At 35.0% G+C, this 72089-nt stretch overlaps 1 protein-coding gene and 1 long non-coding RNA gene across 2 annotated transcripts; one reads left to right on the forward strand and one right to left on the reverse strand.

The window, feature by feature from the left end:
• Positions 1 to 11603: 11603 nt before the first annotated feature.
• On the reverse strand, positions 11604 to 14501 carry LOC123661669 (esterase FE4-like). Its single transcript, XM_045596619.1, has 3 exons — positions 14328 to 14501; positions 12039 to 13318; positions 11604 to 11778 (listed from the first exon to the last, which is right to left on the reverse strand). The coding sequence occupies exons 1-3, from the start codon at positions 14499 to 14501 to the stop codon at positions 11604 to 11606; spliced, it is 1629 nt and encodes a 542-aa protein (XP_045452575.1).
• On the forward strand, positions 14234 to 27891 carry LOC123661670. Its single transcript, XR_006744376.1, has 3 exons — positions 14234 to 14246; positions 24621 to 24626; positions 27800 to 27891. It is a non-coding gene; the product is annotated as an uncharacterized LOC123661670 (long non-coding RNA).
• The last annotated feature ends 44198 nt before the right edge of the window (positions 27892 to 72089 follow it).

Consider the following 72089-nt stretch of genomic DNA (forward strand, 5'->3'; position numbering starts at 1 on the left):
TCTAGAAACTAATTTACCAAAATTATCTAAAACGCGTATCTTTTGGTCGTTTGTTAATTTACAATGTTGTTCTACAGAAATCTATAACCCATGTAATTGTTCTTTAATAATCAACATATTTCATTTACTTATATTTTATAGAGACTAAAATACTTAATTGTGGTGTATTTAATTTTACCCCAGTAGTTTCACATAAGTTTTTATTCGACAAAAATCAGTTTAAAGTCATTCATTGCTTAAGCACATACGATCTTGTTGTACGAAATTGTACCCAAAAAATGTTGCTGTATCGGAATAAACGATTTTGTTTGTCGAATAAGTTTTAACATGCGAGCATGTTCTACTCAAAAGTATCCAATTTAACCTCTTTTTAAGAAAAAATATATAACTAGAATGTAAATCAATAGTTTTTAAATATAATACCACACAAATTAAATACATTTTTATTTTCATTTTGACAGAATCTGCCGGTCAACGTAACACCAACACGTCTCCTTTACCGCCAGCGGCTTAGAATATCGACGTCGATATGGCAGAAATTTGGCATGATGTTTTTGATTAAAAGGTTCACACAAATGTATTAGGCTATCAACACGAAGTTAACACCGATATTTTTCAGGCCAACTGCGAGCATCTTGATTCACCACCACCCAATAGTCAAACCCCACATCCTGACGAAGTGCTTACACCATTAAATATAGAAGTAACCTCTAGTTTCAATAACTCACCAACTGTTTACATTGAAGAATTTGAGAATTTGAAGATCCTAGAATTTCTGCGCCATATATATACACATATGGTTTTAGCTACTCCAATGCCTTCCCCCGTGAATATACACATAAAATGTAATGACCCTTTTTGTCCCGATCATACTAGTTGGGTTGATTCAATTCGATTGCTAAACATTAGTGCATCTAACTTAATACCAGAAATGACGCGAAAGCAAAGATCAAAGAAACGCTTGGTACATAAGCAAGACTGATCTGACGTGAAAAGAAAAAGTTTGCTTGGAAAGAGCTAAATATCAAAGCGAGGTAAATTTGTTGGTGAAAAAATAATGAGAAAGCCCTGTAGTTGTAGGAATAAGTGTGTGGATAAAATAACAAAAGAACAAAGACTTGAATGCTTCAATAAACAACCACGCGTCAATATCGCGAAATTGTAAATAAAAACTATAGAACTAGGAGCCAAAGAATTTCGTTTCTGGTCAGATAGTTTTGCTGGCCAAAATTGGAATAGATTTGTCTTTTTTCATATTTGTATGCAGCCAAAAAGTACAAGGCATCAATCACACATCGACTTCTTGAAAAGGGATATACACAGAACAAGGGAGACAATGTGCATGCCCTTATAGAGCGGTCCTCTTCTTCAAAAACTATTTACACACTAGATGAATGGCGTTTACTTGTAAGATGATGTACAAAAACAAAAGGAAAACCGTATGTAGTAAAAAATATGACACAAGAAAATTTTCATAATTTTAAGGTTCACGTAAATGACAAATTGTGAAACAAGAATTTTAGACAACAGAAAATATTGTGGACTAAGATTAAGGAAGTTTTCGTTGATAAATCGGAACCGAATAAACTGTATTATATGTGTGATTTAAACCAAAGAATATAGACACCCCCTCTCTTCCCGTGAGTGTCGTAAGAGGCGACTAAGGGATAACAAGGTTCCAGTACGACCTTGGAACTTAAGAAGCCGACCGATGGCGGGATAACCATCTAACCGCTGGCTTTGAAACACATAGGCCGAAGACGGGCAGCAGCGTCATAGGTGCGACAAAGCCAGCCCTGCGGTCACCAACCCGCCTGCCCAGCGTGGTGACGATGGGCAACACACATGAGTTCACGTATTTTTGGCGCGAACTTGTGGAGGCCTATGTCTATATATAACTGATGGAATGATGAAACCAAGAAACTTATGAATGCTTAATTGTTCGCAGCGATACAAGAAACTCGGGTAATATTTTACCTGTATTAGAGTATGCTTATTCGTCACCTCAACAAAAACTAAATATAAAGATTTACTGAGCATGTGTGATTCTGGTGTCATAAATACATGCAATGCAGTATTTTTTAAATCTTTACCATATTATAATTCTGATTGCAATGATGAAAGAAACGATATATATGACGATGAATCTTAACCATACTTAATATTGATTTATGTAATAATGATAGAAAGCTTGAGACTGATTTAATTTTAATTTGCTGTGATTAAAAAAACTAATATAAAATATAAAAACGAAGTAGAAAGTTTAGGACATAACTAGTAATCGTAATTGAAACTGTGATTTTAAATAAGTAATCTCCTGAATGGATCAAGAAATAAGAGTAATTGTTTATTTTTTGTTAAAGTTTATTTTCTTTTATATTTTATGATGATGATCTAGTAATAATGAGAGAATTTATAACACCTATTTGACGTTTGTTTTGTAACAAAGATCCCACTGTGCTACTTTTATATTATTAAAGCTTTGATTATTAAAAATAAATGTGTTTTCTTTAATATAAATGTACACATACTATTATATTGTCGACTAAATTATCTGAGAAAAACATCATATGTTCACATGGGTTACTATTTTTTTATTCAATTTCCTGAAACAAAATCGTATATGTAGATAAGTGCTGGGTAGTTCCGAAGAACAAATACCTATAGTATTATAAGAATTAATTTTAGCCTAAAATAAAAGTTAAAGTCTTTATAAACACGTAGAAATAAATAAACAAAGTTCCTGATTAGCTTTTACAATGATTTTCCAAACATCATCTTTATTTAAGTAAGTAGTAAATGACTGTATTTCAGCAGAACTTCTAAGCTTCGTACTGTAATTTGGTAATTTTGCAGATACGATTTTGTTCTTCGGGCCCGTCGATATACAGTTATCAGGACAGTCTAGCAGGGAGGCCATTTCTACACAGTGGAGCAGTCGTAAGTAATAGGAAATAGTTAATGAGTACTTAATTATTAGAAGTTAATAAATAAAATTTAATAATAATATTAATTAATTAATAACATAAAATAAATAAAATAATTAATGTTTAAAGTAAAAATATAAATAAATAATACATTGGAAAAAATAAACGGAAATAAATATCATAATAATTATGTTAAGTAACATATTTATAATATCAATTCGCTTTATATTTTTTTTGTTAAACAATTTTTTCAAGAATATACATTCGTGTTTTTTAAAAGGACCGGACCGAACCGGCTGATCAGAATGAGATGAGATTTCCTGATCTGGACCCGATAGGGAAATCTCATCTCATCCTGATCAGGTCCAGACCAATCATCTGCGTTACATACCTTATCTAGTCCTGATCCAGGCATGCCTGGTCCGGTCCTTCTAAGGAAGACGAAAAAATTTCCACTCGGGCATATCCGCCAACCCGCATCGGACCAGCCTGGTGGATTAGGCTCTGATCCTTCTCCTGCATGGCGAAAAAGGCCTATGCCCGGCAGTGGGATATTACAGGCTGAAGCGAAGCATTAATTTGCTTACCGTGGGAACAGATGACCTTGTATAATTATATCAAAAAAAAAGTTTAATAAACCTTAGGCACAGAGGCCGTGGTGCTGTGTGGCTACGGCACCAAAGAATATAGCCACCCCCCTCTCTTCCCGTGGGTGTCGTAAGAGGCGACTAAGGGATAACAAGGTTCCACTACCACCTTGGAACTTAAGAAGCCGACCGATGGCGGGATAACCATCTAACCGCTGGCTTTGAAATACACAGGCCGAAGACGGGCAGCAGCGTCTTAGGTGCGACAAAGCCAGCCCTGCGGTCACCAACCCGCCTGCCCAGCGTGGTGACTATGGGCAACACACATGAGTTCACGCATTTTTGACGCGAACTTGTGGAGGCCTATGTCCAGCAGTGGACTGCAATAGGCTGAAATGATGATGATGATGACAGAGGACGTGTCTGTATCTTAAACGTACCTGTAGTATGGAAATTAAAAAAGGAGGTATAAACGACGAGGAGGTGACTGAGGTAAGGAGCAGCAGGAAATATTCTGTTCAAATTGTGGAGCAGCCCGACTGGGGAAGTACCTTACAGAAGATCACAGCCAATACTGCTTACAAGCAGTGTTGTATTCATGTGGTGAGTATGGTGATCAGAGCACCCCCGGGTGGATTGGGGGTAGGGTCGGCAACGCGCTTACGATGCTTGTAGTATTGTAGGCGTTTATAGGCTACGGTAATCGCTTACCAACGAGTGAGCCGTACGCTTATTTGCCGACCTTGTTCTATATAATAATTGTGTTTGCTCACAAACGAAAAAAAACCGACTTCAATTTCATCGACGAGTAATACAACAACGTAGATCGACGAAAAAAATAGTCAAAATCGGTACACCCAGTAAAAAGTTATTGCGGATTTTCGAAAGTTTCCCTCGATTTATCTGGGATCCCATCATCAGATCCTGGTTTCTTTATCATGGTACCAAACTAAGGATATCCCCTTTCCAACAAAAAAAGAATTGTCAAAATCGGTACATCCAGTAGAAAGTTATGCGGTATAATACAACGTAGGTCGACGAAAAAAGCGTCAAGTAAAAACGCATTATTAGATATAACTCGAAAAGTAGTTGTTAGATCTCAAATAAATTTAAATGGGACCAATTGACACACACCACCTTTCGATTAAAAAAAAATTGTCGAAATCGGTCCACCCGGTCAAAAGTTCTGAGGTAACATACATAAAAAAACAAAAAAAAATACAGTCGAATTTAGAACCTCCTCCTTTTTTGGAAGTCGGTTAAAAAAGGAAGTGAATTAAAAAAAAATAGATCAAGCATCTAACAGTCTCTAAGCAGATAACGTAATACCTACAACATAATAAATAACAGATAATGTAAATACACATCTGATTATATAGAAGATAAAAAACATTTGAATCCGTTTAAAAAAAATTTATATATATTATATAAAAAAAAAAAAAAAACAATAAAAAACAATACATTTAATGGTTTGTATTTATTATAATCATTAACGTCATAGCAACAAAAACATTTGATAAGAGGAAGTAGCCTTCGTGGAGAATAGTGCAAAACAAAACAAAAAACGACCTTATTATAAATACTTTGACAGTGTATAAAATCTTACAAATAAACATAATATAACAATGTACATTAACAGTTTAATTATTTAAAAAAATAAATAAAAGATAACTCCTCGCCTTATTTACTCCACTGCACTGGTACCTATTGACCACTGGTGCATTCGCAGACATGATGTGTAGGTACCATAACTACCTGTAAATGTTTATTGGTTCTTAAGATGAGAATAGGAAATATGTATATTTAAAAAAAAAAAAAAAAATATATATATATATATATATAATACGCTTATTTAAATTATCTGATTAAAAACTTTTAACTAAGTATATTAAAAAACATCGATTTTTTTTTTAATATATTATATTAAAAAAAAATCTAGAGTATTATACTAGAGATTTATACTAGAGTTTTTTTTTTTTTTTTTTTGGAGTTTATGGCCTGGTATCTAGACCTTTAAGCCAAGTCTTGAGTATTTTTATTCGATTTATTATAATTTCCTCACTGTATTTTTGATGAATTTATATAGAGGTACGTAATAAGATCTATTTTTTAGCATATCACTCAGGCGGCGGGAGGGATCTTGCACTGTCACTTGATTTTGCACTATGTCACTAATTTCACTGACAAGAATCAATCTATCTAACGAAAAGCGCTCACATGTAAATATGAAATGTTCGATATCACCAACTGAATTATTACAAAAGGTGCAGTAGCTATTCTCCACTATGCCCAACCGAGCCAGGTGGGCCGGGACAGTGGAGTGACCAAAACGCAGTCTGTTTATAGTCGTAATAAAGTCCCGACTGGCCATTTTCAGATTGTAATACCATGGTGCTACAGGTAGATTTACTTGAACATTTCCATACCATTTACCCTTCTGTTCTTGATCTTGTTTCCAAAATTCGACCCATAAGCTATTGACATGATTGTCAATAGATTGACAACAGTCGGTCAAAGGTACTTTTACTATGGAACTAACGTCCAACATGTTGATTCCATCACGTGCAATTTCATCTACTATCTCATTTCCTGTTATGCCCCTATGTGATGGAATCCACATGAAAGAGACCTGTATACCCTTTTGTGCATAACTAAATAACAATTTTTTAATATTATACAAAATATAGTTTTTTTTAAAGTCGAATCTGAGATTGGTTAAACTTTGGACCATACTTAAACTGTCTGTTAAAATTAAAAAATTGTTAGAACTATTTATACGTGTGATCCTCTTCAGGGCCTCGAGGGCCGCATATACCTCTGCAGTGAAAACACTGCATTTGGGGTCCAGAAGAAAACTTTGACCAAACTTGGATTGGGGATCATAAACAGCACTACGCACAAAGAACTCACTTTTGCTACCATCTGTATACAAAGTATAGTAGTTATTGTCGGAAAGAAAACTTAATAGTTCACAATTATTAAAAATTTTTTTAGTAACAATATTAGTTTCAAATATAATACAGGAATATGGGTATGAGTAGCATGTCCACTTTAATTGTTTAATTACATTTTTAAAATCTTCATTCATTTGCATTACAATGAGAGGCAGAACTGGGAAATAACCTCGTAAGAGCTCACCTCCCGAAATCTGCTGGACCGGGCATTGTACAGGAAAAGGTACTATTTTTTTTAAAACATTATCTTTACCAGATAATAGCTTTAGTAAATATCTCTCTATTAGTAGAAGTCTTCTAAGACACAGTGGCATTATTTTGGTTTCAACTTCCATAGCTCGTATGGGAGTTGAAGACATAGCCCCAGAAATAATTCTCAGAGCTTTGTTTTGAATTATGTCTAGTTTTTTAACACAACTACTATTTGAGTAGGCTAAGCAACTGTAGTCGAAGTGACTTCTAACTATAGATTTATATAGCATACTTAAAACTTTGGGGTCTGCACCCCAAGTCACACCAGCTAAACATCTTATAATATTTAAGCCTTTAAGAGAGTTAGTTATAATGTGATTGATGTGTAAATTAAAACAAAGTTTGTTGTCAATGACAACACCCAGGAATTTATGATTAGGTACAACTGAAATTGGATGATTATTGTAAAGTATGTCTTTAGAGGGAAAATCTTTACTAAAAATCATGGCCTTGCTTTTGTTGGGGTTAATCTGTAGAGCTAACCTGTCATTATAATATATGTACAATTGATCTAAAGCATTATTTATACTATTTACAGCTCTATCTATATTATGGTCTGTACAGTATATTACAAGATCATCTGCAAATTGTAAAATATTTACACCTTCTATATTTACAAAATTAAGAATTTGACTAGTATATACATTGTACAGCAATGGAGATAAAGTAGCCCCCTGCATTGTACCTTTGGAGACACTTCTGGGACCATGGAGAATATTATTATGCCTTATATACAAAGTTCTATCTGTTAAAAAATTAAATAACCAATGACAAAGTGTGCCTGGTATACCTATGTCAGAAAGAACTTGAACCAAAATGCCAGGGTCTACATTATCAAATGCACCTTGAACATCCAGAAAAACACAAACACTAGACTTATTATTATTATTGGCATATTTCAGATCTGACAAGAGAGAGATGAAGCTGTCAGCACAACTTCGCCCTCTCCGGAAGCCATATTGAACATGTGGAATGATGTTGTTTGCCTCTACATAATACTCAAGACGCATTTTTATCATGTTTTCATTAAGCTTTCCAACACAAGATGACAATGATATAGGACGATATGAGTTAGGATCTTCAGGTGGCTTGTCAAGCTTAAGTATAGGGATTACACACTGTGTTTTCCAAGATTCAGGAATTTTGTTTAAGTGCCAAAGAGCGTTAAGATTAGCTAATAGTTTCTTTTGAACGGACTGATTTAGGTTTTTAATCAAAATGTATGGACAATCATCTAAACCAGGGGTTGTGTTTCGTCTGGATTGTAAACTTGTACAAAACTCACTCCAAGTAAAGGGTTCTATGAGGAAACTGGACTTTTGAAGGCTATTATTAATAAGAAAATAACTTTCTAGATTATCAATAACCCTACATCCCTTTTGAGATAATTTTTCTAAGAGAGGGACAACAAATTCATCTTTATATGTTCTATTATTGCATTTTATTCGTTTAAATAACTTGATGTATTTCCAAATAATACTAACAGGTGTAGTTCTGTTAAAAGTATTACAGATATTCGCCCAACCATTGCGTTTATGTTCTGAAATAGTCTTTTTCTTAACAGCAACAAGTCTTTTGTAATTAATGTAATTATCAATGGTTGGGTCCCTTCTGTACAGTTTTAAAGCTTCATAAGTTTTAATAACATTCTGTTCACATGTGTCATTCCACCAAGGTGCTGGAGGTTTGCAACGATAGTTATTTGTTTTGACAAACTTTGGCACAGTATCCCTCTTAAGTGTATCAAGCCTTTCGATAAATTCGTCATAAGACTGTAATGGATTCTCATTATTAACTTCAAAATTAGAAAAAGCAGTTATAGATAGCTCATTGTATTTCGTCCAATCTGTCTTGTTGTATAAGAATTTTTCAATGGGAGGATTAATTTGATATCTATCAACAGACAATAAAAAACGAGTAAGCGTAGGAAAATGATAGCTCCCCATACAATCATCATGCACCCACCATTCGCATAGTGGAGTGATTGCAGCACTACAAAAGCTAACATCAATAGCCGATGGATTTCGGTTAGGATAATTAATAGTAGTGAAGCTACCATTATTAAGGACACATAGATCAAATTCATCAATTAAATCATATAACTGGTGACCCCGACTTTTCGTGGTCATACACCCAAATGCAACATGGTGTGCATTGAAATCACCAGCCACATATATTGGCTTAGGCAAATTTCTAATTATATCACGTAGTTTACTTATTCTGAAGTTACCATTCGAGGGAGGGCAATATACACATAAAATCGTTAATTGGTTACCACTTACATATAATGATAACGCCACAGTCTGAATGTCTTGGTAAAATCTGGTTTGAATAATATTATATTTAAAATACGGTTTGATCAAAATTGCTACTCCACCGTGCTCATTTTGTGCATTATGATAGTGGGAATTATATCCCGAAATTTTAAGATGCTGAGTATCTTTCAGCCAAGTTTCATTAAGTAAACAGATATCAACATTTTGCTCAACTAAAAATTTAGACAATAAGGGTTTTTTACTATATATACTTTGAATATTGTACTGAGCTATACATAACTGCTGAATGTTCTGTACTGCACTGTCCATTAATGTGACAGATTTTTTAAAAGTAAGTCTTTAATGAGCAGTGTAGTCACAGGTTCATTATTTGTTTTATTACCCAATTCCACTAAAGTTTGGACCATTGCCATTAGAATATTATTATTGTTTGCAATTTGAGCCTTAAGTTGAGTTTGGTTCAAGTTGGGTTCAGGCACTGTTTTATTTACATTATTTACAATTTTTACATTTTTATTTGATTTATGTATATTTTGGCTTATTGATGGTAGGGTCTTAACAATGCTGCTCGACTGTGCAGGTAAAGATGGAAAATCAGATGACGTAAGTGTATTAGCCACAGAGGCATAAGTAATTTTACCCTTTTTTTCAAGTATTTTTTTCATTTTTATTGGGCAAGATTTGGAAATGGCCAGGTGAGGGCCACTGCAATTGACACAACACAGGTTCTCTTTTTGATCGCAATCTCTGAAATTATGTTCTCCGGCACATATTGAGCAACGTTGTTTACCGTTACAAATTTTCGCAGGATGGTTGAACTTGAAGCACCGGAAGCATTGCTGCAACGGCGGGACATATTCAAACACCCTGAACGAAAATAGGTCATATTGGATGTTGTCAGGCAGAACATTTGACAAGAAAGTTATACTGACAGTTTCGAGACCTACAGTACTTTGACCGACTTTTTTCGTGAATCTTCGCACTGAAATAATTTCATAGATCGAAGACAGTTTAGTATATAAATCCTTGTTCGAAATGTTGGTAGGCACATATCGGATGATTCCAATTTTTTCTATCTGCGCTGCAGGAATGTGCGCCTTTAAGTTGTGCTTTGTTAAAAAGTCTGTATTTGTGATAAAATTATTTGCAGTGTTGTATTGTTTAAAAACAGCCGCAATTTTATTCGCATTGACTCTATGTAAAGCTACCACACCTTTCACCTCCGAAGTAAAAATATGATTTAAGTAAACTGGGCTTTTATTTCCAAGTTTAACCTGTTGGTCCTTGCTTTCTACAAAAACTTTGAAGTCCGTATTTGTACAATGTTCAGGATAAAGTCTCAGATAACCTGGCTTAAAAAACGGAATAAAGTCATCCTCACCGCCGCCTACTTCAGGTCCACCTTCCTTCGCACCTCTTTTACGAGCAAATTTGGATCTTTTCGGAGTTCCACCTGGGTCCTCCGGTTCATTCATTTTAATAATTTACAAAATGTACAATTATTTACACTGACCAAAATAAGTTTTGGTAATATTCACACAGGATATTTTAACGAAAAAAAACAGTAAAAGTAAATCGACCGCCACGTTTAGAGCTCCCGCCAAAACTCTTATACTAGAGTTTGTACTTAGGAGTATTAAGTTAAGATCTAGTAATAATTTAGTATTATAATTTAGTTTATTTAAAAATGTTAGAATTGTTAGTTTTAGTATAGAATAAGTATAGCAAAGGACTGTCATGTACATAATATGTATAAAAGTCCCTTAATAAGGATATTAAAAAAAAATCATACAATGTGTACAAAATATAGTTATAAAATTGTGTGGCGTTTATTGTCCTTATTTATTTTTGATAAAGGCAGAAATTTTACTGTACCAAAAAGTAAAATGACTATCGAGGTTATTTTTGTCCTTATTTGTAATTTTTTTAGTAATTTATTCCCGCTGTTTCTCGTTTAAAACCATATTTTGAATCAGTCATTATACCTTACGTTATTTAATATAATTAATTCATACATGGATTTGAAAACATCGTAGAATTCAAGTTTTACATCTCAAAATTTAATTGATTTAATTATCTATACAAATAAATAAAATTGGATTGTCTGTTTGTAATATTACACGGTACATATACCGATATAACACTTTTTACAATTTTGTCTGTCTGCCTGTCTGTTTGTTCCGGCTAATCTCTGAAACGGATGGACCGATTTTGATGGGACTTTCACTGGCAGATAGCTGATGTAATAAGGAGTAGCTTAGGCTACTTTTATTTTAGAAATTTATCTATTTTGTTACTCTGCGAATTGAACAATATTTTTTTTTTAATTCCACGTGGACGAATTCGCGGGCACAGGTAGTTTCTATTTATATGATTTGAATATATCTATTTTAAATTTATATTTGACATCTATTTTTTTGTCAAATCTCTACACAGTAATGCCCGATTTCTGCGACAGCAGGATTGCGAACGTGTCGTGTTTAAATTTTACGATTCCATTAGCAAAACGAATCGTTTTTTGAATATAGGAACCAGGCTAAAGACATAACAACTAGAAACTAAAAAAAATATAGTTGCTACCATTCAAATCCATCATACCCTATTTTCTCAGTCCGTTTTCCTTCTGTATTTTTGGTATACGTCTCGTAAGTATTTAAGAGAGTCGGTGAACCAGAGTGGCGTCGTGGAGAACTCTCTGTCGATGACGAAGGAGTGGGGCGATGATTTGTTCGTCGGTTGCCACTTTACTGGCAAAAGATCAGACACATTCGGAGTTGGATCCCTAAAATAAAGAATGTTTTAGTTAATCTCTACAACTATATTGCAATTCCTTTTTAGCTGTGATTAGTTACATCAAAACAAACAAATTGTTTAATAATTTAGAGAATAATTGTCGTATAAAATGTATTTCCTATACCTAACATCAGCCCTTTTTCATCAAGAGAAGAGATAGCATTTGTGTACTAGAAAGGCGGATAATTTCATTTTTTAGTTTTAATGCAATATTAATAAATGGATTGTATAATCAATAAAAATACCCACCCATATTTAGCAAAGTTTGTCCACAAGGTCGTGAACCTATCTATCATATTATTCTCGAAGAACGAAGGAATGAGAGGCTGTCGAAACAAGTAGAATATATCGTCAGCATGCGAAGCTCCTGGTTCATTACTTAATCCATAGCCTAGTGTCAATTTTACTATGTTTCGTCTTCCACTATAGCTAAATACATAGGTATATATGGGATTGTCGTTAGTACTTAAATATAATTCAGTCTCTGCAAGAACCGGAAGTGTGACATATACCTCGCCGTAAAAGCGTGAAAAATTCGCTAAATTATCGTAATTGACCTCACTGCCGTCCAAGTAGAATTCCTTTAATTTATCTCCTATTTCTTTACGTTTCAGTTCTTCAGATATATCTAAATTTCTAGGTAACGACTTTTCAAAAACAATCTTCGGTATAGTTGTACCATTTTCCATATCCGAAAACAGCAAACCTTCCGCATTGTTGACACCAATTATCATTGGAACTTTGTGGTATTTACCACTAGATAGTAAGTCGTACGGTTCTTCGGTCAGAAACGGTTCTATTCCTGGTATTTCGACTTCAACACAGGGTGTATGAATACATTCCGATATAATAACGTTACCCTTTTCTCTCGGCACTCTTGTAACAATTAGGTCCCTGTCAGACGTTTTCATTAAAGCTTTATAAATATCATAGACATTATCCGAAGCATACAGCATAACTTTTGTCAATAAACTGGCCATGTACACCGGGTTGTACTGCCTCGCCCAAGCTGCCAATGATGAGCCACTTTGCATGATGGCTTTATGGAACAGATTTTTGGACATCGGCGAGAGAATGTGATAAGACACAGAAGCTGCACCAGCGCTCTCACCAAACAAAGTGACACTATTGGGATCTCCTCCAAATGCATGGATGTTTTTTTGGACCCATTTCAGGGCAGCTACTTGGTCTTTCATACCGGCATTACCGGGAGCTTCCTTGATTCTCAAACAAGCAAATCCCTGGATATTTAGCCTATAATTCATGACAACTAGGACGACCCCTTTAGATACTAAATAATCAGGGCCATATAGCAAACTTGCGCCATATCCCTCATAGAATCCTCCGCCATGGATGTAAACCATTACTGGATATTTGGAATCTGCAGTAGCATCTACTGGTGTATATACATTCACGATTAAGCATTCTTTTCGACCTATAAATATGCTAGCACCAATTCTTTGAAGACATTGAATATTTTCTTCTACTGCTTCCAATACCCCTCTCCATTGCGGTTCAGGTCCAGGTGCCTAAAAATTAAGTAGTTTGTTTATTGGAACGAAGTTCCTTACGGCAGGCTTGACATTTGGCTAGGCGAGCGAACTGAAAAAAATGTGATACTAAAACCGTAAGAAAAATATATAACGGAAGTGATGTAATATTAGTCATACGACCGTATAATATGACGTTTGTAAAACTAAAATATTACTAGTAAACTTTTTTTTAAAATTATTTATGTAATTTTATATACTGTCGACCAAAATAAATAAAGTCATATGTTTTTTTATTTCACTTAATAGTTTGAATTATTATTATTATTATTATTTTGTTTGATTTATTTTATTTTACGGTATTTGTTATTTTCTAAAATACTAAATTTCCTAAATACTTTTATGTACTTAATTAAAAACCAATCAACAAAATTAAAAAAAAAATTAAGAACTAGAAAATATATATAAAATTCAACATTTTTTTTCAAATTGTGTTGCTTCTAACTTCCTTCCTACCTGGTACATATTTATTAATTATAAATGATTCCATTTATTATTTATTATTTTTTATATATTTATTTTACTTTTTGTTAATTTGTGTAGCTATTTAGTGTCACTTCGAAAGCTTTGTAGTAGTGATAATAGGTACCCATAAACGTTAATGGTTACAAGTTCGATTTCCGGTCTGAGTGAACGTTCAAACAGTTGTTACATGACACACATTAATAGAACGATATATACTACGATTTTCGAGAGTTTTCCTCTGTTTCCTCTAAGGTTCCATCATCAGATCATGGTTTCCTTATCATGGTATCTCACCTAAGGTATCTCCATTCCAATAAAAAAAATAATATACGGTCGAATGAAGTAACCTCCACCTTTTTTGAAGTAGGTTAAAAATATAATCTTTATGAATGATACAAAGTACATTCTACGATGAATAAGGCCGAAACAACCTCTTAATTTCGTATCACATCACTAGCACATTTTATATTTTAATAACCTCATAAAAACTTAAGAGACTGCCAAAATTCACACAAAATCACACCTGGAAACGCTGTACTGGGTGAGTGGCGTACGGGACAGCCAAATACCGTTTATGAGAGCCATCGGGGGCTATCACGCCGCGCAACCAACCCCCTGTAACTCGAACTGGCAATGTTGGTTGCCTGACCAGACGCGCTGCCCAGAGTGACCAAAGCACCAACCAGTACACCTTCATCGTCCTTACACAACACACAAACAGCGTCCAGTCATGTCGGTTAATCCACACACTTAGAAACTAAAACATACACTACCACTGTATTTATTTTTAATTGTATTCGTTAAAATTAATATTAACAATTGTAAATATAAATAATATAACAACTAAAAACAGTTTTTTAAGTGTTAACAATGATTCAATCTAAACAAATCTCACGTCGAGGTTCTCAAGGGTAACATCTACACTAATAACAAAATCGATAGCGGTTTCTGTTGGCGCAGTTTTTTTTTAATTTATTTATTTTATTTAATGAAACAAAAGTACAATTAAGTATAATAATATAAGTCAAATAATTAAATCACTAGCTAACAATCGCTTATCAAAGGTTACAAAATGTTTACTATTACTTGTAATAACATAAAATACGAAATATGATAAGATAAATACACTTATGTTTTACTGTGATCTATTAATAGTAGAATCACTTTTGACAAGAAGGTAGATTAAAAATACACGAAAATATCAAACATAACTGCATAATAGTTATAGGTGATCTTTTCGACCAGTATGATTTACCCGATGCGAGCTACCTCGCCGCCCGCTCCCTCTTACTGTACAGGCACTTGTGGGGATGTCGATACGGCGTTCGAGGCTCGGTCAATTGGTCATGCGCGTGCTCATAGCAACTACAGCTATTGGATGGCGGAAATAATAGGTAGTGATGTAGCAAACGATACGTGCCGTATTTGTTGATATACGGCAAATCTGATATTTTTGTTTTACATATATTTGAAATTAATAGATTCTTATGTTTCTAAATTTTGTTGTAAAATTTGTGAGTATTTTTAAGAACGAAGTTTAGGAGTAACCGAAAATTGATTTTGGAATGTAATTTTATTATATTCGTTTTGTAAGGGGTTTTAAATGAAATTTTTAAACATTTGTTTTGACTGACTTGAAGTTTTTTGTAGTTACTTATATGTATACATGGACAAGCATATGTCAAGCAAGGACTATTTATGGTACCTTATGAAATATCTAAGTTTGATTAGTGGAGATCGAATACTATTTCTATTAAAATCAGGCTTCAGCTCCCAATTGCATGAGTTCCTTTAATACGTAAATCAATATCGCCAATGGTTTGGGAAAAGCACCCGTTCGGTATTCAGGGCTACGATATCAAGGGTACGAGTTGCCAAAATGATCGCCGAACTTCGTGAGAAGATGGCACTTTAAGAAGAAGAAGTAAATCAATACAAATAAATGAAATTGGAGTGTCTGTTTGTAATATTAAAATAACCGCTATTTACCAAATGCATATCGATGTATACACGGTACATGTACCAAAAAACATTTTTTAAAATTTTTGTCTGTCTGTCTGTCTGTTTGTTCCGGCTAGTCTTTGAAACGGCTGGACTTTTTGACTAGCCCGTTGGCGCAGTTTGTAGTGGCCCTGCTTTCTGTGCCGTGGGTTGCGGGTTCGATTCTCGCCTGAGTCTGGGTGTAATACTTGTATTTATATATTTATATGTGTATTATCTCTCTTCTAATATATAAAATTCTCGTGTCATGGTGTTAAACATTGAACTCCTCCGAAACGGCTCGACCGATTTTAATAAAATTTTGTGGGCATATCGGGTAGTTATAAGGGGGGGGGGGGGGAGATTAAGCGGGTTAATAACACATATGGCAAAACAACGTTTGCGGGGTCAGCTAGTTTCTATGTATATTAATAAAAAGAATATACAGTTATAACAGTCGACTGTTACCTGTAACACAAGCATTAAGTTGCTTACCATAGGAACAGACGATCGTGTGTGTATGTTATAAGATAAAAAAAATCTTTTATTGGCGAAGAGCTGATGTTGTAAGGAGTAAGGCTACTTTTCTCTCTACTTTTGCTCTGAGAACTGAACAAAAACTTTTTTGTTAAATTCCACGCGAACGAAGTCGTGGGCACAGCTAGTTTGAAATATGTTTTGACCAATTTAGTTTACTGTACGAACCAACGAACCAAACAATTCCATGGTATATTATGCCCTGCAGTTGTCAGTGTACTTTGAGGGACCTTTCGTTGCCGAGTAAATCGTATTGCTTCGGTTTAAATTCCGAGCAGTGACCACGGTGGGGATAAGGTCAACATCGCGTATGATGCCGATGAGTTGTAGGGCCAAAAGCTACTGTAACCGTTTACAATCAAGCGGGCCAGTGGGATAAAAAAAGTGTACCGTCTACCCATTTCCATAAAGTTTTTATGTAATTTAATATATATGATAATCCAACGTTATTAGTTGAGTAATATTTAGTCTCCAGAGGGATTCTTACTTCCAAAAACTAAAGACTCAAATATAATTCACCCAGCAAGCAAATTTCCGCATAACGACGGCTTAGGACAGTCTTTATTGATTTCGCTGAATGAACCCTTTGAATGAAAGATCTGACAGCTCGAGGATTTAACGAACGGATTGAACAGGGAATGTATTAATATATTTGAATCCGTGTTAGAGATTTGTTGCTGTTTCTTTGAAGGTATAATTAAGGCTTCACTGAGGCTTGTGAATGCCTCTTTTCCCGTTTGTAGATGATTCAAGTTCGGGAGGGATTTGGGATAAAATAAATGTTGGTAGTGTTTTAAAATTTAATTACCGATTTTAAGAATGAGTATAGTTACTAAATTTTTCACAGATTGGGATTATTTTTTGGAAATTTAAGTTACTTTAAAAACATCGATAGATTGGTCCTGGAAAGGTTCAGTCTTACAATCATTTTTAACCGACTTCCAAAAAAGGACGAGATTCTCAATTCGATTTTTTTTATGTATGTTACGCCGCGTTGGCGCAACGGTCACAGCCATGGATTGTACCTGTTGCGCTGGCGGTTGCGGGTTCGATCCCCACACATGACAAACATTTGTATTGGCCATACAGGTGTTTGCCGTGGTCTGGGCGTTTGTGCAGTCCTTGTGGGTCTCCCCACCGTGCCTCGGAGAGCACGTTAAGCCGTCGGTCCCGGTTGTTATCATATACACCTGATAGCGATCGTTACTCATAGTAAGGAATATATCCGCCAACCCGCATTGGAGCAGCGTGGTGGATTAAGCTCTGATCCTTCTCCTACATGGGGAAAGAGGCCTATGCCCAGTAGTGGGATATTAGAGGCTGAAGCGTAGTATGTATGTTACATCAGAACTTTTGACCGTGTGGACCGATTTCGACAATTTTTTTTTAATCGAAAGGTGGTTTATGTCAATTGGTCCCATTTAAATTTATTTGAGATCTAACAACTACTTTTCGAGTTATATCTAATAATGCGTTTTTACTTGACGCTTTTTTCGTCGACCTACGTTGTATTATACCGCATAACTTTCTACTGGATGTACCGATTTTAATAATTCTTTTTTTGTTGGAAAGGAGATATCCCTAGTTTAGTACCATGATAAGGAAACTAGGATCTGATGATGAGATCCCAGAGAAATCGAGGGAAACTCTCGAAAATCCGCATAACTTTTTACTGGGTGTACCGATTTTGAAATTTTTAATTCAATAAAAAGCTGATGTTTATCATGTGGTCACATTTAAATTTTATCGAGATCTGATAACTACTTTTGGAGTACTCTTTGATAACGCGTAGTTACTTGACTATTTTTTCGTCGATCTACGTTGTATTACTAATCGATGTAATTGAAGTCGGTTTTTTTTCATTTTCAAACAAATACAATTATTCATCTCGGTAATGAATGATAAGAAACTCAAATTACACTTATAATGGAAAGTTTTCAATCACTGGTAAAGTATATTTGTTCAGTTTTGATTAATAACGTCGAATGCCAAATTTTTAACATAACACTGTAAATACATATTTGTTTTGGTTACTAAACATCTTTTGGTTACTAAACTAATCACATATTCCTATAGGTAAGAGTCACTAAATCACATGACCTTAGCAAAAAAAAAAAGCTGTTGAAATTGATGAGAAACATAATTGTTTACTTATAGTATTTTCCCATCAATCGAGTTTGAAATCATATATTTTAATTATATTTTATTTAAATTGTTTTATACAGAGCATTGTTTCTATACCTACCTATTTTAGTAGTTTTTGTGGTTGATTGTTATACGTTTCCGTTATGTATTCAATTTCAAGTTTTATTTGTTCAAATGACGTAGACGTAGTGGTCTGGATGTGTATACAAAACGTCAATTGAGGAAATCAACTAGAGAATTAATAAGTGTTAGCTGAGATTAAGCTTGAAACTTTAACAAGCGGTCGAAATCAACGTTTTCATCTACTGCCCTTTCGTGACTCCTCTGATGAAAATATAATCTTTTAAATCTTATGAATTCTTTAATTTCACTCGACTATCCGAAAAACGCCACAAGCCGAGCACTATACCGGAGCTTACCGCTGCTAATGCGTCTATTCACGTAGAATTTTCAATTAAAGCGCTACAATAAAGATTAAAGGGAATACTCTCGGGACGCGTCGAAAAATCCGCGGAGAGTAAATCCACGGGATGTCGCAAATCCGACGGAAAATACGAGTAATCCGCCGCAGAGTTGTATTTAACATAAGCCTCGGCTATCGGTGCAGCAAGCTTCTAATGGCAGTAGTGTTGTCGATTATACCGCTGCCCTAAGTACGGTCTGGAAGTTACATGGAAGGTATACGATGTGGTTTCTAAATATCTTCCGTTTAAAATAGAAAGTTGTCATGTCATGCTCGAGTTGGTTTCGGCAATGCGCAGTATCAAAATTATCTTCCCAAACATTTTTAGAATTCTTTGACGGTTCGCAGGAAAGTGGACATAAGGTGTCTAATAATTAGTTGTACATTTATTATTGATTGGATTAATTAGTTGTACAACTTTCTTCAATGTTTGTATGTATTTTAGATGCCTGATGACGGTCCAACAAAGGATTGAAACGTCGCATAAATTTGCAATTAGTGGTTTGATTGGCACCTTATGTCCACTTTCCTGCGAACCGTCAAAGAATACTTATAACAAATGGACACAACGATAAATAATGAAAATTTTTAGAATTGCTTAAATATATGCTAGGAGTGCAATTTTGCATTACAAGCATTTAAAAGTGACGTCATAATTGTAAAACTTGTAAAAAAAATCAGGGGCGTAAAACTGAAATAAAGTTAGACTGGATAAAAGACCTGGGTGAGTAAAATTATTTTGAGTAAAACAGTATTATCAGAGACATAAAACGAGGTTAGACTAAAACTGCACATAAAATAATTAAAATAAAATAAATGTTATATTATCCCTTATAGATAAGCTAGCAAGTTATCAAAGTTCATAACGGGCGCGAAATCTTGAAAGGCTCAACTTCGAACAAATTACCATAATGGCGGTGTCTTTATACCCTTATGTTAATAGTTTAAGTCCGAGATGGATTGTTAACGGTCAGCCCATTTAACCCTCGGGAGATAAACTAAAAACTCTACGGATATTCGCCGACAATAACCTGACCGACTATGAATTTGCCGAAATGACCGAACATTTTTGCGACCAAGTTATAGATGAGCGCGTTTTAGGTGTTTTTTTTTTATAAATTTAATAATCACAGATGATATTATTTAGGATATCTGCTTCAGATTCACTAAAGCTTCAAATAAATCGTGTAGTTGGACATAATAATATTTAAAAGCAGTATTATTTAGCTGTAAAACAATAATATAATTCACTTCATGTATGCTCAATAGATACGAGTTAAAATGACGAATTATATATCACTTGCCTTTCCTTAAATATATTTTCATTACTTACAGAATATCCGTTCTAAATGCACAAGTTGACAAGCAGCAAGGTTTCAGTACAAGTGAGAAATACAGCACGCAACCAAGCAACATTGTGTTCCTGCGGTAAGATGGCCAGAGTTCCTAGAGTGGTTTAGGGGTAGGGTCGTCTATAGGCTTCAGTTCCCGCTCATCATCAGGGGCGTCGACGCTTGATTGCCGTCACAGTCGCATTACAAAAAGTACTTTAGTCTCTTTCCTCTCAATATTTGCATCCGTAATTATTTATATCTGATACGTGCAAAAATGTCCGTTCGACCCGCATTAGTCAAGTTATCTACCTGCGACTAACTCCACCCAATATACATCACGAAATGATAAGACCAACTTGCCCACGAGATAGGACTCAGAATATGGGTACGTGTTATCTATATTTGAGCGGGTTTGTTAACGATATCACCTGAAACTGTGGATTTAACATACGGTTACCGTTTTGTCTTTGTTTCGGTGACGAGATATTAAATGTAGTATGGCTCATGTATTATAGCTGTCCCTTGTTTGCTAATACTACTATTTTTCTGTGTGCGTTCTCCTAGCGTGAGTATGTGTATATAACATGCATATATCATACATATTTTTGTCTTAGATGGAAGTTAGTGCTGAGAAGTGCGTTTTCTGTTATAGAGCGTATGTTTTCTGACTATTGATGACCATGACCTATTTAGTTTGAGGCGTTTACTTATTTATTTCATTAATATAAAAATAAATTTTCATTTCAGACTGTCAAGATGTGGCAAACAGAAGACATTTGAGAATTGGAAGCTATTAATCTGAGTAATAGAAAGAAAAGAGATTTGAGAAAGAGAAAAATGAGAAAGATAGTTAAATAAATATTTGATAAAAGTTAAATTTTATTAATACATAAGGCGAAAAATAAGTTGTGTCGTAATATCATGAAAATCGATTTAGGTTCTTAGTAGAGAAATTGCTAATGTTTAAAAATTATAGCAATGCGTTGCAGAGTACCGTTTTTTCATTTATAATAGTGGGTATATGTTCGAACATAGATTGAATTTTATGTAAAAGCGTACATATAGTCAGAGGTGAGTAGAAATTCACTAAAAAAGTTTAATTATAGGAATAAAGTCCACATTCAACTCTAGTACATCAGTAGAAGCAAAAGCGCATTGCGATGCTGACAGATAAAAAAGTTTTTATTTCATAATAAAAAAAAATATATGGAAAAAATAAATGTATGGCATTAGCCGCTATGCGGCAGAATATCTGTAACGCCTTCATCAAATTGAATGCCTTACTTTACGTTGTAAAGTTGCGCATTTTTATAATAAGCCTGTTTATATGTAAAAAACGATTTGTTTTATTGTTTTTGATCTGTTGATATTTGGACATAATTGTGTTTGCTCCCAAACGAAAAAAAAAACAACTTCGATTACATCGATAATTAATACAACGTAAGTAGACGAAAAAAATTAACAAATGCACTAGTCGTCACTACGATTTTCGAGGATTTCCCTTGATTTCTCTGGGATTCCATCATCAGATCCTTCCATATTTATTAATTCCTATTATTGATTCCTTATCATAGTACCATATTTGGGGTATACCTTATATATATTGGGGTGTAGTGGTGTGTTCTGTTGCAACTGAACCTCCACAATCTCTTCTTTAGTGGCTCCAAGTAGCTGTAGTCACAGCGGCCACACCCCGGGAAACCACATAGTGGGCTAAACCTAAAGAAGGGGACTAATTTTACGAACAACTGTTAATTAGTTATCGGATGACTCCCGTACTTAAAAAGTCTGTATCAATACGACACTTTTTTTGATATTGATGCAGCAGGGTAATGCGGAAAACCCTAAGGGCGCTCGTCAGAGTCTATATAGTGACGTACGGCCTTTCTGATGCATCCTGATCTTTGCCGATCGTACTGGTTTACCGGTCCATCGGACTACAAAGTTAAGGACGAGTGAAGTGGACTTGCACCTGCGCAACTGCTTGACCACTATAAATAAACTCCCGCGCAGATGACCCAGGCGATTCTGTTTTTTCTGAATTGAAGTCCTGCAGCGATGGGGTAAAGGTGGTGGAGTGTAGGTATCGATGTACTGATGCTCTAGCTGATACCCTGCATGCAGGCGGCCAGGAGAGAGTGGTCGCTCCCGGAGTCGATTTGGACGGGATTCTGGGTTCGGCAGCACGACTGGTGACAAAGCAGCCCTGTTTAGGATCGCTCTGCTTTCCTCTGCATGGAGGAGGGGCCTAGAAAAGGTGGCCCAAAAATAGTCCGTCTTACCATTCCTCTGGGTACCAAACCGCGGGTACCTGGACATCGTCAAATGCGGTCGAAAAAATCGAAAAATAAAGCAATTAGATCTAAAAGTTAAACGACTTTGCATAGCTACTTGGAATGTACGCACATTGCTCGATAGTGAACTTAATCTCTGTCCAGAAAGAAAGACTGCCATCATCGCAAGGGAATTGGCGAGATACAGGGTTGACATTGCGGCGATAAGTGAGACCCACCTGAGTGGTTGTGGGGAATTGTGCGAGGATCTTGGTGGATACACATACTTTTGGATCGGACGTACTAAAGATGAGAGGACTGGCAGTGGTGTGGGGTTCGCTATTCGTAATTCTCTAGCAGGATGTTTGACTGAGCTGCCTGAGGGTATTAATGATCGCCTAATGACATTGCGTATACCAGTTGCACACAATAAATTTGTCCACATTATAAGTGCTTATGCACCCACTCTTCCCTCTTCGGATGAGGTAAAAGACGCATTTTACCATCAACTTCGCGTGACTATCGGAGGCATTCCAAGGCATGATAAGGTGATTCTCTTGGGGGATTTCAATGCTCGTGTCGGTGCTGATCATGATCTGTGGGATGGTGTCCTTGGTAAACATGGAGTTGGAAAATGTAATGACAACGGTTCTCGTCTCTTGACTGTTTGTGCTGAATTTGACCTCGCGATTACTAATACATTCTTCCGACTTCCTGATAAATCCAAGACCTCGTGGATGCATCCTAGGTCTAAGCACTGGCATCTCCTGGACTACGTTATTGTTCGTCGTAGAGACTTAGGAGATGTCCTTGTAACGAGAGCAATGCGTGGGGCACAGGGTTGGACTGACCATCGTCTTATTAGATCGCGTATGCGCCTAGGGATTAAGACTCCACGACGGGCACCACACAGGATACCGTCAAAGCTGGCCTTCGGTAGACTGATTTCCTCTGCGGAGCTGGGTGATAGAATGGACAAAAGTTTTGCTGCCTGTTCTTCAAATTCTGAGTTTGATACGATTGATGATGAGTGGAACTCTTTTGCAAAACATCTTTACGATTGCGCCTTGAATACCATCGGCAAACCACAGAAGAAAAATCAGGACTGGTTTGATGAGTCAGATAATGACATTGCTGTGCTTGTTAATGACTATAGAAAAGAACTTAATGCCACATCACCTGATCCACACAGCAAAAGAGATGCACAACACAGACTAAGATCTAGGGTCCGTGAACTTAAAGATAAGTGGTGGAAGGAAAAAGCAGCTGAATTACAACTTTATGCTGATACCCATCAAATCGGAAAATTCTTCGAAAGCATACAGGCAACATTTGGTCCACGAATCAGAAAGATAGCACCAATATATTTGAAGGATGGGCGAAACCGAGTCACGAATAAAGACTGTGTGTTAAAGCGTTGGGCAGAACATTTTAATTATGTATTGAACCCTGATGCGCTCAGTGTTAGCCTGTGGTATATTATTAACACGCTTGAAGATATACCAACTTGTCAACATTTAGATAATCCACCTACTTTCGAAGAGTTCATGGACTCCGTTAAACGTCTCAAGAACTCAAAGACACCAGGAATGGACCAGCTTGCGGCTGAGGTTTATAAATATAGTGGAGAGTCGATACTAAATGGACTTTATAACCTTGTTCTGAAAGTTTGGAATAGTGAGGAGATTCCGCAAGGCTGGAGGGATGCTATAATTTGTAAGTTGTATAAGGGGAGGGGAGATGTGTCCGATTGCAGCTCATATCGCGGCATCTCTCTTCTCTCCAGCGCCGGCAAAATTCTCGCGCATATGATCAACACCCGTCTTAGCAAATTGGCTGAAGAACATCTCCCTGAGAGTCAATGTGGTTTTCGCCCTAAGAGAGGAACAGTTGATGCTATTTCTGTTTTGAGACAACTTCAAGAAAAAAGCCTTGAACACCAGCGGCCACTTTATATATGTTTTGTCGATTTGGAAAAGGCATTTGATAGGGTTCCGCGCGAAGCCCTTTGGCTAGTTCTCCAAAAATATGGATACCCAGAGAAGATTGTGAACCTTATTCGGCAGTTTCATGATGGCATGAAGGCCCAGGTTCAGCATGAAAACGAACTTTCGGAATGCATCCAAGTCACAAGTGGAGTAAAACAGGGTTGTGTCTTGGCACCCACTCTTTTTGCGATATACTTTGCGGCGGTGATGAGGGACGCAATGAAATTTTGTAGTAATGAAATCCAATTAAATGTTAGGACCGACAAAGGCGTATTTAATATCACTCGATTTAGAGCCAAGTCCAAGGTGAGAAGGATGCCTGTATTGGAAATTCTTTACGCTGATGATGTGTGTCTTATGTCCAGCCGCGTGGAGGATCTTCAAAGGTATATAGATGCTTTACATCAAGCGTGTCAACGGTTTGGGTTGGTTATAAATACATCCAAGACCCAAATCTTAAAACAACCACCTAGAGGTAGCGAGGCTGATCCAACAGTCCTGAAACTGGATGAAAAACGGCTGGGAGAAGTATCGCGATTTAAATATCTAGGAAGCAATATCAGGAATGATAATACCTTGGCTTCAGAAGTTCCGGCGCGGATCTCCGCCGCTGCTGCCTGTTTTGGGCGGCTCTATGGTCGTGTCTGGGGGTCTCATGATCTTAAACTACAGACGAAAATTAGTGTTTACAAAACGCTAATCATTCCTATCCTCCTATATGGTGCAGAAACATGGTGCACGTACAAATCAGATGTGAAAAAGCTTGACACTTTTCACCTAAAATGTCTGAGGTCTATTATGAGGATTAAATGGCAAGACCATGTGCCAAATACCGAGGTCCTACGAGTTTCTGGAATGTGTGGAGTGGAGGCTTTGCTTATCCAGAGACAACTGAGATGGTGTGAGCATGTCCTTCGCATGGATGACCGCCGTCTACCCAAAGCGGTCTTTTACTCTGAGATGGCAGAGGGTAAACGAAGGCATGGCGGTCAACATCTACGGTATAAGGATGTGCTCAAACGAAACTTGAATGCTTGTGATATTGATCCCGAAAGCTGGGAGGAGCTCGCATTAAATAGGTCATCTTGGCGATCTACTATCAATTATAAAATTAAATCATTTGAAGAAAATCGACTTCTAGCGCTTGATTCAAAACGCCATGTTAATAAACAGAGACCTAAACCCTCCTATACTTACACATACAACTTTGCGGGTCAGCTTTACTGCCGCAGTTGCTCTAGGATATTTAAAACTAAATGTGGATTAGCGAGCCATATTAGGGCCCATCAGAGAAATTAGTCATGACTCCCTGGGTCGCCGTCATCGAAATCGATGAGGAGGACTACTACTACCATATTTGAGAAATCTCCTTTCCAACAAAAAAAGAATTATCAAAATCGGTTCATAAACGACGAAATTATCCCCAAACAGACACAAAAAATAATTGTATTTGCTCTGTATTTGATTTCAATTACATCGATAAGTAATACAACGTAGGGAGATGAAAAAATAGTCAAGTAAATACGCGTTATCAATGATTACTCAAAAAGTTGCTGTCAGATCTCAATGAAATTTAAATGTGACTACATGATAAATATCAGCTTTCGATTAAATTAAAAATCATCAACATCGGTACATCCAGTAAAAAGTTATGCGGTATAATATAACGTAGGTCGACGAAAAAATAGTCAAGTAAAAACGCATTATTAGATGTACTCGAAAAGTAGTTCTTAGATCTCAAATAAATTTAAATGGGACCAAATGACACACACCGCCTTTCGATTAAAAGTGTTCTTGTCAAAATCGCTCCACTCAGTCAAAAGTTCTGAAGTAACATAATAAAATAAATATCTCTAATATGTGTATATCACAATACACACACGGTCGTCTGTTCCTAAAGTAAGCAACTTAATGCTTTTGGTATAGGTAACAGCCGACTGAAAAAAATTGTCGAAATCAGTTCAACCAGTCGTAAAGTTTTAAAGTAACATACATAAAAAAATACAATAGAATTGAGACCCTCCTCCTTTTTTGGAAGTCGGTTAAATATATATATGCAGTCGCATTGAGTAACCTCCTCCTGTTTTGAAGTCCGTTAAAAATCGACCTTCCATTTGACAGTTTTTTTCGCCATAAGTACCATTACAGATCAGCGTTTTATTAACATCGTTAGTATGCGGTTTTTGTATTCTTTGACTTATTTAGGTTATACTACCTGATTACTTGATGACACATTAGTTTAGGTGTCTTAATTATCTGTTCCGCTAACCATCATGGGCAAAATACCCTCAAATGTTTCAGGATTAACATCCTTTTAAATCCATTGAGTGTGAGACGTTCATTTCTTCATGTATAAGTTTAATTGAATTAACTTTACACTAAACTAACCCGAGCTATATTTGTATGTCCTTCTAGACCACTCCAGAAAACCCTTAAAACAAATTCGGTAGTACGCAAACGGATAACCGTATGTACAAATTTTGTGGAACAGAACGTTCTATTGCTGTGCGCGGTAAGTCTAAAGCCACGTACAGACCACGCGTACAATACGATACGGGAAATGTGGATCAAAATATTGGAAAGAATATAAAAATTAAAATGTCGTAGCATCGAATAAAATTTTTACTAATGTGTCCAGATTCTGTCGTATGTTCCTAAGCTTGACAACTTTTTATCTAAGTTATAGGTAATATTCGACTGATATAACTCCACATCTTTTTCTAATGAATGCAATTCTAAATAATGTGTTATCTATATCTATAAGTATAATATATAAATAAAAATGAACGTAGCTAAGCTTATAACTCGAGAATGGCTCAACATATTCGGCTAATTTATTTGTTTATATGTTCCTTAAGACCCACGGAAGGTTTTAATACGACTATAAATTTTTAACCAAAAAAAGAAAAAAAAATAATAATAAACAATAGAAAAAACATAATTTTAAAAGAAAAAAAAAATAAAAGAAAATTCTATTAACTTTTGACAAAACGATGTATATCCGGACAGCTAGTCTACTTAGTAAAAATGAATGTTATTAAGCGCAAAAATAGAAAATTGCTCGACCAATTCGGCAAATTTATTTTTTTGTATTTTTTTTATACTTAAATAATTGAAAAAATTAAAAACAAAAAATACTTTATTAAATTTTTACTATTTACTTTTGACAGAACGAAGTCTGTCCGGGTAGCTAGTATATATAGCACTTAAATAAAAAAAGGTATCACCAGAAGCATCGTCAGCTCGTTGCTGACCCTGTTCCTGATCCCCTAAAGGAATTCTGGTCACCTTGCTTCCCACAGGAAAACAACACTGTTTGAAAGCAGTACTATTTAGCTGTGATCTTCTGTAAGTTTGAGGTACTTCGCCAGTCGGGTGCTAGAGATTTTGAGAAGGATATTTTCTCATTGTGGAGGCCTATGTCCAGCAGTGGACTGCAATAGGTTGAAATGATGATGATGATGATGATAATTTTTTCATAGTTTTTGATGTGAAATGTCCTTTTTTGGTTGTGAGATGAAGCATACTTTATCATATTGTATTACAAGCCTCTTCTATCACGCGCAGTCTGTGAGTGTCCTAACAGGGCGAGACTAAATTCATCCTTTAGCGAAGGTCCGCTGGCGTGCAAGTTAATTCAGTGTGGCGTAATTTATAGCGACCCCGGAGAACTGGCCGCAGCGTTGCCATACATTAAGAATTAATTTTTCTATTTACATTTACCTAAGGAATTAAAGGCCGTAATAAATCTCATTGTAACGTTTTTGTTTTAATTCTTTTTCCTGGTTCTTATTAGTTATACTTTGTGCTTTGGCGTGCCGTGGTTTTAGAGATTTATTAAGAGGTCTTGTAGAAAACAGAGGCAATTAACTGGTTAGTGGTTTCATATGTTTGTACTAAGTTATAAAGTTTGTTTGATACGGTATGAGGAATAACTACGACATAAGTCGTAGGCGATAATAACGACGCGACATAAAGTACTATTAAACATTATAGCCTTTGATCTACACACATCGCTTCAGCCTGTAATATCCCACTACTGGGCATAGGCCTCTTTCCCCATGTAGGAGAAGGATCAGAGCTTAATCCACCACGCTGCTCCTATGCGGGTTGGCGGATATATTGCCTACTATGAGTAACGATCGCTATCAGGTGTACTCTTTTGTTTAATGTTCAAACTTATAATTCAAATTCATTGTGGTTGAATTTTAACTACTGGGTCGAATTTGGACCACTAGTTCCAATAAATAAAACAACCGTCCGTTTATCACAAATGTGGGTCGTGGGTCGTCCGTTATAGACTCCAATGTTTTCTAAGAACGCTATCGGTCTAGATTTGGTCTGGATTTCGAAGAGTTATTCACAATACTAACGTTAATGGCTTCGAAGAATGTCTGGCCAGTTTCGGTTAATATTTTAGTATTGGACTGTGATATTTAACTTCAACTGAATTCAAAAAATTAGATTAATTCTTTAGAAGTAATAATTTTTTTAAATTTATATTATTAACCAGCTGTATCCCGCGGCTTTGACCGCGTTATCTACAATATAAAAATGAGTCGCTGAATGTGTTGCTAAGCGCAAAACTCGAGAACGGTTGGACCGATTTCGCTAATTCTTTTTTTAAAATATTCCTTGAAGTACGAGGATGGTTTTTACGGAGAGAAAAATTCAAAAAAAAAAATTTAAATTTCCTGAAAAAGTCTAAAAACAACACTTTTCTATACTCCCATACAAAAGATTTGTGATAATTCTTAAAAGTCAATTTGAACTTTAATACCATTCGATAAAGTTTGTGTTAGGCGATACGAAGTTCGCCGGGTCAGCTAGTATTTCATAAAAAAGGTTATAATGAGTTAACCTTCATAGATAGACAAATACTGTCGGGGACGTTTTTAAAACGTTTAATGACAATGAATTCCGTCAAACATATCATTTGAGTCGCCTTAACCGTATACGAGCGCACGTAACGGAAGCTCTATAAAAGAATATTTTTTCCCTTTTTTGTTACATTTCTTATTAATGCTCAGCTCCTATTAGCCGTAGCTTGATGCTATATAGCCTATAGCCTTCTTCAGTAAACAGCCTACCCAACCCAAACATATTTTTTCAATTTGTACCAGAAGATCCATTATACGTTATATATTAACACGTTTAAACAAACAAACAAACTTCAGCTTTATAATATAAGTATAGATGAAATGTATGTCAGCGCTATATGACAATTAACAAGAACTTAAAGAAACCATGATTTCATTCAATTATTAAGAATTGTACTTAAAGTTAGGTTGTTATAGTTAATTAATTATCAAGTAATCTAAAGAAATCGTAAATTTCTTCTGAATTTGGTCTGGATCTTGTTTGTTTATTCATATTAATCAGGAGTTGAGAATAATAACACGAAGTTTTAAATTTTACGTCAGAAATTAAGTATCAACCACATTTGGTATTAATCTAAGATTCGAACTAGTTATGGTCTTCGCCCATCTGCTTACGCTTCAGCCTGTAATATCCCACTACTGGTCATAGGCCTCTTTCCCCATGTAGAAGAAGGATCAGAGCTTAATCCACCATGTTGCTCCAATGCGGGTTGGCGGATATATTCCCTACTATGAGTAACGACCGTTATCAGGTTTATATGATAACAACCGGGACCTGGAGACCCACAAGGACTGCACAAACACCCAGATCACGGCAAACACCTGTATGGCCAATACAAATGTTTGTAATGTGTGGGGATCGAACCCGCAACCGCCAGCGCAACAAGTACAATCCATGGCTGTAACCGTTGCGCCAACGCGGCCCATCTGCTTACTGAATAAAAAATATTTAATATCTACTTAAGGATGTTAAAGATAACTCGTGAAAGGTTTTCTGGAAAATTCCTGGCCACGCTATAATATATTCACCAACCGCCATTTAAACCAGCAGATTTTCAAATAACATTATGACGTCGGATTCGCAATGAAACAGCGCACATTTTGATGTAAGATTTATTTATTAAACATGTGGGTGAAAGTAACTAGTATCAATATATACTTTAATATACATGTTTACACCTGCCACCCGGTAGTTATGCCAGAAAAATAACAGACAACCCAACGTTTGCATTTTCTATAAGGTTTAGTAGTATTGGTCGGCATTGGAGCAGCGTGGTGGATTAGTAGATTAGTAAGTAGCCTCTGATCCTTCTCCTATATTGGCCTTATATGGGGGCCTATGCCCAGCAGCGGAATATTACAGTTTGAAGCGATACTGTCAGCAGGTATTAAATTTAATCTTTAAACTCGTAGGTGAATTTTTAGTAAAAATATTATTTTAAATTTTGAGGTAATTAGAGGTAATTATAGGTTGTCTGGAAGAAATGGCTAATTAGCCATAAGTCGCCCATTGTACTTCACTATCTGTAACTATCTTTATGCTTTGGTAGTAATATATTTGTGGTGTACAATAAAGTATAAAATAAATAAAAATAAAATAAATAATTTTTCAGTCAAGCCTTTCGCGATTTTATTTCGGAAATACTAAAATAAATATAAAATAATTTCCATCCAATGAGCAGTTTTGTCGAACTAAACGTGCGCATAACCATAAATTAATAATATGAAAATACGTTTTTCTCTATATTTAAATATTGAGAGTAGCTTTCGCGACTACTCTGCTATTGACTACAACATTATAAACCGATTCACACCAATTCATTAAGGCTTCGGTTCCATGTATATTTGAAGATGTTTTTAACATTTTAAGTGTAAAATAATTTTAATATTTATTATTAAATAGTTATTTAATTTTCAGCATTCATTTTTACAAGTCCTGGGGTGAATATTCTTAGGGGGAATTGGGGATAGGGTCAGCAACGCGTTTGCAATGCTTCTGGTGTTGCGGACGTCTATAAGATACGGTAATCGCTTATCATCAGGTGAGTCGTACGCTTGTTTGTCGACCTAGTTACATTGTATATAAAAAAAAAAGTTAACAGAAAATAGTTCCACTAGTCCGAACTCCGGTCATTGAAAATGTATCTTAAAAAATTAAAAGGATACTAATTTACGATAAATTAAAAAGTAAATTTTATCAATGGTAATAACTGGAAAATATGAAAATTAAAAAGTTTAATTTTAAAAGGTTGGTAGGTAATAGGATTTTTTACTAGAAACAATTTCGTGTGTACACAAAAACGAGTTTAAATTAATTAAGAGGCAACATGGACGTCGAACAAAGGTGTTCACATTGCCCTCAAGCCACGCAACGTTGGATACGGCATCTCATGTCTGGACACGTCTGTATAGTATAAGTTTTAAGTTTTCACAGTCATTATAAAATTAATATAACACGGGAATATATCCACCAATCCGCAGTGAAGCAGCGTGGTGGATTACGCTCCAATTCTTTTCCTCAAAGTATGTTTAATGTTCACATCAGTTCATAAGTAGGCCTCTTTATGCCTCTATTTTTGGTAATAGCAATCTGATATTAAATTTTTTTCTTATATATGGACATTATAAATAAATATCGATATGCATTCAGCCTGTATCATTCCACTACTGGGAATAAGCTTCTTTCTCAGCGTAGGAGAAAGATGGGAGCTTAATGAACTACGCTGCTCGACTGCGGGTTGGCGGATATGTTCCTACACTATGAGTAACGATCGCTATCAGGTATTTATTATAATAACCGGGACCGACGGCTTAGCGTGCTCTCTGAGGCACGATGAGGAGACCCACAAGGACAGACATCCAAACCGGAAAGGAATATTTGTACAAATACAAAAATACATCACGAGCGGGATTTGAACCGGCAAACCGTCGGTGTTTTAGACCACTCGCAACACTACACCAGAGTGGTGGTTGACAAATATGGGTATATTAACCCCAAACTCAGGTTTGGAATCTACAAATCTGAGACAGAAAGCGTGATCAGCCAATTTTTCAACATTTAGCTGATGTTGTTGACACAAGAGTCAAATTATCAGAAATCTTAAAATAATAATCATTTATATAGAAGGTGTTATTATTTACATTCGCGTTGTGCAGAATATCGTAGGAAGAGCGGTGTTGTTTATTAATCATTTTCTTAAAGCATTATAATAAACGCTTCACACTCAACTGCCCCCAGTAGACCTATCTCCTGTATCGGGGGTCAGCACAAACGCCCAGACCACGGCAAACATCTGTATGGCTAATACAAATATTTGCTATGTGCGGAGATCGAACCCGCAACCGCCAGTTCAACTAACACAAACCAGTGCTGTGACCGTTCCGCCCAAGCGTTGTCAATTTTTAAGAACGTTAACATATAACATTATAAGAACAAATAAAAATAGTAACAATCAATATACAATATAAAGAGACGGCCTTATCACTAGAAGACCAATATCTTCCAGATAACCTTTGGATGTGGGACGCTTGTAGTAAATTTAGAATAAGGTTTAATTTTAAAGTATTTATTACGCGTGGGAATCGATCCGTCGACGTTCACGTCAATATACATATATTAAACACTACCGTCTCTAAATCAAGAATATTTAATGAAATAAAAAATAAATAAAAATTTAAGTAACTTGTTGTTAGATTTACTGTAATAATTCCCAATATTACTCTCTACAATAAAATTCTGTGGTAGACGATAAAATTCACTTAATTCTGTTTAAATATTAGCTCTTTAACAATTACAGTTCCAATTTAACCGAATCCAAAAAGAGTAGCTAATGATTTCCCGGCACGTCACTTTAAGCGGAATTTATTCCAGCGAGCGTTCTCTTTATGTGTATTTACATTTACAATAAATCCACATTAATCGGCGAATTTGTGAAACGGCGAACGCAACCGTCCTTACATCCCATCGAAATAAATCAATGCATTATTTTCCGAAGAGTTAAAATGATAAAATGTAGGAAGTGATGTTATATTTATGTAATGATAATATGTAAATATTTGTTATTTATAAATTGTTTTTAAAGTCTACGCAATGTTTGATTTTGGATGGTTCAGCCTGTAATATCCGACTGCTGGGCATAAGCCTCTTTCCTCATCTAGGAGAAGGATCAGAGCTTAATCCACCACGCTACTCTACTGCGGGTTGGCGGATATATTTCCTACTATGAGTAAAAGATTAATACCATATTAAATGGTAAATAAATAAAACGTAACGAGGTCATTTGTTCAGTAGATTTCACTTCTCATATTTTTTTCCATCCCGGGAGCCTTATATGGAAATCGATTCTTAAGGTGTAAACGACTAAACTGTAAATTGATGGATTGTAAAATGACGATTGAGAAGTGTGTAACACAGCCAGTTTTAATAAAGTATGTTCTAAATTTGAATATAAATAATTCTTATTTTGAGTTCTAAATTTGAATATCAGATTAAAGTTGCAATTAAATTTTCCAGTTACCATTTTCAATATTTCGTTTAAAGCGTAACGTTGTATCCAACGCATTTCGTGGATCTCTGTTCGAGAACCTTAATAAAATTGACTGGGTAATACAGTTCCTAAACTGGTCGAACTTCGCTCATACTGAAGTCTAATCTCCAGATTCTCCAATCCTATTCGTAGATTGCAGGGACGTGCAATCAACTAACAAGTGAAGTAATTTGATTGGCTCCCAGGACGCTTGGAGTAACCTAAATTATTTATACAAATCATTCACTAGATATTTACAGATGAATTCAAGTCGGATGCCGGCGAGACAGTGAACATAAAAGCGTTTGTAATGGTTACCTGGTTCTGCGGCTAAGTGGATGAAATGCTAAAATCTTATTTATATAATATGTGAGTGGGGAGACGTTTCGTTTTATTCTAGATGCTGCGATGCTTAGCTAGGTTTAGTTTTATCCTAGAAATAGGTATTCTTAAGATAAGTTTCCATACAAGGAATTTATACACATTAGTCGTGAAATCAAAATGGAAATAGTTGTACATTTCTATGGCGGTTTGATATTTTTTTTAGTAAATTAAAAAAAAAACAAAATCATTTAGCCTTACATTTATTTTTATAACTTAAATACGCTTCGATAATTGTAAATATGTATGAATTTATTATGTAAATAAAAAAGTTAAAGAAGGGATCGAAAACAATAGAAAAATATATACTTATAATATACTTCCTTTAATAAAATAACAAAATATTAGATAATTATTATCATTTCATCATTTCAGCCTAATACAGTCCACTGTTGGACACAGGCCTCCACGAGTTCATGCCGAAAATAGCGCGAATTTATGTGTTTTGCCCATATTAATTATTATCATTTCATCATTTCAGCCTAATACAGTCCACTGTTGGACACAGGCCTCCACGAGTTCACGCCGAAAATAGCGCGAACTTATGTGTTTTGCCCATATTAGATAATATAATACCGAAATTAACTGCAATAATAATAATAATAACGGTAAATACATCCAAAATAATATTAATGGCATCGCAAATAAATAGGTATTAGTGATTTAATCAAGTCGTTGAAAGGATGGCAAAGAAATTCCTAACTCTGCGTTCCCCGACCTCATATATAATACCCGGGGCGCAGGATTTACAAGGTAGTTATTGCTTGGGGACGCTTCGCCATTTTTGTTTGCCTATAAAAAATATAATTTCTGGTCACAGGATGTGATAACTGTCGTTGAACTTTATGGCATGTGTTCTTTATTGTATGTTTATGCCATATATCGCGTGGGTCAGTGTGTTAATGTACTTTCAGCAAATTTGTTCGAAATTTGTGTGTTGGTTGGACTGTTTTGATTTTGGGTCAATTGTGTTACTCATTTAATTACGGTATGGATGATTTTTAAATAAAATAATTTTTAACAAAAAAAAAAAACCGACTTCAAACAGGAAACTAAAAAGTGAAAAATAAATTTACTTAGTACAAAGTAATTCGTATTTTGATTTAGTTAATCAGAAATGATTAAATAAATATTTTATAATTTTGAAGTCGGTGCCAAGTAAAACAATAACTACTCTAGTATCTACTCGTAAGTTGTACTCAGTTTTCTTTCATAATTTGTTTCATTGACTATTAGGTTGAATACTGTTATTATTCTGTTTTTGTTTTGACATATCTAATAATATTTATTGTACTTGTTTGTTGTGTGTATGTTGTTTGTATTTGTTATTGTAGCCAGGTTGTATTTGTATTGTATTTACTTGGCACCAACTTCAAAATTATAAAATATTTATTTAATCATTTCTGATTAACTAAATCAAAATACGAATTACTTTGTACTAAGTAAATTTATTTTTCACTTTTTAGTTTCCTGTTTGAAGTCGGTTTTTTTTTGTTAAAAATTATTTTATTTTACAATTTTTAGTGATGGGTAGACCTAACAAGGATGTTTTTTCTCTTGTGTCGGGGGACCGGAAACATACACAATACACAAGCACAAACACTCAGACAATGACAAACATCTATATGGCCAATTCAAATATCTGTCATGCGCGGAGATTGAACCCACTAACGCCAGCGCAACAGCCGGTGCTGTGACCGCTGCGCTAACGCGTTGACATACTATGAGTAAAGTTCGCTATCAGGTTTACGTAATAACAACCGGGAATGACAGCCTAACGTGTTCTCTGAGGCTAGGTTGGGAGAACCACAAGGATTAACAACTAGACCGAAAATAAATATTTGTATAAACATAAATATTCACTCCGAGCGGGAATAGAACCCGCGACCGTCGGTGTTTAGGCGCCGCCGACACGGCACATGCACCATTATATCAAAGCGGTCGTCAAACAGCAAAAGGTAACTGCTGTAAATTGTTGAGAAATTCCCTCGAGTGTTTATGGGCTCCATCATCAAACCTGGTCCTGCGACACAGATGATCACACAGCAGGTAATTGCTATAAATCGTTGAAAAGTTCCCTCGACTATCTTTCGTCTCCATCATCAGACTGTAATGGCACTTGTAACTCATATAGGTGCAAAGTTCTCATCAATAGAAACGAATTAAGTTCAAACAGCAGGTAATTGCTATAAGTCGTTGAAGAGTTCCCTCGACTATCTTTCGTCTCCATCATCAGACTGAAATGGCACTTATAACTCATACATATGCAAAGTTCTCATCAATAGAAACGAATTAAGTTCAAACAGCAGGTAATTGCTATAAATCGTTAAAGAGTTCCCTCGACTATCTTTTGTCTCCATCATCAGACTGTAATGGCACTTATAACTCATACAGGTGCAAAGTTCTCATCAATAGAAACGAATTAAGTTCAAAAACCAGGTAATTGCTATAAATTGTTGAGGAGTTCCCTCTACTATCTTTCTTCTCCATCATCAGATCGACTCCAGACCTTTATTAAAAAGTAGTGCTTTATAGTACTTAATGAAAACCTGATTAAATTTACTAGTCACCCTTACGATTTTTGAAAATTTCCCTCGATTTCTCTGGGATCCCATCATCAGATCCTGGTTTCCTTATCATGGTACCAAACTATGGATATCTCCTTTCCAACAAAAAAATAATTATCAAAATCGGTTCATAAACGAAGAAGTTATCCCCGAACATACATAAAAAAAATATATATATAGATACGGTCGAATTGAGTAACCTCCTCCTTTTTTTGAAGTCGGTTAAAAAAAGAAATAATTTAGTTGTAGCTAAAGTGTTATAAATTTGTCTCTCATGTACTTTTATCGCATATACACATACACATTAAAGTTATTGTATTTTATGCAACATATATGTTACTAATTTTGTACTAAAACACAGTTTATATATTATTTTTCAAAAGAGTAACTGCGGAGTTCCTTGCCGATTCTTCTCTGCAGAATCTACATTCCGAATCGGATAGCTTTACTTCTACAAATATAATAATTGATTTTTAAAGTTTTAATTTGTAAAATGACGATTCGTAAGTGCTCTTATGCTATTTGAATACAGCTGTTTGATTTTGATTTTGATTGATTGAATTAATTTAATCGAAACTGAATATGATTTGAGGTTTGAGACCAAACTAAGATTAGGGATTCTGGATACTCTTATATGTTGAAATTGACTTCTTATTGGCTCAGAGGATGGTAGTCAAAACGTGTAATATAATGATACAGATTATAATAATTAGCAAGAAATTGTTCATTATTAAAAAACTTAAATTTTTTAATTTAACTCTATATTTTTACTAGCTATGACCCGCGGTTAAAAAAAAGGTATTCCTCGTGAAATGGACTTTAAAACAAAAAAATAATTTTTCAATTAGAAGCAGTATTTCTTGAGATTAGCGCGTTTAAACAAACAAGCAAACAAACTTTTTAGCTTGATAATATCAGTAACAATTTTCATTTTTAATTAATCTTTTAATTTTAACAAAGTAATAATTAAAAAATTAATTATTACTTTGATGATGATATTAAAGATTAATTATTAATTTACACAGGAATTATGTGTATGTTCAAATTACAACAATTAACTAAGGTAGGACACAGCAGAAAAATTTCTGCTCAAAATATGTATCAGCCTTTTTTTACGCGGGGAAAATCCATCATGGATACCTGCAGCGCGGGGGCGCCAGAGGGTTATGTCAGACTCCTACTGACTAAAAACCACCACGTTTGAGCAGTCGTCCGCCTGGGTGGGGCGAGATGGGGTCGCGCTAGCATTCGCCACGTAAAATATGTATCAGCCTTACTCAATCTTACCGAAGGTCACGGCTAAATAATACTGCTTTCAAGCAGTGTTGTGTTAATGTTAGTGAGTAAGGTGATCAGAGCTTCTGGGGGGAATTGGGGATAGAATCGACAACGCGCTTGCGATGCTTCTGGTGTTGCAGACGTCTATAAGCTACGGTAATCGCTTACCATCAGGTGAGCCGTACGCTTGTTTGCCGAACTAGTTAAATAAAAAAAAGATTAAATTTATAATTCGATAAAATTAAATAAAAGTACTTTGTTTGAATCGAAAACTTTAACCAATACACCAAAATACTTAATACATGGTAGGTACAAAGCAATCAAAATGTCTGCTCCTAAACTTGCAGCGATCCAATAAGTCGCGGGCCATTTGGTTCAAATAACCCGTGATAGACAACCGGTATGTATTTATGTGCACGACTTGAAACTGTTTGACCGATAGCCGAGGATGCTGGGGATGATATAATGTCTCCTGCGGAAGGGTTGAGGTGTGATTGGTATGTTAGTTTTGAGGATTAATTTCTTGGGAGGGAAAAATTGTCAGGTGAAAGTAGTTTTGTAGTTTTTTTTTTATAATTTTGATCCACGGGCTCAAAATGCCCATTTCTTTTGTTAATCATGCATGCATTATAATAATACCACAGGCGATTTTTCTTTATTAGTACATATCGGTGCTGTGTGGCTACGGCACTAAAGAATTTAGCCACCCCCTCTCTTCCCGTGGGTGTCGTAAGAGGCGACTAAGGGATAACAAGGTTCCACAACGATCTTGGAACTTAAGAAGCCGACCGATGGCGGGATAACCATCCAACTGCTGGCTTTGAAATACACAGGCCGAAGACGGGCAGCAGCGTCTTCGGTGCGATTAAGCCAGTACTGCGGTCAACAACCCGCCTACCCAGCGTGGTGACTATGGGCAAAACACATGAGTTCACGTTATTTTTGGCGTAAACTTGTGGAGGCCTATGTCCAGCAGTGGACTGTATAGGCTGTAATGATGATGAGTACATATCGACAGTCCTGTGACTGCATTGTAAAACTAGGACGTGGTCCGACGTTGACGGTTTTTTTTCCATACAAAATACTCTTTATGGAGACGTATACACATCATTCCTTTGTAATTTCTTCAGTTCAAAGTTTTGTAGTTTGGTTGTAATATATAATAGATTACTAACAATACATGCGGTTAATCTCTACTCATACTATGAGAGAGAATATATGTATAATTGTGTTTGCTCGCAAACGAAAAAAAGCCGACTTCAATTACATCGACGAGTAATACAACGTAGATCGACGAAAAAATAAGTCAAGTAACTACGCGTTATCAAAGATTACTCAAAAAGTAGTTATCAGATCTCAATAAAATTTATATGTGACTACATGACAAACATCAGCTGTCGATTAAATGAAAAATTATTAAAATCGGTACACCCAGTAAAAAGTTATTGCGGATTTTCAAGAGTTTCCCTCGATTTCTCTGGGATCCCATCATTAGATCCTGGTTTCCTTATCATAGTACTAAACTAGGGATATCTTCTTTCTAACAAAAAAAGAATTATCAAAATCGGTACACCCAGTAAAAAGTTATTGCGGATTTTCAAGAGTTTCCCTCGATTTCTCTGGGATTTAATCATCAGATCCTGGTTTCCTTATCATGGTACTAAACTAGGGATATCTCCTTTCTAACGAAAAAAGAATTATCAAAATCAGTACATTCAGTAGAAAGTTATGCGGTATAATACAACGTAGGTCGACGAAAAAAGCGTCAAGTAAAAAGGCATTATTAGATATAACTCGAAAAGTAGTTGTTAGATCTAAAATAAATTTAAATGGGACCAATTGACACACACCACCTTTCGATTAAAAAAAAATGTCGAAATCGGTCCATACGGTCAAAAGTTCTGATGTAACATACATAAAATAATTGTGTTTGCTCGCAAACGAAAAAAAAACCGACTTCAATTACATCGACAAGTAATATAACGTAGATCGACGAAAAAATAGTCAAGCAACTACGCGTTATCAAAGATTACTCAAAAGTAGTTATCAGATCTCGATAAAATTTATATGTGACCACATGATAAACATCAGCTTTCGATTAAATTAAAAATTATCAAAATCGGTACACGCAGTAAAAAGTTATTACGGATTTTCGAGAGTTTCCCTCGATTTCTCTGGGATCCCATCATCAAATCCTGGTTTCCTTATCACAGTACCAAACTAGGGATATCCCCTTTGTAACACAAAAAGAATTATCAAAATCGGTACATCCAGTAGAAAGTTATGCGGTATAATACAACGTAGGTCGACGAAAAAAGCGTCAAGTAAAAACGCATTATTAGATATAACTCGAAAAGTAGTTGTTAGATCTCAAATAAATTTAAATGGGACCAATTGGCACACACCACTTTTCGATTAAAACAAAATTTGTCGAAATCGGTCCACCCGGTCAAAAGTTCTGATGTAACATACATGAAAAAAAAAAAAAAAAAAAAAAAAAAAAAAACAGTCGAATTGAGAACCTCCTCCTTTTTTGGAAGTCGGTTAAAAAAACAGTCGAATTGAGAACCGCCTCCTGTTTTGGAAGTCGGTTAAAAAGTAACATATAAATATTATTTTTTTTGGCTTGTGATATCGTCTAGTTAGCTAGGACCCGTTTAACGTTGTTTTCGCGATAGCCATGTTCTATTAGAGCGTCAGTGATCATAGATAATTAATAAGTTACTAAAATAATTTGTATTTACTCGTATTAGAAATATTTATTATATGCTGTATAATATATGCTGTGTGGATTCGGCATCAAAGCCACCCCCTCTCTTCCCGTGGGTGTCGTAAGAGGCGATTAAGGGATAACACGGTTCCACTACCACTTTGGAACTGAAAAGCCGACCGGTGGCGGGATAACCATCTAACTGCTGGCTTTGAAATACACAGGCCGAAGACGGGCAGCAGCGTCTTCAGTGCGACAAAGCCAGCCCTGCGGTCACCAACCCGCCTGTCCAGCGTGGTGACTATGGGCAACACACATGAATTCACGCCATTTTTGGCGCGAACTTGTGGAGGCCTAAGTCCAACAGTGGACTGTATTAGGCTGAAATAATGATGAGAAATGTTTATAATAATATTATTTAATCCCGATCTCGTATAAGCTGTTGAATATTGCTGTTGCTGCAGAAGCAGATCTTGCCCATATGTATGTACATATTTAAATATTTAGTAAAAGATAAAAATGAGGAAAAGTGAACCCACTCCCGCCACTTACAGTAGTTAAGCTCCGACTATACGTCGTTGAACCTTCCTCAAGAGAGATCCATCACACATAATTTGTGTATATTTATTGTATAGGACGAACACCATCACCGTATTTAATACAATTTAATGTTATTTAGCACTTACGATGGCTCCACATACCATCATAAATATTTATTTTATGGGGAGTTGCCTGAAGCATCTCTTAATTATTTGATTTTATTGTGCACTAGCTGTTCCCGCAACTTTATTCGCGTGGAATTTAATAAAAATGTTATTTTTCAGTTCAGAGATCTATAAAATAAATAAATTTTTACAATAAAAGTAGCCTAAGTTACTCCTTATTACATCAGCTATCTGTCAGTGAAAGTCTCGTCAAAATCGGTCCAGCCGTTTCAGAGATTAGCCGGAACAAACAGACAGACAGACAAAAATTGTAAAACAATGTTATTTAGGTATATTTACCGTGTATAGATTATGTGCATTTAGTAAAAAGTGGTTATTTTAATATTACAAACAGACACTGCAATTTTATTTATTTGTATAAATGCATCATTTACATTATTTGAATAGCCCATTGGCGCAGTTTGTAGTGGTCCTGCTTTCTGTGCCGCGGGTTGTGGGTTCGATTCCGGCCTGAGTCTGGGTGTAATATAATATTTGTATTTATATATTTATACATGTATTATTTCTATGTATATTTATCAAAAAAAAAAAAATAGTTATAACAGTCGGCTGTTACCTGTAACACAAGCATTATGTTGCTTACCATAGGAACAGACGACCGTGTGTGTATGTTATATGATATTTATTTATTTATTATTTATTATTATTTAGTACCGACCCAGCTATCTTGTGCAGTGTCGGTATCAATAATTAATTATTATAACGGCCCCTCATGCTGTCAATACATATAAAATATATGTATGTATCATATCCAATCAATTGCTTACCGCTAGGAAAACATTCATCAATCATTCAGGTAGCCTAAAAGGTAATGCTGGTCTATTGATTATTGGTGGATTGTGTTTTGAGGCCTAACCGAGAAAGTGTCCGAAAATTAAATTTACAAATAAATACAGTTTTTAGCGTTCCGTACTTCGAAAGGAAAAAAAGGGAAGCCTTACAGGATCACGTTGTTGTCCGTCTATCTGTCAAGATCATTTTTCTCAGGAACGCATATATGAATCAAGCTGAAATTCATATCAAAAGCTCAGGTCTACTGTCCCTTGGTTAAAAGTCAAACTTCTAAGTCAACGCAATCAAAAGATACAGCCGTTTATGCTGCAAATTTGCGATACTCGCAAGTAAATCAAAACGTACAGGGTACTTCCCGTGAAATTAGAATCTCGAAATTTGGTACGAAGTAACATCTTATATCACCAATAAAGGAAAAATTGCGAAAAGCATAAATTTTTAGTGACATAATATGATAAAAATATTTTTAATAATTTTGTTTGTACGGAACCCTCGGTGCGCGAGTCCGACTCGTACTTGGCTGGTTTTTTTAAGAGTTCGAAAGCACTAGAAACTTGAATTCCTGAATATGCAGTCTTAGGTAGGTAAAGGTGTAATTTACCGGTTCAACTAAGCTCTAATTATGTTTCGTATGATTTCAATTTCATAATGAGTCGAGACTGTGAGTTTTAGGAATCTAAATAAACAAGCAATTATATTTTGAAGATATTTTCAAAGCAGGAAATCCGCCGCAGAAAATACTTAACACGTATAGGCCACACGTTTTTAAGTAATGTCATAAATATCATTTTCGCGTAGCAGTTTGTTAATACCAGCTTATAAACATTATCCTCTTTTACGGGAACAGATCCGCAGAAATGACCTTTAATAACACACGATAAATATACGCTTCTTTGATAAGGCTTAACCCTATAAACGTTACTGTAATGAGGCTTGGAATGGTGTGTTGTAAGTCTTCTAATGTGTATTCCGTATCTTATTAAAAAACTAGTTGTGCCCGCGACTTTGTCCGCCTAGAATTTAGTAAAAAACTTATTGTTCAGTTCGCAGAGCTATGAAATAAATACATTTTTAAAATAAAAGTAGCCTATGTTACTTCGTACTACTTTAGCTATCTGGCAGTAAAAGTCCCGTCAAAATCGGTTCAGCCGTTTCAGAGATTTTACGGAACAAACAGACAGACATTGTAAAAAACGTTATTTTGGTATATGAACTGTGTATAAATCAATATGCATTTAGTAAAAAGCGGTTATTTTAATATTACAAACAGACATTCCAATTTTATTTATTTGTATAGAGTATAGATGTATAGATTAATTCGAAAAACTGTCAAAACTCATATTGTTTTTGGTTGTCTGGAAGAAATGGCTATATAGCCATACAAACGCCCATCGTACTACACTTTTAAGCTTTGATTATAATGTATTTGTGGTGTATATACAGCACAAATACCTACGCCATAATAACATCTACTGAGATAGGCCAGGTAACAGCAGGAAATATCCTGCTCAAAATCTGAATCTAATTTACATAGGAATTATGTGTTATGTTCAAATTACAACAATTAACTAAGGTAGGACAGCAGAAAAAGTCCTGATCAAAACATAGAACAGCCTGACTGGGGTACCTTAACCTTACAGAAGATCACAGCTAAATAATACTGCTTTCAAGCAGTGCTGTGTTCCTGTGGTGAGTAAGATGACCAGAGCTCCTGGGGGAATTGCGTTAAGGGTCAGCAATGCGATTTCGATTCTTCTGGTGTTGCTGGCGTTTCTAGGCTACGGTAATCGCTTACCGTCAGATAGGCCATAACCGTGTTTGCCGACCCAGTGGTATAAAAAAGGATGCATAAATAAACAAACATTTGATTGTTAACTTAACAATAAAGCCAGTTCAATTAATAATTTCTACACCGTGAAACGTGAAAGCTATTACATACCAGTTTCTTGTTATTATATTTAAGAGAACCCTAAAACTCCCGGCACAAAACAGTCGAGTCATAGCGCTCGAAGGGTTATTAGAGACGGCTCATTATGTCGCGTTCATATATTTGTTGAAGGGCTCTTCCCTAAATCGAGGGACCAACTAATTTGGACGAAATTTTGAAATGTATTTTACCTTTTTTCGTTATTGGTACGAAATGGTTTGAAATCAGGGAATTCTTTAAGGTTTTTTGATCAGTGCTTTTTAAGCGTTGTTTAGGATGTTGATTTTAATTTTAAAACCTTAATACTATCGCTTGAAAGAAAATAAGTCACAAAAATTTATATAGTCACTTAGACAATGTTAAGGTGTATATAGATTCACAAAATAATACATATGAATTTAAATTATAAATGTGCGAAATTTCATACTCCCCCGTCCGCGCAATTTTCGTAAAAAGTGTTCAAAGATTTGAAGGTAATTCGAAAACTACGTTAAGTTCTAGTTTTTGAGTCGTTCATGTGAAAATTAATTCCAAGTATTTTACATCTGATATATTATCTGACGTAATAATGTTAAGACACGGCTGTAGTGTCCCTATTCGCCCTCGAAATATTAAGTAATACAAATAACAATAAGTAAAATAATAAAAATAATAAATAATTTAATAAAGAAATATTAGTAAACGTGGTTAGTATTCGTTTTTAAAATTAACACGGTTCAGACTGTAATAACCCACCGCCTCCTTCATCATGTAAGAAAGGGTCGGACTTTAATCCACCACGCTCTTCCGCTTCATGTTGGCGGATTTAAAATTATATTTCTATAATAATTTTGTTTTAGAAAGCTATAATTATTTCTCATTGAAAGTTTAAGAACTCATAAACACTTTAACTCAAGTACCATCAATCACAATTTCTCGCTCTTAAATCAAATTCCACTATCGCTAACTTAGTGTTGCCATTATTAAAAACGCGTCCGTGATGTATTGCCAGTAATTCAGCAAAATCCCGCCGGGACTGAGAGGAAGGGCATCGTTTACGGTTCTGATTTATCGTTTTCTTAATAAATACGTCGAGTGTTGCCAGCTTCGGCTTAAGGTTTTATTATTAATTGCTTAAACGAATATTAATTGATATTTTTTTTAATGTTTAAAATTCATGAATATACAGTGAGCGTGGAAATTTTTTCATAAATATTTACATTCGATGCGGTTTATTTTAATTAAACAATTATTTATTTTATTTCGAGTGAAACGGATTATTCATTTGAAGGTTCAATTATAAAAAACTTGTGAAGTAAGGCAAGTTTATCATAAAACTGTATTTATGTTATTGAAATATATAGAACCTTATTGGTATATAACAAGCAACTAATTAAATGAATAGAATATAAGTTCATCGAACGTTTTTATTTTTGTACAGATACTAGCCGTGCCCTACGGTTTTACACGCGTTACTTTAAGGACAAAATATCCTATAGCCTTACACGGTAAATAGGCTATGCATCACAAAAATAATGTTTCAATTCGAATCAATAGTTTCTAATATAAGCATGTTAAAAAACAAACACACTTATCAGCTTTATAATATGAGTATATATAGACAGAGCTGTGTCATACATTATGAATTAAAATCATAATCAAAATTATCTTAAGTCAAATAGGCTTTAAAAGCACCTTCGATTAATTTTACAAATTTAACTACCACCGATATTAAAACCCCAAGTAATGTAGCAGATGTAAAAACTTGTAATTCATTTTAAAAAGAAAGATTCGCAAATTCAAACTGTGCTAAGTTTTGTTAAACACAAGATCTTTACACATTTTAAGATATAGCGATATGATAGTATAAGTTATACAGTTATAGATGAAAATCTATAACTAGTATAACATTTTATCATTCAGTAAAATAAAACTAATTCCGTCTTTCGGAAGTTCTTGGGTTGTCTGGAAGAAATGGCTAATTAGCCATAAGTCCGTCCATTGTACTTCACTGTCTGTAACTATCTTTATGCTTTGTTTGTAATATATTTGTGGTGTACAATAAAGTATAAAATAAATAAATAAAAGTTCTTCACCAAATCCGGTTCACGAGTACGGTATTAAATCTCTGCGTCAAATTATCCGGACGCAAAAAGCATAAAGCCGGTTCGATCCGGGTAGGCTATTGATAACTTGAATGGCGCTGCATTTTTACCCGGATTGAATAGAACCAGGAGCGCCATAAATTTTGTGTTTGAACTGCCCTGATGTATTGGGCTTTTTGGTGGGTATTTGCGTGTTTTTTTTTTAAGATCTGATTAAGTGGATTGAACGAGGACTTAGAAATTGTTGAATTGTCGATCGCAATGAAATCTTCCAAATCAAATAAAATTTAGCTGATGCAAAATTATTACTGATTTTTATAATTATTAGTGGTCGCCCAGAGGTCGACATCCGACCATAATTAAAATTTTAAATCAAAGAAAACCAAAAAATACTGAAAATAAAGAACCTTTAAAAATTTTCAATTTGAATTCAAAATTTGACAATCTACAAAAGAGTATATGCATGTGTGTGTCAAATATGGTAGTGTGTGTAATATTTTTTATTGATTTAATTTATTTTTTTGCATTATTAAAAAAAAATAGCCTTTTGCACTCCTCCTCTATATAAAGTATAAGTGTACGAAATTTCATACTCCTCCGACCGCGCATTTTCGTAAAAAGGGGTACAAAGTTTTTGCTTCACGTATTAATATATAGATAATATATAATGTTTTAAATTTAATTTTAAAAAAACTTTTTTGATTTCATATTTCTTCAATTCAAAAAAAGAAAAATATTAAAAATGAATAAATAAATGAAATGTAATTGATGCCGGTCGTCAGTAACAGAAAAATTCGCATAAAGTTTCCAAATTACTAATATTAATAGGTCACATAGAACATATATACATACAAAGGGATCTTAATTTTTGTTGAACAGTGATGTTGCTGAGTAACGCCTACCTTGAAATAGAAAAAAATAAAAATAAAAATTGCATGTTTTTAGAATAAAAAGGACACGGGTTCATAAGCCCGTCGATGTATATCACTTGTAAAAAAAAAGGGATCTTAATTATACTTAAACAGTCAATTGCTGTACAAGTCAATTACAGAAAATCAGCAAATATTTTTTTACTTTCCAATCGAATTCAATTACATCGACAAGTAATACAACACAGGTAAATAAAAAAATTCAAAATCAATTAACCACCCGTTATCAAAGACTACTCAAAAACTAGTGATCAGATCATACAGCTGTTTGCCGTGGTCTGGGTGTATGAGCAGTCCTTGTGGGTCTGCCTCGGAGAGCACGTTAAGCCGTCGGTCCCGGTTGTTATCATGTTACAACTGATAGCGATCGTTACTCATAGGCAATATATCCGCCAACCCGCATTGGAGCAGCGTGGTGGATTATGCTCTGATCCTTCTCCTACATGGGGAAAGAGGCCTATGCCCAGCAGTGGGATATTACAGGCTGTAGCCATAATTGGCAAAAGGTGATACTTGTTACGTGATTCCATTTTGAGCGATATCTGACGAGCCGTTTTTGATATATTCCTAATGATGCATTTACTGAACTATTATTTCGTCTACCCACGTTGTTATTACTGGTCGATGTAATTGAAGTCGTTTATTTTTCGTTTGCGAACAAACACAATTATTTATAATTATGTTAAAAATACACATGTGGTCGTCTGTTCGTACGGTAGGTAACTTGATGCCTGTTATCGTTAACAGTCGCCTAATAAACATACATAATTATTTTATGTAATAAATTTACATACAAACAATACACACACAAATAACTATAAATTACACTTAGATATTGGGCTGAAATTAAACCTATAAACTTGAAGCAGAAAGCACGGTTACTACCAACTGCGCAAAAGAGGTAGACATTACAGTGACAAATTGTTTTTCTAAAAAAAGTACTTTGTATCAATCATTTTAATCAAACGATACTTTAAATATGGCGCGAGCTCGCCTAATTAACAGGATCTAATTAACTCCTTATTACGTATGCATAAATTTAGTACAAAGCTAAATTGTGTTTGGTATGCAAACGATTTTGTATAAACTACAAAATACCGGTTTTAACCAGTTACAAAATAACAAAAGAATGCGATAATTTTTATTGTAAGCGTAATTAATTTACGTCAATGGTTAATTTTGCATTTATTGTCTTAACAAAAAACAACGCTTTGTGATCAGGAATGAGAGATCATTTTTAGTGTTTTTTTTTCATCCATCACGTATATTTTGAACGTAATTATTCTGGGTTACATTTTTTAATATGATTTTTTATCGATAAAAAAAGTACAAAATTATCCTAACAACTTTATTTTATTTACAATGATTTATAAAAATATGTAATAATTATCGAATAACGTAATAATAATAGCAAACTGCAAATAATAACAGTCGTCTCGTAGACAGTCAGTCATCTCGTATACATAAAAAATCGTACGCTTTTTTTAACGTTAAGGACGTTTTTTGCTGGCTAGGCTATCCCTTCGCAACGTCCCATTACGAAAAAACGTAAATGTTAATAAAGAAGCGCCTGAAATAAATTAAAAAGCAATACGACGCTTAATGCGAATGCTACACTAAAACTCGCAGGGTTGTATTAAGGACAAATTAATAATTTTATTAGTTGACCGGACAGATATTGTTCTACCTTGTAAACTATCAACAGTAAAGTAAGTAATAATTGTTAAGTTTTCTTTAAATTTTCCGACGTCATTTCAATTCTATAATTTTTCAAACTGTAAGAATTTTGTCAGCTTTGGTTCAATCTTCTCGAGTTTTTTAGTGATTCATTTTTGTTTGTGTAGTTGACTCGACAGGTATTTTGCGATCTGTCAATTGCGTAAACTTTAGAAAAACGTGTATGCGTCCAATTCACACACGACAGAAGTAGAACTTCTGAAAAGTTGTAGGAAGTCAGGGCGTTGCGATTTGTTCTGTAGACGCTGATCACGACCTCGTGAAAGTGGTCGTAAGCGCCATAAAAATCACGTCGCTTACGCGTTTTGAACAGTAATGTATTCTATCCTATTTTTTTAATACATTTGTTTGTTTCTTTCTTTATTTTGAAGCATATTCGTTTCATATTACAAATATTCTAAAAAAGCTCACATCAAAAATCACGAACCCTTATCACCTAGCGGGATTAAATATAATTTTGCGAGCTGTTCTTTAATCTACTAAAACATACACAAAAAAGTATGTCCAGTTCGACTGTCTAAATAGGCACCAAAAAAGGCTTATTCGTCTAAGAAAAAGACAAATGCCATATCAAATGATAAATATACGAATCGAACAACGCCATCTATCGGAACCCACTACGGTTCAAATGGCGTGGTTTCAATAGCGCACAAAAATGTAACGAGGTCATTCGTTCAGTAGATTTTACTGCTTATTTTTTTTTTCCATACCGAAGGTCTTATATGAAAATTGATTATTAAGGACTAAACACCAAAAAACATAAAATTCGGCGGCCGAGTCTTTTATTAGGAGCGCGACTACGAACACCGTGACATGACAACCTAATATTTCAATATTGATATTTGTATATCCTTCTGTTACACGAAGAAAGAAGCTTAAGCCCAGCTGTGGGATGTTACTGAATCGTGAATCGTGATTTGTATTTGTAGGTCACAGGTAGGTCACAAGTAGGTCATTGAGAAATTAAAAATCCGATGATCTGAAACGTATTTACGTTATGGACATAAATTACTCTTCCATTATTTTATTACAAAAAAAAACTTTAATGAAAAGCATTTGACGTTTATATTATAGGTATACATAATATTTTTCGTGTTATCTGTCAGTACTCGCGTTCATTTGAGGTCTGACAAGAACTCCTAAACGTCTGACGTTGACGTAGGTCTTTCTATATAACGAAAGTTAGTAACGAGCTGGAAATTTCAGGACTTATGAATAATTTTTCAGTAAAACGTTGTTTCATGTATTCGGTAAAAATATTGTCATTCGTACGTTAAAATAAATGCGTTTATTGCTTAAATCTGATAAGAAAAGTTTTGTTTCATTAATTTGTTAATTTGTTTAATAAAAAGTGTGTGCTTTAGACCACACGACTGAAGTAAAACTTCCTTAGTTGTACAGTAGTATACGAAACGTAACTTTCTCTAACGTATCTATCTTTCTCTTTCTGTCTTCACTAACCCAAATCTTCCTCTCAACTTCCGTTTGCCTCGCCCGATCACTCTTTTCTTAGCGTTCTCCACGTCGAATCCAGTCGTGTTAGTATTTCGAGGAGGCATTGATTACAAGTTTTATTGATGACGCATTTGAAATGAGATTGTGTTGAAATGTATTAATTATTTTATTTGGCTGCCAAATTGTCAAATTTGCCGCCGTAGGATCCAATCTACTCAGCCGTGTGATAAATCCACTGCTTGAAATACAGTAGACACCGCACCGCTTTAATATAAATATTGTTAATAAACTTTGTATAACTGAATGTATAATTTCTTGGAAAGCATGTTAAAGTGACAAGTCGCTACAAGTATAATTTACCCCCAGTGTAAAGATCCACTTCAAGTTAACCGTGAACTCGTCTATAGATTACCATGTATAATGTATGCGCGCGCGCCGACAACCCTTCCCTTCCCCGTGTGTAACGGAGCTTTGACGCTTTGGATGCGGTAATTTTTTTTTTATTTATCTAGGTCGGCAAACAAGCGTTCTGCTCACCTCATGGTAAGCGATTACGGGTGCTTATAGACGTCTGCAACACTAGAAGAAACGCAAGCGTTGCTGACTCTACCCCTAATCCAGGAGCTTTGATCACCTTAATCACCAGAGGAACGCAACACTACTTATAATATGTATAATAAAAAAATTATAATATTGATATACTCTCATGTTCATTGATAAGTTTAAGACGTAACATTAATCAATTAATGAACTAGTGAATTTAATTATTTTATGTTTTATTTGCTTTTTTTTCATTGTTTCATTTTTCAATTGTTAAGTTACTCAATCTTATGTTCTAATTTTAATTTAGTTTATTTTGATTTAAATTTTAATTTAATCCAAATTTGATTTTAATTTTGATTTAATATTAATTTAATTTTAATTTTGTATTTGTATTGTGTTTGTTGTTTAAAATATTTTATTTCTAATTATAAACTTTTTTGTTTTAATATTTGCGCTCTGCTTATCATATGTGTTAGTTGTTAGTGGAAACTTGACTGGTTTATGCACTATCATGTTGTTGTTCTTCTTTAATTTATGTTATATTGTACTGTTTGTTTCCCAAATACAAATAAATAAATGAATAATTATGGACACGCTCGGTCACGTTTATCTCAACGAAGACACTGCTGCCCATCTCGGGTCTGTGTATTTATAAGCCAGCTGGTTGATGGTTATTCCGCCATCCATCGGCTTATCTTGTTCCTAGTTCATGGTGGAACTTTGTTATCCTTCAGTCGCCTCTTATTCCGCTGTAGCCACATAGCAAAACAAATATATCGTATATATAAAATTGTCGTGTCACAATGTTAGTTACAATACTCCTCCGAAATGGCTGGACCGATTTTTATATTTTTTGTGCATATCGGGTAGGTCTGAGAATCGGCGAACATCTATTTTTCATACCTCTAAGTTATAAGGGGGGGATTAAGGGGACTAATAACATATATAGCAAAACAACGTTGCGGGGTCAGCTAGTATATAATATATCAATAAATAAGTAATGTATGAGAATAGTTGAAATTAAACTGTATTTTAGTTTAAAAAACTGTCTCAATACCCATTTCCATATATTGCTTAAAGTAGATCAGGCGAAGAAAATTTATATCTCAAGTACAATGTTTTCAACGAAACTTGAGACGTTGTTGAAGGCAATACAGAGGCAAATAGCTTTACCAACTTCAAGTACATATAAAGGTCTACTGTTATTTGTGTGTATTTAGAATGATATAGTATTATAAATATGATAAAAGGACTTATATACACATGTTACTTGTACTTAACTTTCAACTGAGGTAGGGTACAGCAGGAATTTCCTGCTCAAAATATGGAGCAGCCCGACTGGGGTAGTACCTCGACCTTACAGAAGATCACAGCAAAATAATACTGTTTCCAAGCAGTATTGTGTTCCTGTTGGTGAGTAAGGTGACCAGAGCTCCTGGGGGGATTGGGGATTGGGTCGGCAACGCGCTTGCGATGCTTCTGGTGTTGCAGGTGTCTATAAGCTACGGGAATCGCTTACCATCAGGTGAGCCGTACGCTTGTTTGCCGACCAAGTGACATAAAAAAAAACTTAAAGTTTTTAGTTAAATAGACTTTGCTTTTTGTTTCCAAAAATGTCGTGTCAAATGTCACGATAGATGTCGCTACAATTCCAATATTGAAAATCTTATATGAAGTGTAATTTAAGTTTGACTGATTTGTATTTTAAGAGATCAAAATTATTTTTAGACTTTTTGTTTATTAACTAAGCTAAATTAAGCAGTATATACTTACGTTAGATTTTTTTTTAAATATAGATAGGGTGAGAAAATTTAAAATATTTTTTATACCATATCCATTCCGTGACCACTTCGTATACAACGCGTTGCGCCCAGGAATGCCTGCAGCGAGCTCTCGAGATTATCATTTGACTCGAAAATATCTCCTTTCCCCTAGTTTTATTCTTCTGAATTCATTATTTTTCCACTTGTAAAGCGACACTCGTCTTTGCTTCACTTGATATTTGAGGGGCACGACTTATGAGTGACTTAGGGCTAGGTTATAAGCTTTGATTTAAGCACAATCACGAATTTTTCGTTGATATATATTTGTGCTGAGTGATGTCCTGGTTACGATTATAATGCAAGGTTTAGAAAGAACAAATTAGTCTACTGTAGTTATAATTCGGTTATTTTAGTGCATTTAATATTTCTAGCTATATAACTTATTATGCAAACGAAAAAAAAATCCGACTTTAATTATTATCATCGACCATTATCAAGCCCGATTCCAAGAAGAATCATCGAAATCGGTCCACCCAGTCAAAAGTTCTGAGATAACATATATTATGAAAAAAAAAAACAATCGAATAGAGGACCTCCTCCTTTTTTGGAAGTCGGTTGTAGACCAATTTAAATTTGATCGTCGTCTGATGATTAATTTTTAAGTAATCTTTAACAACGCGTATTTACTTGACTATTTTGTTCATCTTTATGTGTTATTTTACTGAACAGCTATAAGTTATATTATTATACATTCATTCTTTCGATAGCACCAACATAATTATCTTTCTCTTCTAAAACTTCAATGTAATAACAACACTGCGATGGAACAGTTGAAGCGTTAGCGATAGTCATTACCAACTAACGTTTAATTTTTACAGTTATTTTACTGGTTTTCATGAAACAACTCCGCCGGCGAGAGCTGTAAAGTTTACGGTCTAAAGTTAGCTTTATTGCAAGTATGCTGCAGCGGTATTAAGAGGGCGGGATTTCTTTTGTAAGTTAAGGAGAAAATCGCAGAAGCGCGATGCTGTCGAGCAGGTGTGGTGCAGTAAAGCGACTGTGATGTCTTATCTGATTGTTAGATGTTCCCCGTGGTTTTGCTTGATTTAATATGTGTAGAAATAAACATATTAAATAACAGACGAGTGATTTTTAACCGACTTAGTAAAAATGATACTTTTTTAAGTTTGTTACCTCGTAAAACTACGTGTACCGATTTTGATAATTTATTATAAATTAATAGCTGGGACTTAGTATTTAATCCCATTTAAATTTAAGCGAGATTTGACAAGTAGTTTTTGAGTTATTTATAATAATGCATATTTATTATTAACTAGCTGTGTCTGTGACTTCGTCCGCGTTTTGGGTAAACGTGATTTTTAAATTAGCATAACTTTTTTATCTATAAATCAGTTGACATGAAACAATCAATTTTAAGTGAAGCCTACCAAACTATATTTGTGAAAACCACATCTAAATCGGATAAGCCGTTTCTAAGATTAGCGTGCACAAACGCACAGACAAATAGACAAAAATTCTTACAAATTTATTTTAGGTACTATTTGCGTTGATAAAGGTCCCAATAATCTTTTATCCCATACATCGTCCATGTATAGACAGCGACTATTTACATTTTTATTATATGTATTGACTATTTAATAAGTTAGCGATATTGATTTTCTAGAATAACTTTTTATACTTAATGGTCATCAATAGGCCACTAACATCTACCTGCATTGCCTATAATGAAACAAACTAACTTTGATTTTATTTCTGATAGTTTTTAAAATCTGTAACAAAAAAAAAAAAAGTAATTCATTCCTTCTCCTACATGGGGAAAGAGGCCTATGCCCAGTAGTGGGATATTACAGGCTGAAGCGTAATTAATTACACTCGCCGATATGCGCAAGCAAAGAAATATCTGCGTTATTTCTGGTTAGCGTGTGGTTAAACAACTAGTTAGGCGGTATTTGTCGAGGGCGCCCATAAAATGCTTCCTGGCCCCTAAATAATGCAGCCGTGCCGCCCCTGAGCGAATTTTTACGACTACCATAAATGCAGAGTGGTTGTTCGGGACTAAATTAATTAATCCTTATAAATCTCATGTTTTATACCTATGTTACTAATAGTTTATACATTCATACATCGTGTTGAATTTATGTTACATTTCGTTGTAATTTCTTTTTAATAATAGTATGAACGACGACCCGCCTCGGCTTCGCACGGTTGCAAAAACTATCAGTGTTCCTCTATTATATTATGCATGTATTATACATATAAACCTTCCTCTTCAATCACTCTATTTATTAAAAAAACCGCATCAAAATCCGTTGCGTAGTTTTAAAGATTTAAGCATACATAGGGACAAAGAAAGCGACTTTGTTTTATAGTATGTAGTGAAAACTCTGGTTTCCCTTCAAAACGTATAAATCTTTCGCCTTTACACGTGCTTGACTTGGGGAGTAAGCTAGTGAGAGCGTTACGAACAGTGTGATCGGGCGTGGCGAACGGAAGTTGACAGGGAGATGTTAAATGGAGCTAAATCACTTTTACTTCAAACGTGTGGTCTAAAGTACACTCGTTTTTTTTTTTGAATAAATCTTTTTTTATTGTTTCTTTGACGTTGTGAACGTTGTGTATGTTGGACGGAATTTAATTGTAATTTTAATAAGTTTTAATTACCCGTCTAAGTCATTGTATTGTTATATCTTTTACTAGCTTTGCACACTGACATTTTAATTTTAAACTCATAAAATGTATCTAGTAAATAGCTAGCTAGATCTAGGTAAACGTAAATTATATATTTGTTATAAAATTGTGTTCTCATGTAAATGACAATGACATCTTAATGACAATAAATGTTGTTTTCTAATGTTTACGCGAATTTTACTCATTTAATGAAACAAGGAGGACAGTCCTCCCGTGACCATGGTTGCTGTAAAGTATCCGAAACGTCGGGAATCAAAAGTTAATAATAAACCGCGATAAAATCCGAAAAAAGTTGTTTCATTAAATGACAATAAATGTCTTTTATTAAGTATAACGAAACCATGGTTACGGGAGGTTATCTCTATCCTCCCGTGGCCATGGTTGCTGTAAAGTATCCGAAACGTCGGGTATTCAAAAAACTTAATAAGTCGCGATAAAATCCGAAAAAATCGTTTCATTATAATGAGTTAAATTCGCGTAAACTTAGAAAACGAAGAGTCTTTTAACTGAATTTGAAATTTGACACTTATAAAATTTTGAATACTAGTTAACAACATTACTTACTTTTATCAAAATTATAATAAACTTAATTTAATATAATCATGTATAAAAAGTCGAGAACAAAACACAAATACTTCTAATCCTTAACCTTACGAATCAACAATAATCCCGTCGTTCAAGCAAAACCTAATTATATGAGGTTAATAATATAAGGGGCGAGCAATATTTTCAGCGGGGCAATAAAGCGGAGTTGTCGACGGCTAATCACCCGAGGTGCACTCTAAGCGTAAATACGAGACATAATCACAGCCATAACTCACCCGCTACTGATTCTACACACGTGGTATTGGGCGGCTGGTACACCGGGTGACGGGTGATTTAAATCATCATAAATTTTTAGTGATGTTTTTAGTCGCCTTACCTTAAATCATGGAAGATTTGTGTATGTTAAAAAAACCGCGTGAGAGGTCTATGGACCCCCGGTCGAAGTTCCTTATGCTTTTTGATAGATGTTTGTTGTACAGTCATAATTTATATTGTTAAATATCAAGTTGACAGAGTTAAATTTAAACATATCTATGAAATATTTTTAAGCTATTGCATAGCTTCTATCGCGGGCCTTGAGTGCGGGGACCGAATCCAGAAATTCTGTAACGAAAAAACCTCACGCTCCCCACTCCGACGGGCACGGAGGTGTGGCTTGAAGGCCGTGCATCGTCTAACGTCGTTTCAGTTCGGCAGTCTTCGACACGGCGTTGGGTGCGTGCGATTAGACGTATTGTACGACTCTACGAAACTCGCACGAATCGAGACGAGCTGCTCCGAAATCGGACGAATACATAAGCAGCTGTTTATGAGAAAGTATATAGGTGTATAGGTATTTATGTACAACAGTGAATAGCTGTACTTGTAAAATTTGTGTATAAAGTGTTTTGAATATGAATGAAAACCCACATGTATTGTAAAATAATAAAAACATTTTAAACAATATTAACTTTTTATTTATTTAATAAAAGAAAAAAAATTGTTTTCTTATCGGTCACCACGCTCAAAAAGTGTAACTTGAATTAATATCAAAGAAAAAGAAATACTGCATAAATAAAATAAATGAATAATTATAATTGCATAAGTTGATACAAAATGCTATGCAATAGCTTTACCGCGGCAGTCCCCGAGTGCCACACGTCTTTTTATTTCTATGTAAAGAGTAAAGTAGCCTTAGTTACTCCTTACTTACATCAGCTATCTACCAGTGAAAATCCTGTCAAAATCGGTCCAGCCGTTTCAGAGATTAGCCGGACCAAATAGACAGACAGAATTTATGAGACAATATTTATATTGATTTACTAAAATTAGATATAAGTTGTTTAAAAAAAAATTGTAAAAAAATGTTAATTTGGTATATGTACCGTGTATACATCTAGATGAATTTAGTACAAAGCGGTTATTTTAATATTGCAAACAGGCACTCCAATTTTAATTATTTAAATAGATAATTTTTGAAACAAATATGAATTATTATTTATAAAAAAAAAGTTAAGGTGACTGTATTATTCATTATTTTCAATCACAGTAATAATTGGTTTGTGGTAACTAAAATATGACACATGTTTGAGATGTAATTTTATACTGATGCAAGAAGTGTCGAGAAAAAGTCTTGTTACGCTTTTTTCGATTTCGCTCCCGTCTCGCTCAGTGCGTACCGCTCGATAAGGAACTTTGTTCCAATAATAATAAAATGTATACTACAAAAACATGAATTTTTTCTTTAACATAGAATATGTTTGAATTTTATTTCAATTCGAACCGAATTTTAAAAAAGTCAACGAAATAAAACGCAGAAAAAAATAAGAGTTCTCGTTGTATCAACACCCTTCAAAGTCCTGTTGTCTCCGGCACGTAATCGCAACGCGACAAACAACTTATATGAGCGACTAATTGTCAACCTACGAGCGACAGCGCGGGCGACACTACCGCCATAAATCAATGTTAAATAACGGACAATATTCTTTGAAAAATGCACTAAAATATCCTATAAAAATGTATTAAGTTTCACAATTGATTAAATATTTATAACTTAACATTACTTATGAACTAATATACATTTTATTTTTACGTTAGTTAGTAGTATATATTACTATTATAATGCGGAAACTTTTGTTTCAGTCTCAGAAACTTCTGGTTCGATTTGAGAATTCTTTTCGTATTGGATAGTCCATATAGTGACGAAGGCTATAGGCAATTTTTTTCTTCAAATTAATTCATGTGAAGCCGCGTGACAAAGCTAGTTGAGATATTGTAACACTTTAATACTGACAATAAATAAGTTGAAAAATGTAGTCTTTGGGCTGAGTTTCTTTTTGTGTCTGTGATATCATGATCATGTACACGTACAGACACAACACAAGCGTAATTTATGAATGTCTAGCACGCATCGGCTTTATTTCACTTACTGGTACAGATAATATTCTCGTAATATTCTTATAAGCAGATGTCTTTGAAAAATGTACGAAAATTTTATTTTTATTTTATTTTAAATACCATATTTTTCATACTACAAATTTGTAAACAAACGTACGGCGTATATAATAGTATGGGGCTACTGGAGGCTACAGATTCCTGCATATACGCTTCAGCCTGTAATATCCCACTACTGGGCATAGGCATCTTTCCCCATGTAGGAGAAGGATCCGACCTCCCAAGGAGCTCTGGCTACGTTACTCACTACGGGAACACTATTTGACAACAGTACTATATAGCTGTGTTCTTCTGTAAGGTCGAGGTACTTTCCCAGTAGGGCTGCTCCAGCTTATCAGATAGTCTGGTTAAGTAATATGTGTTTTACTACTTAAATAAGAATAGCTATATAAAATGAGTGTTAAATGTTGATTTTTCGTGATGCGTAATAACTTAGACAAGCATAATAATTGAGATGCTCGTGCCAGCTTTAGTTAATTTACCTTTACCAGTAATTTTGTTTTTTCTATAGAGGTGGAAAAATTGTATCATTCAACGAGTGAAGCATTTAAATAAATAAATAATAATAAATATTTACAACACACGAACAACACACACGGTCGTCTGTTCCTAAACTAAGCAACTTAATGCTTGTGTTATAGGTAACAGCCGACTGGTATAGCTACACACATATATATATAATATATATATATTTTTTCTTTCGATAAACATACATATAAAATGATACATATATAGTTAAATATATTACACCCAGACTCGGGGCGGGAATCGAACCCAAAACCCCCCGGAGCAGAAAGCTCAAGTCACTACAAACTGCGCCAAAGACGGGCTAGTTCTAATGCTGAGAAATATATCGTTTTTCAAGTTGTTATTTTTCATATTGAAGTAAAACCTCTTTACGCACGCTTGACTTATGGAGTAAGCTGGTGAATGCGTGTCGAGAGCGTTACGAAAGCTGTGATCGCGTGAGGTGAGCCGAGCAAGAGAGAGAGGTGCAAGCACATATTTTCTTTCTCTCTTTCTCTCATAACCATACGTTTGGTATAATCTAAGACACAGTGCAGGCCTATTGTGCAGAAGTTTTACTTCAGTCGTGTGGTCTAAAGTACACTTTTTTTTTATGTATAAATAGTCCGTTAAACATAGCATATTGCTTTCGGTATAACATACCTCTTTATTCAGACTTCTAAAATAAAATAATAAATAGCAAACCGGGACCTGAACACATTTTCAAGTGGTAAGTAGAATGCGAAGTTAGAGTAATGACGAGGTAAAATACTATTAAGGAGAGCGATTATAGCATAATAAGAGTACAATTGTCAGTCAGTCAGTCAGTTCAGCCTATTGCAGTCCTCTGCTGGACATAGGCCTCCGCAAATTCGCGCCAGACATCCCGGTTTTCCGCAATCCTCATCCAGCCATCACCGGCAATCTTATGTAGATCGTCGCGCGTTGGTCCAGCGGGCCAGAGGACGTCCCACACTGTACAATGTCAGATTTGCAGTAAAATATTAATAGAAATTGTGTAAGTCGATTCACGAGACCAAAGAAATAAAGAACATGAAATTTCTTTGTTACAAATATAATACTCCGACTCAGATAGGAATCGAACCCGCGAAGCAGAAAGCAAGCACTACGACCTATGCCAACGGACTAGTCAATTCAATCCTAATTAGTATTAATTTAATTATTTTAATTGTAATTACTTTCAGTCGACTGATAGGATTGTGTGACGTTTACAGGCTGGACGTAATTAAGCTAATAATATATATGTCGATTACATAAGCGGGAGGATACATAGGTGGTACAGAGTATAGAAAGACTAGGAGCGATGAATGTAGTTAGTAATTGAATATAACAAATGTTTTAGTATCGGGCGATATAAATATTTCATCAAAAACAATATATAAAATTAATTTATTCAAGCAGGCTTCAGATTCGTCGTTGTACAAATTTTAATTATATTCGTTTTGATTAATTTATTATTTATTATTAATTTATTATTTTTGACGACGCGTTGGCGCAGCGGTCACAGTACTGTTGCGCTGGCGGTCGCGGTTTCGATCCCCGCTCACGATAGATATTTGTATTGGCCATACAGATGTTTGTCATGGTCTGGGCGTTTGTGCTTGTGTATTGTGTGTGTTTCCCCGACACAGGAGAAAATCCTACTGGGGGCCGTTGAATGTGAACCGTTTTAATCAATCAATCATAACAGCCTTTCGCAGTCCACTACTGGACATAGGCCTCAGCAGCGTCTGCCCAGTGTGGTGACTATGGGCAAAACACATGAGTTCACGTTATTTTTGGCGTAAACTTGTGGAGGCCCATGTCCAGCAGTGGACTGTATAGGCTGTAATGATGATGATGATGATACATTAATATGTTTAGCAGACCCTATTTATACATTTCGGGCTTAGCGTCTCATTAACAACACACGATACGTCAAATTTGTTTTCTGCTGTAAAACAAGAATTCGATATGTAAAAATTTTCGAACGAAGTCACGCGTTATCATTATATTGAAACTAATAAAACGCTTCTACATTAATATTTGTAAAATTCAAAAGAGAAAAAGGGAAGGTAATGTGATCCAGACACGTTCAGCTTTAGACCAGTCACATGTGCGAGGCAATTTCACTCACTCTTTTACGAGCGTGTAACTTTTGACTTATGATGTAATAAATTCACTGTTCTTAATTACTAATAAAAATATCAACCATATGCGGTCGAGGATTAAAAGTTTAATTACCTCGATGTTAGGGAAATTAATGTAGTTTTACATTGAGATTTTAACGTTCAACATAAGATTATGGTACATATATTATTTTATAATGTATACGCGAATTTTACTCTTTACAATGAAACAACTTTTTTTTATTATGCGGTTTATTAAGTATCCAAAACGACGGGCAGATGCCAACAATACAACTTAATAAGCCGCGATAAAATTCGAAAAAGTTCATCATTGCAGCCTATACAGTCCACTGCTGGACATAGGCCTCCACAAGTTTACGCCAAAAATAACGTGAACTCATGTGTTTTGCCCAGAGTCACCACGCTGGGCAGGCGGGTTGGTGACCGTAGGGCTGGCTTTGTCGTACCGAAGACGCTCTGCCCGTCTTCGGCCTGTGTATTTCAAAGCCAGCAGTTGGATGGTTATCCCGCCACCGGTCGGCTTTTTAAGTTCCAAGGTGGTAGTGAAACTGTGTTATCCCTTAGTCGCTTCTTACGACACCCACGGGAAGAGAAGGGGTGGCTATATTCTTTAGTACCGTAGCCACACAGTAAAAAAAGTCGAAAAAGTTATTTCATAGTAATTATGGTACATTTTCACTATTCTTGTTCTGAAACCAATGACATGTGTCATTGGTTCACATATAAATATACTAGCTGACCCCGCAAACGTTGCTTTGCCATATATGTTATTAACTTCCTCAATCCCCCCCCCCCCGTTATAACTTAGGTGGATGAAAAATAGATGTTGTTCGATTCTCAGACCTACCCAATATGCACACGAAATTTTATGAGAATCGGTTAAGCCGTTTCGGAGGAGCTTAACTACAAACACCGCGACACGAGAATTTTATATATTAGATATCTAATAGTAAAATACATGATTGTGTAAGTTTTATTATTGTTATTGGCAAAAATCGAATTAGTGGAATACCGAAACTATACGCTGTAACGCTGTACTTCATGCACGATATTATCAAACTCGTATAAAAAACACAGTTTATACTTTTTTTGAACAGAGTAACTGTGGAGTTTCTTGCCGATTCTTCTCTGCAGAACCTGCATTCCGAACCGAACTAGCTTCGCTTTTAAAAATAAATGACATTTTTATTTGTAATATGACAATTCGAAGATGCTTTTGAAGCCTACTTGAATGTATATTTTTGATGATTCTTACACCAATTAAACCTTTATCACACAATAACATCTAATCCCATTCTCCTACATAGAAAAAGAGGCGTACATCCCACTGCTGGGCAGCAGTGGGATGTTACAGGCTGAATAGTCTCATAGTAGAATACGAGAGAGTTATACAACATCTATGCCATAGCCTACTCTGTGTAACCACAAATGCACTTCAATATTATTACATAAATCATTTCCAGCTGATAGATTAATTGCACTATCCTGACACTAGCGCTGATATTAGATGATGTCAGCCCTTATAAATGGTATTCCCTCTTTTGGCAATATTTTATTTCGCTTGTAATTAATGAGGTTATTATGTTCAATGAAAGACGATGATATGTGTTTGTGCGTTAGGAAAACTGCGTTGCATTTCCTTTGTTTTGATGGCTTAGATGATTTCTGGGAATGTTTTTGGTCTTATTTTTTCTACTATAGTTATGTGGTCGCTTTTTACTTATTATATGTTTAAAGTGACTATTATGTTTTGAGTCTTGAAATGCTTTTTGGGGCAAAACATTTTCTTATAATCGGATAAAAGCAATAAAGATAGACCATTTGAATCAAAACGATTAAGAAGAATTAATTTGAGTGATCCTGTTTTGGGACACCAGTTTGCAGGTTAATCTTCCACTTTTGCCAATCATATTTAGTTAGTGTTAGGTTTTAGCCTCCAAGATCCTTTAATAAACATGGTTTTTCAGACAAAATATCTTTTTAGATTCGGGTAAATCCAGAGAATTAAGCGTTCGAATCAACCAATCAACAATATTAACTAGACCAGAAGAATAGAGAGTAATTATTTAATATTAATCCACGCCTAACGTAACGCTCAGCCTGGCTGACAGACTGACATAAATGTTCATATTGTTTTAGTACCAAATAATCGACAACTATTACGTGGTTCGGTTCGAGCTCGGTGCAGACATTTGTATTTGCACAAATGTAATTTTTATCGTGATGTGTTTTGGTGGTACAATGTGTCACGGAGAACACGTAAAGTTATCGGTCATAGAGGATTACCCCACCAACAGACTTCAACAAAAAGAAAAGTTTTTATGAAGAATAAGTTTTCTGCCCAGCTGTGGGATAATACAAGCTGAATAATTCTGAAATAATAATAAACTGAGGTAGAGCACGCCAGAAAATATCCTGCTCAAAATCTGGAGCAGCCTGACTGGGGAAGTACCTCGACCTTACAGAAGAACATAGCTAAATAATACTGCTTTCAAGTAATGTTGTGTTCCTGTCGTGATTAATGTGACCAGAGCTCCTGGGGATTGGGGGTAGAGTCTTCTGATATTGCACACGTCTATAATCTACCGTAATCACTTACCCTCAGATTAGCCGTACGCTTGTTTTCCGACCTAGTTATATAAAAAAAGATAAAAGTTTTGATGTAATAAATTTGTTATTCCAGGCTCCTGGCCCTGAGCCGACATGGCGTGGTACATTCAAAGCGATAGAAGAAAATGTACGTTGTTTACAAAGGGTTGGCGAAAGTGTACTTATTGGTCAGTAAGGCGACGAGATTGTTGGGGAGATTGGAGCTTATGTTTTTGCAGGCGTCTATAAGCTACGGTAGTTGCTTACCATCAGGTGAGCTTGTTAGTTGATCTACTAGTAAAAAGAAAAACTCTTCTGAGATGTGAAGATAACAGTTAAAATTCATACACGTACATACATATTATGTATGTATATGTTCATATAATCTTAGTTTCTGAATATGGCCCGACATGCGGAAATGGGAAACTTGATGCTAACAATTCAATTCTACGAATCGTGATTGAGTACACTACAGACATTCGTAAAGCCCTTTGACATTTCAAGATGTAAAGGATATTACACATCTACGCTGTCGAGTGAACCGAAAGCGATTTCTATGTATAAAGCTACGGTAACACTTGCGAAATGAACTATTTATCTATGGTCTATATATATAAGTCAGGAGACTTATTTCTTAAAACTTTTACCTAACCCCCTTGCCTAAAGGAATACAAATTATTTTATGTACTAGCTCGTACGAAATGAAGGATATAATTGTGTTTGCTCGCAACGAAAAAAGCGACTTCAATTACTTCGACAGTTTGAACATATCTTTGATATACGGAATCAAATGTGCTATAGCTTCATTATATTTATATTAAATTAATGACTTTTCATAGTGCCTAAATAGCATGTATGTGTGGTTTAGCCTGTAATATCACACTGCTGGGCATAGGTTTCTTTCTAGAATAGGATTGAATAGATGTGTTGCAACTAAATAAATTGCTAATGTAATGTATACTAGCTACGTTTTGCGGTTTTAACCACAAAACGACAAAAATTAGCCTATCTGTTATTCTTGATCTCAAGTTTTCTATAGTATCAAGTGTGAAACAGTCCCAAAAATACATTTATCCATTCGCATAAACAATTACATTTATGATATTTGTGGAGTTTACATATATAAGATAAATTCAACAACGAAATTAACTTTAAACGTATATTTACGGGATGCTAAACAATTTAAGAAAAGATTTGTTTGTTTTTCGTAGATGTTTCTGAAATTATAAATATAATAAATTATATTATTTTGTTTATCTAATTATTGTTTTAATTATCGCTTGGTTTTATATTTCTGTGTGTAATTTATCGATTATTTCTTATGAAGCTTTTTTTAAGTTTATTTATGAATTATTTACTATCGGAAACTCTATTGGTTTGCGTATGAGTAGTATAAGTTTTTTAATTTGTTGTATTATTTTACTATTTGTTTCCACAATAAAATAAAATGAAATATGTAGGACGTTATCTAACATCGTATAAATTACAAATAGTTTATTAATTAAATACACCAAGATGCATACTTTCAATAGTCTTAGGGGTAAGACAACTCTCCTACAATCATGCAACGTGTTTTCCGTTATCTATTTATTTGTTTTTATTTCTTCTTCTTAATGAGGTATTCTGATCAGCTTACAACCAGAAAAAAAGACTATTATTGGCTATATCAAACAAAAAATTAATTACCAAATTCAACAGATTCTGTCAGGATATCAGCGATTTGACAGCAAATTTTTGCTGTTATAAACAAGGCTGAGGCTGTAACCTAGTTGGCCTATTCTTTTTTAGTTCTATTTACCGGTATGTGTTCCGCGTCCTTTTTTTCTTTTTATCCTATCGTATTGTTATAATTTATGTGTCATTACATGATTTGTATACTGGTAGGCCGATATAAAAATTGTCTTTCTTTCTTTCTTTCTAACTTACAATTAACGAAGGCATATATTTTCAAAAACAAATGTAAAGAAGAGAAAAGAAAGAGGTTCATTCAATTTCACAGTCAGTTAAGTATTCACCGTAGAGATACGAAATTCTCAATAGTACCCGGTATGAAAAGCCCCGGCTCACACTTGACCGGGTTTATGAACCCCGGTACAAAAACAATATTTCCGTACAATAAAACCCGATATATTGCGACAAACGGACAGAAAAACAAATAACATGTGTCGAAATATATCGATATTGCTCGTGAGTGTCGGTCACGCGACCGTTACGAATCGATACGGGGAAAATGGCATGCACCAGATTATGGCAGGTTATTATCATCTGCCTATTATTTTTCTTAGTAAGGGTATGTAATGTTTTTTATATAACTAAGTCGACAAACAAGCGTACGGCTCACCTGATGGTAAGCAATTATCGTAGCTAATAGATGAAAGTACGTAAGTATCTAAACAAAATTAACTGAGGTAGGGTACAGCAGGAATTTCCTGCTCAAAATGTGGAGCAGCCCGACTGGGGTAGTACCTCGACCTTACAGAAGATCATAGCTAAATAACACTGTTTTCAAGCAGTGTTGTGTGCCTGTTGGTGAGTAAGGTGACCAGAGCTCCTGGGTTGGGGATTGGGTCGGCAACGCACTTCCGATGCTTCTGGTGTTGCAGGCGTCCTATAAGCTATGGTAATCTCTTACCATCAGGTGAGTCGTACGTTTGTTTGCCGACCCAGTGATATACAAAAAAAAAAGAAAATCAAAATAACTTTATTCAAATTGGCCTTCAAAGCACATTCAAAATTTTAGTTATCGTTAAGAGTGAAGTCAGTTGAAGTAAAGCAGTGTCGATGATCTCCAACCTCTAACTCTTATACAAAAATTGAAAATACAACCTAACCATCACAAAAAAACATTGACCTGTAAATTCAATAAAACTTCAAAATATTCTAAAACCTTTTTTTTTGAATTTTAGCGAATTTTCAACAATTTGTCTGCTGTGTATAAGTTCTTTTCAAAAAACCATTTTCTGGTAAAAATATGATATTGTAAACAAGCTGTTTTGAAGTACACATATTTTTATAAAACTTCGTGTAACGTAATAATCGTTACAGCTCCCTCGCGTGACGTTTAATCTCATTTTTGAAATTTTTCTCGTTACGTTATATTTTGTTATGTTCCAGCCTAGCTTCAATATCTGCTGAAAATTTCTGTCTGTCTATAGTTCAAGATCTATTCCCTTATTATAGCTACATATCCTTAGTACTAAAAAACTAAATTGGATAAGGATCACAAAAACAACCAATAGTTTTGAATCATCCTATGGAAAGATCCTCAAATGGTGATCACGTCACGGCAAAAGGAGTATAGGTAGCCTTCCAACCAGGTGGACTGACGACCTGAAGAATACAGCTGGAAGCATCTTGATTCAGAGGACGCAGGACCACAAGGGATGGAAACATTAGGAGAGGTCTATGTCCAGCTGTGGACTACATACTGATGGCTGAAATTAATGAAAAAAAAACCGGCCAAGTGCGAGTCGGATTCGCGCACCGAGGGTTCCGTACAAACAAAATTATAAAAAATGTATGATTTACCTAAAAATTTATACTTTTCGCAATTTTTCCTTTATTGATGATGTTACTTTGTACCAAATTTCAAGATTCTGAGTTCACGGAAAGTATACTATAGGCTTTGATTCCCTTGTGAGTGTCGAAAATTTGCAGCATAAACGGCTGTATCTTTTGATTGTGTTGGCTTAGAAGTTTGATTTTTGCACAGCTCCAAGGAACAGTAGAGTCGTGTATTTCATATGAATTTTAGCTTGATACATCTTACGTGTCGTTACCTATCTATAACGTGTTCATGAGAAAAAAGGGACTTGACGGACAGACGAATCCTATAAAGGATTTTTCTTTTTGTGGTACCGAACCCTAAAAACACTGAGAGACAGCATTCGACCTTAGGGAATATTATATAATAAGATTAATGAAATAGCGTAATAAGCAGGCGATGTTGCGGGCACAGGTAGTATATAAACAAAGACATGTACACATCATACATCACAGCTATATGAATGTAAAATAATTGTCAACAAACATGCGTCTAACGAAGCGAAACCTCAATAAATGGAAAGAGGGCTGTTCACTGTAAAGGCAGACTCTTTAAAAATTCAAACGAACATTACAGCCATTTTACCACACATATTGTTAAAGAATCGTGTCCGTGTCTCATAAAAACTCGAAAAACGACTTTAGGGGTGTCGTGAAGCTATTAGCAGTTAGCAATAGATACAAAGCATTTCGTGTGAACTTGATGTATTTAATTGAAAGTGGAGACATGCATGACCCTTACGGGGTCTCTTAAGGGAAACGTTTCGACTTTGATAAGTTTGAAACTGGGTACATTACCTAACGGTTACAGCCATGGATTGTATCAACCTGTTGCGTTGGCGGTTGCGGGTTCGATCCCCATGACAAACATTTGTATTGGCCATACAGATGTTTGCCGTGGTCTGGGCGTTTGTGACGTTAAGCCGTCGGTCCTGGTTGTTATCATGTACACCTGATAGCGATCGTTACTCATAGTAGGGAATATATCCGCCAACCCGCATTGGAGCAGCATGGTGGATTAAGCTCTGATCCTTCTCCTGCATAAGGAAAGAGGCCTATGCCCAGTAGTGGGATAATACAGGCTGAAGCGTATATTGAAGCATACATTACCTAAGTTTCTGTGTTTTTTTCTGAGGTAGGGCACAGTAGAGAATATCGTCGCTTAGACCGAATATAAAATCATCATATCAAAAATTTCGATCTAGCGGTTACATCGTTCCATAGCTTAATTGGCTAAAGCACCGACACGGTCAGTCGGAGATGCAGGTTCGATCCCCGCTGGAATGGTCGATTTTTGATATGATATTAAAAATCGTTTAGAGAATATCCGGCTCAAAATCTGGAGCAGTCCGACTGGGGAAGTACCTCGACCTTACAGAAGATCACACCTAAAGTGCTAAAGAATACTTCAAGTAGTGTTGTGTTCCTGTGGCAAGTACGGTGACTAGAATTCCTGGGTTGGGTTAGCTAGGGTCGGTAAAAGTGGCGAATACCAGCGCGACCCCATCTCGACCCACCCAGGCGGACGACTGCTTACACGTGGTGGTTTTTAAGTCAGTAGGAGTCTGACATAACACTCTGACGCCCCGAGCTGAATATCCTTGATGGATTTTCCCCACGTTAAAAAAAATATAGGGTTAGTAACCCAGGGGAAGGAATTTTTGACTTTTCTTTGGTCCTTTATATATAATTCAAGATATTTAAAAAAGTATAATAAATCTTTCACCCACCATTAGCGCTGATTAGATAAACCGAAGTTAATTAAAGACGCATGACAGAATTTCTCAATTTATTCATCGGCCATTCGTTAAATTTTCAACAACGCGGTCGACGCGAACTTCGACAATTAAACAAAGTTAGAACAAAGAAGACGGTGGAAAAAAAAAAAGAAAATAATTACTTTCTTTAATGACCGTCCGCTCAAAGGTACGTGCAAGTTAGCTTTTGGAGTTCTCGAGTTCGCTGTCCAGTGTGTGCGATGCTGGGCTTTTATGGCTTGATGTTACTTTCTGGTGTTACATGCGTGTTACAGAGTAACATTTTTGAAGTATAGCTTCTTTACGCACGCTTGACTTGGCGAGTAAACTGGTGAATGCATCACAAGAGCGTTACGAAAATTGTGATCGAGCTAGTCAAATATATGACAATATTTGTGTTGAGAGTAATGATATTAACATCTATATAGTAAAAAAAAAACGAGTGTGCTTTAGACCACACGACTGAAGTAAAACTTCTGCACAATATGCCTGCACTGTGTCTTAGATATACGAAACGTTACTGTTATGACAGAAAGAGAGATAGAAAATGTGTGCTCACACCTCTCTTTCTTACTCCGATAAACGTACATAGCATAGCATATCTCAACAAATCAATCGCTAAACTCGTCCACTGTAACTTCAGCACTAAAAGTTAGATATAAAGCCCCCGCTGGAGAACTGTTAAACCGTGGATTCAAATTCATACTTAGCGAAAGTTTCGTTTGTTTCAATTTACAATAGTTTATGTACGTCCTCGTTAGCGAGTTCGGAGCTCGCTTTCTTTACAATACTGTGTCTATAAACGGGCGATATGGAGCGAAGCTTAAGTTTTAATACTCCAAATAACGGATATTGTATATTTATTATATTTATATTCTGTTCATTTTGTTGAGCTTGTCATTGTTTTTAAATAATTATTTTGAAATATAATTGTATTTGCTCGCAAACGAAAAAAAAAAAAATCGACTTCAATTACATCGATAAGTAATACAACGTAGGTAGACGAAAAAATAGTCAAGTAATTACGCGTTATCAAAGATTACTCAAAAAGTTGTAATCAAATCTCAATGAAATTAAAATGTGACCACATGATAAACATCAGCTTTCGATTAAATTAAAAATCATTAAAGTCGATACTCCCAGTAAAAAGCTATGCGGTATAATACAACGTAGGTCGATGAATAAATAGTCAAGTAAAAACGCATTATTAAATATACCTCAAATTTAGTTTTAGGTCACAAATAAATTTAAATAGGACCAAATGACACGTACCACCTTTCGATTAAATTTTTTTTTTGTCGAAATCGCTTCACCCAGTCAAAAGTTCTGAAGTAACATATAAAAAAAAATACAATCGAATTGAGAACCTCCTCCTTTTTTGGAAGTCGGTTAAAAATACGGATTTATTAGATATTACGGACTAATTAAGATATTGATTTATATTGGGTAGTTTCGAATAACTTTGTAACGTTAGGGCGTCTGAATTCTTAGTCCTCCCTTGACCATGGTTCCTGTAAAGTATCCGACACGTCGGGAATCTAAAAAACTTAATAAACCGCGGTAAAATTCGTTAACATTAGGGAACAATATAAAATACAAAATATGAAAGCTTAGTTTGCGTAACGATGTTTGTAAGAATTAAAAATGTATGCCTTCATGCATTATAAATACTTTTTTTTAATTAAATCAATTTAAAGTGAAGCTCTCAATGCCTTATGTTGGAATTTGTAGGTAGAATGGTGTTACCTTCTGGTTGTCTCTTGCCGTAGGAAACTTTTAAATCTTCGGAATGTAATTCTAAAATTTTGACATGAATTTTATTAATTTTACAAAAACAAGCTTCTACTATATAGCATTTTTAATAAAAGTATATAGACGAATAGATTTCTCATACTTATGAATTGGTTACAGAGAACTATGCATATATTGCAACATTAGATCAATTATGATTGCGTTGTACGTTTTTAGTAAAAAGGTTTATGCTTTCGAATCTTAAAAACCCATTAATTATACAGCTCAAAGAATTTATAATTAGCTCGATAACCTTCTTGGATACCAAGCTATTCCAACAGCCAAGCTGTACGCACGTCGCCAGCAGTTAAATGTATTGATCGTTTAATCTATACTTATGTTATAAAGCTCAAACGCGCTAATCTAGCTACTGGTTCAAATTGACATATTATTTTTGTGCTGGATAGCCTATTTATCGAGGAAGGCTAAAGGCTATTTCTTCCTTAAATTAATGCGGCAGCTAGTATATAGAATAAAATAAATATCACTTAAAAACGAACACACAAAGACCAAAATAATATATCCCATCGTTTTCCCAACAAATGTGTCTAGGTCATTAGAAGGAAAACATCCATTAGCAGAGCTGATTAATCGGCCTCGGACAGAGGTGACTTCGGGCAGCAATAAATAAAAAATAATGTATTGCGATCTTAATACCGATCCCGCGATTTAATATATATTTATTTATGTATGCGAATAATTATTGAAAATGTATCGGTCGACATTATTTTTTATGGCGTCCTATTTTTGATGTGAGTTATGGGTGTAATGTATTACTCGTTTTTTTGGGAATATCTGAAGAATATTAATGTTGTGTTAGTTTGGAATTATTATTTGTATTATTTATTTAATGGTTGGTTATTTTAACTATTAAAAAGATATTAGTAGCTAAAGCTCATTCGGTGCAGGATTACGTTAGTGTTAAAGATGTGTGAACTTAGTGACGCTGTATTTCATGCAAGATATTATTATTTTAAAACAATTGATACGGAGTTCCTTTCCGATGCTTCCCCGCAGAATCTACATTCAGAACTGATGGTAGCTTCACTTTTAACGATGGTTAAAACTTTAATATGTAAGATGATGACTCGAAGGTGCTTTTAAAGCCTATTTGAATAAAGTTATTGTTGATTTTGATTGTTTTGTTGTATTGGTGCAAATATTTTTGTTTCCTTGTTTGATTTCATACTCAATTTAAAATTACCATAAGCCGTATTTAGAAGGAATAACTTTTCATATACAT

Source organism: Melitaea cinxia, chromosome 17, assembly GCF_905220565.1.
Source record: "Melitaea cinxia chromosome 17, ilMelCinx1.1, whole genome shotgun sequence".
NCBI lineage: Eukaryota > Metazoa > Arthropoda > Insecta > Lepidoptera > Nymphalidae > Melitaea > Melitaea cinxia.

What these genes read in the sequence shown, in the direction of transcription:
- LOC123661669 (XM_045596619.1), bottom strand. Translation starts at nt 14,501, where the DNA reads ATGAAGGTGTACTGGTTGGTGCTTTGGTCACTCTGGGCAGCGCGTCTG. An exon ending in ACCCAGTACAGCGTTTCCAG is followed by an intron (nt 13,319 to 14,327) that starts GTGTGATTTTGT and finishes CTTAATTTTTAG; the next exon opens with GCACCTGGACCTGAACCGCA. An exon ending in ACAAACTTTGCTAAATATGG is followed by an intron (nt 11,779 to 12,038) that starts GTGGGTATTTTT and finishes TCTTTATTTTAG; the next exon opens with GGATCCAACTCCGAATGTGT.